This window comes from Staurois parvus, unplaced genomic scaffold (assembly GCF_062004578.1).
Source record: "Staurois parvus isolate SC_StPar_1 unplaced genomic scaffold, SC_StPar_1.0 ptg000020l, whole genome shotgun sequence".
NCBI classification, from domain to species: Eukaryota; Metazoa; Chordata; class Amphibia; order Anura; family Ranidae; genus Staurois; species Staurois parvus.
Window position 1 is genome coordinate 478,396 of NW_028317816.1, and position 70,868 is coordinate 549,263.

Below are 70,868 nucleotides of genomic sequence, written 5' to 3' on the forward strand. Positions count from 1 at the left end.
GCCCTACACGTGATCTACATCTTTATCCACCCCATCAGTACACTTTTGCATCATAAATTTCCCTGCTAACTTCTGCACCCCAAACCTCCCCCATCCTCTCCACTCCAACCCCCCCACACACACCTTAACTCTACATGCCTTCTCTGCTCATCTTTGCACCCATCTGCCTTACCTCTGTACATCCCCACCTTACTCAACTGTGCACCCCAAATTGTAATTCCTTTTCTGCCTACCTCTGCTCCCCCCACCACACACACACACACACACTTTGGAGAACAGACTGAAGGTAGGCTCAGTGACCACAGTTGCAGGCAGGACTTTCAAGCATTCCCTTCAATGCCCAGTGGGCTGCATTTAGCAGAGGTGATGGTGGCTGGAACCTCAGGGGGGCATAACATACATGCTATTTACATATGAATGCCACATTGCTGCCGCTATTTACATATGAATGCCGGTTATTTCCATGTGAAATCTGACACAGTCTGCACATCTCTACATTGCAATAGAGCTAGGCAGCATAAGTGACAGCACTTCACACTGAGATATCACAACACAGCATGGGATAAAGACTTCCTGGTAAAAGGAAATGTAAATCGGGATAGGTGGAAAGTGTAGGGAGCTGCATTGGGCCCCTCAACAATGACTGGGCCCAAGACAGCTGCCCCTTTTGCACCTTCTTAAAGACGGCCCTGCTTGGATTCCAAAGTATGGGCGCAGTTCATTGATCGCATCCATGCATTTCAGACTATCAAAGCAGGACCAAGTTACAACAGTGAGATCAAAAACATCAGGAAAAGCTGTCAGAGAACAACAAAGTGTGAACTTGATCTCGACGATGATGACCTGCAGCCAAGCTGTGTGCAGTTTTAAAACTGAAAAAGTAAAAAAAGTACCGTAACTAGGTATAAAAGTGCAATTTGCCCAGGCTATTGTCCTAATGTGTATGAAGATATGCAGATATTTGCTAACAGAACCTAATAGTGGTAGTAAACTACTTTTTTTTTAACCTACATGTATGCATATAACAAAGCTTACCTGCAGGTAAATTGAATATCTCCTAAACGTGAACCATTTAGGAGACATTCTAGTGAGCGCCATCCGGAGACATCACCGACACATGCATTCTGAAGAAACAGCATACTCATGCCGTTCCTTCAGAGCTCTGTGCCACGGCCATGCCTCCAGCGTACATGAGTGGGAGTTACATCATCGTAGCTCAACCATTCAAACGGCTGCAACCCAGGAATCCGGAAAAACTACCAGGTGAAGATAGAAGCCTCTGCAGCGGTGATATAGGTAAGTCTTTCATAATGTGCTAGTATGTGATGCATACTGGCACAGTATGCCTTTAGCTTACATAGTTACATAGTGTGGCTAAAAAAAAGAAAAAAGTCCATCCAGTTCAACCAAAAAAAAAGTTATAATCCTATACCCACAGTTGATCAAAGGCAAAAAAAACCTAGCAACGCATGATCCAATTTGCTCCTGCAGGGGGGGAAATCCTTCCTTATCCCCCGTGAGTCAATTGAATATTCCCTTTACCTATAAATGTTGGTATCTAGTTATATTATGTGTATCTAGGAAATAATCCAGACCTTTTTTTTTAAAGCAATCCAATGAGCTGGCCAGAACGAACTCTTGAGGGAGTCTATTCCACATTTTCACAGCTCTTATTGTGAAGAAACCTTTCCGTATATGCAGGGGACATTTTTTTTTTTAACTTTACGACTGCTTTAAAACCTCATCAACAGTATGTAGCGGTATATCTGGATGAAATAATGATACATAATACTGACTGGGAGTCTCACTTGTCCCATGTCCAGGTATTTTTGAACACTCTATTCAAAGGAGGTTGTATTGCAAAATCCAAAAAGTGCATCATTGGTTTATATGAAGCCAGGTACATAGGCTACACTATTGATTGGAGAGTAGCTATGGACTGTTACCTGAGGTCTTTATCTATTCCCCTACAGAAGTGGGTGAGCCAAGAGGACCCCAAGTCAGCTAATAGTCTGGTGGAGCTGGTTGAGAGGTACTATGTCGCTGAGAGCCTGGTTGCCACCCCTACAATCTCATGGACTTTCCACCCAAAGCCACAGTTTCCCCAGGTAACCAGTAAGACTGTTCCAGGAGAAGTGGGAGGTAAACATAGCAAGAAGACAGGGACGAGGAGCTCTTCATTGACTGTGAAGTGTGACATGGTCTAAGAAGTTGTTTGCTGCAGCACCACGCAGGTGGCCAAGTGGCCAATGGGCAATGTGGGGCAAGATGTGGCAGAGGAGGGCTGACACACTGAAGAGAGCTGGGCACCATTGAGACAGGAGAATAAGCACCTGTTGCTGCTGCATGCCTTGAGGTTCTGACACCGGAGACCTGCCGAAGAGCTATGCTGCAAAAGAATTACTAAATGAGGATGTTATTAGTGTGAATGATTTCCTCTCCTATTGCATGGAGTGTGAGGTGGAATACCATAAAGCCAGAAATGAGGTCCTACAGCTTCATAAGTCTCTGTGGACCTTGGAAGCAACAAAACATATTGTGCAGCTGGAGAATGTAATGCAGGAAGAGATCGAGAAGGGCGATGAGCTCTACTTAGTTGAAGAAGATGAAGGGAACCAACTTCTTTGGTACAGTTGCTGCAGTTTGCAGAGCAATGTCTGGGTGCCACTTATGGAGAACCCCAAGTTTCCATATTTGCTTCTCGGCAAACTAGTTAGTGAACTTACCATTGAGGTTTTGTGCAAGATGGAAGAAGTTTACAACACATTTCAGATTTTTGAAAAGCTTCTTGGTGTGTATCTGCTTCTAACACTTATACATCTTAATGTGACAATAAACCGCTGTTCCATTTTGACTGCATAGGGGAAGGTGAATCGGAATGAGTAATATGATTTGGAGGAAGTTTTCACCTGTCATTGAACTTATTCTGTTTGAATACCCTGATATTTTTATGTATACTGAGGTTGAAGACAGAAAGCTGTTCTTCCTGTCTTCACATTTGTATGACATCTCTAATCATAGGAACTAATGGCTGGGTATTTGCATGTTGGTGGCAGTGCTTGGGAAACAGGCCATGGCCTCATTGTTGTTAGGGCATAACAAGCTGAATTATTTTATGTAGTCTATTCTTCACCTTTGGAGAAAGAAAAGAAGCGTTTTTGGTCCGATTGGAGGCAAGTGCCTACTAAGTGTCGTACGTTATGTCTTCTTTGTTTTCTGTGTGCACATGTAGTGATTTCCCAGCAGGGGCTGCCTAAGTTTGTTCACTCCGCCACTCTGCCTCTCAACCCCAAGAACTGTCTCAGCCCCAACTGACACACTTGGCAATAGTGTAAGTGCAAGGACCAATGAAAAGCACACGCTTTATAATGAAACACAGAGATCAGCTTTACTGTAAGACCTCTATGGAGAGTAATAAACATTAACAACAGGTATATGTTAGGTGAATCAAGAGAACAGCAAATATTGTGACCGAAAGCAATGTAGCTCACTTTTACACTCAGACTGCTTTCAGGGGATTACGACCGTGAATAACCCCAAGAGCAGAGGCAAACACTTAAATGGCAACCTCAAAGTGGGTCTAACCCCCTTTACATAAATTTGGCTCTGTGATGTCCCAGCAGGAGGAGAGCAGAAGAATGACTCTTTGTTGTGTCAGACTTCTCCCTTCTAACCCCTGACACCACAAGCCCAGTAGGCAAACACTGTACCCAACTGAGGCTTATTATCTACTTTCCAAGGTAAAGCTATTCCCTCACACACCATGCAATATAGAGGCCTGAATACGCATGCGTGTGCACGTATGGCACCAGTAACTTCAGTCTCTTGATAACAGGATGAATCTTGGGATCTTCAGCTAGCCACTTTCGTTGGTGCACTTAAACTCCTACGGTAAAGTATAATTGCAATCCCGTGGCAGTATTGTATAGCATAGCAAATACTGTCTCTGTTTAGCAGGGCCATCTACACAACCCAGTGCCTGGTGAGTATGGGCGAAGTGTAATGTCTCTGTATGTGTGCAGTGTTCCTGTCATCTGCCAGTAGGCAAAATCCCTCTCACCAGTTCCCAATTGATCGTCCTGGAAATGACAGGTTCAATGACAGGATTCATTTTCTCCGCTACACACAGTTTGCCCTTTACTTGTGTTTTGGCTGTAATACTGTATTTTGTATTGTTTCTGTTAAACCTGTGTTTCTGCTGCCACCTTGGTGCCCCCTGGTAGAAACACATAACTACATGAGAACAACAGCCTCTTGGTCAGTCCAGGGCATTGGAAGTCAGCAAAGGGACCTATTGTAAGGACTTTGTTCTTACAGTACCCTCCAGAGGGAACCTCAGTTGGCGTTCCAGTCTGTGAACTTTATATAATGGATTTTATTACACTAAAAGTATGGATTGTCCCTGGTGGCAGGGCTGCAGAGACACATAGCCTAAATTTCAATTATAATTGTACAGCCAATGAAGTCTAGTTTGTGTTTTAGAATGATGGACTTTTGTCTCTGAAGTTTTGTAATATGCAAAGAAGTTCTTCCAAGCAAAGTCTTTATTTTAAACAAGTCAAATGCCTGGTCTGAAGTTTCTGAAAGGGATAAAGAGGGATATTTATTAAAACTGCAGCACACAGAATCTGAATGTATAGTAACCAATCAGCTTCAGGTTCTTATAGTCCAAGCTTAACTGAACAAGCTAAAGTTAGAAGGTGATTGGTAACTATGCACAGCTGCACCAGATTCTGTGTGCTTCAGTTTTAATACATCTCCCAAGTGGCGTCCCGAGGCAGGTGCGGTCCGCACCGGGTGACACCGACCACACGGGGTGACACCGGACCCACTCCACGAAAAGGTAAGCTGTAAAGATCCAATCCATCCTGCAGGGATCGTCGGCTTTCTTTACAACTTACCTTTTCTTGGAGCGGATCCAGTGTCACCCCATATAGGTTGCATGACGACGACTGATCCTGCAGGGATCCTCGGCATGCAACCTATACGAGGTAGATATGTCCCCCCTGAAGCAACTGCGCATGTCCCAGTTTCAGGACATGCGCAGTTGCTTCAGGGGGGACATATCTAAATGGGAGACACATCTTGCCGCTACACCGGACCTGCTCCAAGAAAAGGTGAGTTGTAAAGAAAGTCGACGATCCCCGCAGGATGGATTGGATCTGCAGATTGAGCATAATGGATCTAAGTCCGATCCATTATGCTCAATCCGCAGATCCGATCCATTCTGCGGGGATTGTCGGAGGGCTTGTGACCAAGTGTTACCGCACCGGGTGACACCAACCCTAGGGACGCCTCTGCATCTCCCCAAAGCATAATATAAGGGGTGCATTTATAGTGTATCCTATTGAATAGGGAGTGAAGTTATATCTAACCTTCTGGGTTGAAGGAGAGAAATCTAATGCTGGAGGAAATGTGTCAGAATAACCAGTGAGGTTATGCGTGTGTTCAGAGGACTCATCTGCAGCCTTTATGGTTGAGCTGTGTGTAAAAAAATATGCAGAAAGAATAGCAGCTAGTCTTGGGAAGTGAATGACACATAGTGAAGATGTGGCATAAAAGTGTATGTTCAATGTTTCTTTCTCAAAATGGAACCATTGGCTGGGAAAAGAGAGCTGAACAGTGCAGGCGGGGTTTCACCTTCTGTCGGTGTCTAAAATGGGCGATAATGTCTCTGATGTCTGGCCCCAATAAATTATCTGCCCAGAATGTGTGCTGACTTAGTGGTGTGCTTGTGACCTGTGACTTTGTGAGATGCAGCCAAGCTGTATACAGTTTTAATACTGAAAAAGTACTGAAAAGTACTGAAAAGTACTGAAAAAGTAAAAAAGTGGGTTGAAAAGTGCAATTCACCCAGATTATTGTCCATATGATGATATGCAGAGTTTTGCTAACATGTTCCAGTCCAATATCAGTCAAGATATAAAGTACTGTGCAAAAGTATGTATATTTTGATTGTTTATTTTTATCAATTTACAAAATGCAAAGTGAAAGATCAGAAGAAAAAACTAAATCATATCAATATTTGGTGTGACTACCCTTCGGCTTCAAACCAGCATTAATTCTTACATTTGCACACTTTATACACTTGCAAAAAGTCAGGGATTTTGTAGGATTAGAGTCAGTGCCTACCAGTGCCCATCAGTGCCACATATCAGTTCCCATCTGAGCTGCCTTTCAGTGTCAACTATCAATGCTAGCCAGTGCCACCTATCAGTGCCAGTCAGTGCTGCCAACCAGTGCCACATATCAGTGCCAGTCAGTGCCGCCTATCAGTGCCGCCTATTAGTGCCCGTCAGTGCATGCTAACAGTTCCAGTCAGTACCACCTATCAGTGCCAGTCAGTGCTGCCTATCAGTGCCACCTATCAGTGCCATATATGAGTGCTGTCTTTCAGTGCCTATCAATGATGCCTATCAATGCCCATCAGTGCCACCTATCAGTGCCACCTATCAGTGCCCATCACTGCAGCCTCATTAACGCACATCACTGAAGGAGAAAAATTACTTATTTACAAAATTTTATAACAGAAACTAAGAAAAAAAAAATTTTTTTCTCAAAATTTTCAGCTGTTTTTGGTTTGTTTAGAAAAAAATAAACCCAGAGGTGATTAACCATTAGCCGCCCGGCCAATGGCCATTTGGCGGCTTCAAAAGTGTCTCTGCACTCCGGGTGCACTCCATGTGGCGTGCTCCCGCACATGCGCAGTTTGCGCTAATGCAGAGCAGCGCAGCAGTGCGATCTGTCACCGGCCGTGCACCTCGGACACGGCCGATGACAGATCCGAGTACCGACTCCCGTTGCTGGTACCATGTGACCTGCTGTGACCAATCACAGTAGGTCACATGACAGTTGTATACAATGGATGGCTTCATTCATGATGCCATCCATTGTATACTAGTGCCTAGCTGTGAATGGTCACAGCTAATCACATGCACATGTCATGTGATTAGCTGTGACCAAATCACAGCTAAGCACAAAAAAAAAAAAAAAAAAAAGCTGAATGAATCGATTTCATTCAGGTAAATGCTTGCTTATAGCAAAGTAATTCTTTACTATAAGCAAATTGTGTAAAAAAAAAAAAAAAACAAAAATACTGATCACTTCCCCAAAGTAGTACAATGTTACTATGGTAACATTGTACTACTTTGGTCATAGTAGAATATGAAAAAAAAAATAAAAAAAAATGTAATAAAAAATTAAATATAATAAAAAAATAAAAAAATATATATATTTTTTTTTTTTCATACTGTCACCAGTCAGTGTCCCTGTTCACCGCCATGCCAGTTATATGATGATGCTGTACTGCACTGGTGACAGTATGTAAAAAAAAAAATAGTGAAAATAATTTTTTTAATTTTTTCATTTTCCGAAAAATTATGACAAAAAAATACAACTTCAAAAAACTCGCCATGCCTTTTATGAAGTACCTCAGACTGTCTACTCTGCAAAAAGGGGTCATTTGGGGATATCTGTACTATTCTGACATTCTTGGACCTCAAGAAATTAGATTGGCTGTCAGTACTTCAGGATTGATCAATATTCAGATCTATACCATAGTTTGTGAACTCTATATCTTTCCTACAAACTAAAAAATACATCCTAATTTGGGTTATTTTCACCAAAGACATGTAGCAGAATACATCTCGGCCTAAATTTATGAAGAACAATTATTTATTTGTAAACTTTTATAACAGAAACAAAGAAAAATGTGGTTTTTTTTCAAAATTTTTGGTCTTTTTTTGTTAATTTAGTAAAAAATAAAAACCCCAGCGGTGATTAAATACCACCAAAAGAAAGCTCTAGTTGTGTGAAGAAAATGATAAAATTTTAGTTTGGGTACAGTGTTGTATGACCGCGCAATTGTCATTCAAAGTGTGAGAGCGCTGAAACCTGAAAAATGGCAGGAAGGTGTAAAATTGCACGGTATTGAAACGGTTAAATACCACCAAAAGAAAGCTCTATCTGTCTCAAAAAAAATTATAACAATTTCATATGGGTACAGTGCTGCATGACTGCGCAATTGTCATTCAAAGTGTGAGAGCACTGAAAGCTGAAAATTGGCCTGGGCAGGAAGGGGGTGAAAGTGTCCTGTAGGAAAGTGGTTAATTTAATATGTAGGTTGAAACACAGTCACTAACTGAAACAGAAACGACTGAGAGAAGAACAGGCAAACTGCTATTAAGGTGAGGTTGTGTCATGTCACAGGTCATACACCATGACAAGACAGAGCAAAGTCAAAGATTTCAAAGCAGACTGAGGTTTCAAAGAAACAGACAACATTGAAGATCTTAGATGCAGTGGCTGGCCAAGGAAACTTACTGCAGCAGATGAAAGACACATCATGCTTACTTCCCTTTGACATCGGAAGATGTCTAGCAGTGCCATCAGCACAGAAGTGGTGGATAGCAGTGGGACCCAGGTACATTGATCTATTTTCTGGAGAAGTCTGGCTAGAATTGGTCTTCATGGAAGAATTGCAGCCAAAAAGCCATATCTCTGAAGCTAAGCAACTCACCTATGCACGAAAACATGGGAACTGGGGTGCAGAAAAATGCCAGTAGGTGTTCTGGACTGATGAGTCTAAATTTAAAATATTTGGCAGTAGCAGGAGGCAGTTTGTTTGCCGAAGAGCTGGAGAGCAGTACAATAACGACTGTCTGCAGGCAACAGTAGTGGAGGTTCCTTGCAAGTTTGGGGCTGCATGTCTGCAAATGGAGTTAGAGATTTGGTCAGGAACAATGGTGTCCTGAATGCTGACAAATAGAGGCTGATACTTATCCATCATGCCATACCATCAGGGAGGCATGTGATTGACCTCAACTTTATTCTGCAGGAGGATTAGGGTTGCTACCTGTAAGGATTCAACCTATGTCTGTAGCCCTTTAATGTTCTCGGACATTTCCAGCCTCTGAGCTCAGGAGAAATAAAGCTCCAGACATCGAAGGTTGCAAGCTAAATCTCTGAAAGTTTAATGCATACTAGCGGTTTTTGCAAAGTCAGAATAACCAACGAAATATTGTAATGATCAATGAAATATTGTAGTTTACCAAGAAAGATAACGACTACAAATGACTGAACACCACCATATAAGGAAGTTCAGTTTCTACAGAATAGAAACTGAATTCATGAAACAAAGAGTTGTTACAAATGACATGTAAAAACGAAACTAAATTGTTCACACATCTAAAATGGAGGCATTATAGAAAATGGATGCCAGCTAATAAGACATTTTTCCTTACACTACCTATTAAAGTGGAGTTCCACTCACACTGTCAAAAAATAAAAGTCAACAACTATAAAAACTGTAGCTGCTGACTTTTAAAAAACAGCCACTTCCCTGTTCCTCGGTCCCGTGGTGTGTCCCCCACAGCCCGTTTCACCGGCCGTCCTGTATTCCAGGAGGCCGTTATCTTCAGTGTGGTTACCTGGCTGTAACAGCTTGCAGCTTCACAGCCGGGTGCCCACTGCGCATGCGCGAGTAGCTCTGCGCTTCATGAATGGTCCTGTAGTCTTCTGGGACCTGTCACATGTCCCAAAAGACTACAGGGTATGAGGGAGGACACCTTCCACTTCCAATCGCCTAGGTGATCGGACCAGAAGTGGGAGCGGGTACCTGTCAAATTCGGGTACCTGCCTCCCAAAGGTGCCAATCCTTAATGGGGAGCAGGGGAGCAGTCCTTAAAGTGGAACGTCCCCTTTTGGGTGGAGCTACGCTTTAAGGATTCACCCACACAGTCATTCTTCAAAGAGCATTTGACAGGTGATGAGGCGGTATATTACCTCCTCACCACCTGCTTTAACACCAAACTAGCACACCACAATCGTGTGCTTTGCACACGGTTGCAGGGCACTTGCAGAGCAGTGCTATTCACTTGAATAAGACTTGTTTGACAGGGGTATGTTTTCTGCCATGGCTGTGAAGCATTTGTGCACCCCTAGTCTCTGCTTCTGTTGCTAAAGGGGGTAGTGGTTGGTGGGTGGTTAAAGCACAGTTCAACCATGGGGTTTTGCTGCCCCCCCCATCGTCACATGTGAATGAGTCCTAAGGACTTATTCACACAGTTACTCTGGCTGTGTGAACGAATGGATTGCTTAAGTGGCTGGAGCTGTAATGGCAACTTCCATTCCAGGTAAAACTCCAGACACGAACTTGAGAAAAACAGCCGATTTATTTACCTGCACTGTTTGACTTACCAAGCACTCGTGTCTGCAAGCTAAGTGCCTTGAAAACCATCTTACAGAGTATACATATCAGCAATTATGTCACAATGCATATATTTCCTCTTTCACTTTCTGTACATTTAAAAGACTTTCTAAGCAGTGCAGGATATGGCCTTGCTAGATAAACTATCTTCAGCTGAAAATAAGGGTGCCAGTTACAGACTGGAACACATTATTCCACATGAAATAAGGGAGGGGGGAAGTGAGCTGATGACCTTGCTTTGCAAACAGATGCTGTTAGAAATGTTAAAGCTTAAGGGGAACTCTACAATATTTGGGTGCTGCCACAGAGTCACCTGTTACTCTAAGGGGGCACAGTGGTTGTACAAACACAGCTGCAGGTCCTAATTTGCAGGTGCTGGTGAATGGCCCTGAATATACACTGCCTGTATTCGGGGCTGTACACTTGCACCCACACACCTGTTTGCTAATAGTTCCGGGACATGTCTAGGAGTTTGTTGTGAACGGACTATTTTTGTATCATTGTTTAGCAGCTGTATATAGCCTTGTAAATAGCACCAGTAAACACACCACTGTGTGTCACTACATCACTGGACTGGTATCTGTGCCTGAAAGAGCTGCTCACCCCAGGGAGCATTATACCTGCTACCTATCCCCGGAGCACACCTGTCACTTATTTATTTCTTCCATTCATCAAATGGCTTGAATGTCAGCAGGGTCATTTATTATACCAAGTCAGTGAAGCTGCCTATCACACTAAACGACCAATAGAAAAGTTTAGGAGGCAGGAGGGGCAAGGACAAGCTCATTTTATATAGCTTAACTTGAGATGTGCATAATCCTTCAGCTGTCTATATCATTAATGATCGTTTTGACAAGTATTTTTCTCTGCCTATGCATTTTGCATCATTTGCCCAGCTTGAACTGCCCAGGTTTAAACACTTAATTTAAGACTGGATCAACAACTTTGCTCATTAACACCATGTCATTTATGTATTTCTGCCCTAACATTATTTAATTCTCCCAGCCACTTGTGATTTTTTTTTTAAGGCCATGGGATTGAAGTGAACTGTATATAATCTATAGACAGTATGTTATGAAACTGTATAATCCATTGTTGTTTTCTTAACCACTTCAAGTCCGGCCACTTTCACCCCCTTCCAGTCCAGGCCAATTTTCAGCTTTCAGTGCTATCACACTTTGAATGACAATTGCGCTGTCATGCAACACTGTACCCATATGAATTTTGTAGCATTTTTTGAGACAGATAAAACTTTATTTTAGTGGTATTTATTCACCGCTGGGATTTTTATTTTTTTTGCTATATAAATGAAAAGTCCAAACCTTATGAAAAAAAGTGTGCTATCTTTTTAGTAAAATTAGTTTATAACCAAAAATTATAATTTTTCAAATTTGTTTTTACATTTTTATGTTATTTTTTTATATTATTATTTATTTTATTTTTTTTTTACTGTCACCCTAGCACTCCTTCTCTCTGGCTGCAGTCTTGCAGCCATTGAGAAATACAGTGAGAGCTGTGATTGGTCACAGCTTGTCACATGGTACAAGGCTGTTGTGAATAGCATTGTACCATGTGACCTCTGTGATCATTCACAGATTTCACTAGTAGTAAGCAATGATGTCAGAAGTGACATCTTGCTTACTACTATTCATGTGATCACTGATTAGCCAATCAGTGATCACATGATCGGGATCTCACACAGAGGGCACAGTGGGCTCCGGATTGTGGTGCGCGTGCTCCCAGGAAGCGCGCACAGGCAGGGAATGCGGGTGGATGTTTATAAACAGCCACCCGCTCCTGCACTACTCCCATCTGGCCGTTTATGTACATGGGCTGGATGGGAAGTGGTTAAAATACTTCAAAATACTATAAATAATTTCCAAAACAACAAAAAAAATTACAAAATGACTTCCAATAAATGATATCACTAAAGTAACATTTTTTTTGATCCATAGAATGCTGTTACAGATATCAGCTAAATACTTGTCTATGGTTTACAATCTAGGTATTATGTTAATGTTGCATTAAAAACCACAGTTAGAATAAAGGGTAACCACAAAAGTCATAAATGTGGGCAGACAACCAATAAGAAGGTGAAAGTTTAGCAAAACTTTCTCATTGTCTTTGTCAAAGACAACAAGAAAGGTGTTAAGTACAGGAAGGGAGAGAGCAGAAGTGATCATGCCATTGTACGGACAGATCAATTCCCATAAACAATGAGTTTAGAACACAGATGTATTTATAGAGAGAGCAACAAAAAAGTTTAATCTCTAACATATAACGTATAATCTCTAAGTATAGATATCACTTGATAGAGTAGTTGTGTAATACTCAGGGGTGGACTGACAATTCATGGGGCCCCCCGGCAATAGGGGATCATGGGGCCCCTGTGTCCTTGCCCAAACTCAAAAAAGCCTATGAAAAAGGTACCAGGGGCATCTCAAGGGGCCCCCTACTGACCCCGGGCCCTCGGGCAGTGCCCAAGTTTCCAAATGGTCAGTCCGCCACCGGTAATACTACAACCTTAGTAATCTGTATAACAACCTCAAGTTATATTATTAAGCCCCAGCTTTGGGCAGCGTGTAAAAGCTTTCTAATGTTATTCAGTAAACACAGTAACTGTGATAATGTCAGAGGGATCCACTTGATTTACCTAATCTTGGCTTGATTTTACTTGCTACAGCACACATGTAGCCAGTGGTGTAGTTAGGTTTTGTGCTGCCCTAGGCAACACAAAAACTGGCGGCCACCCCGCTACCCCGCAGAGAGAGTTTGACACTGACCAACACCCCCCCTTCACCCATGGAGAGAGACTGACATTGACCAACAACACTCCTGTCCCCTGCAGGAGCAAATTGGATCATGCTTTGCAGGGTTTTTTGCCTTCCTCTGGATGAACTGTGGGTATAGGATTATAATTTTTTTTTTATGGTTGAACTCGATGGAATTTAGTCTTTTTTCAACCAAACTAACTATGTAATTTTGTAATAGTGCAGCTTGGCCCCACCCCCTGCTCCATCCTAACTGGCTGTGATTCACTTCCACTGCTACGTCTGAGCCAATGAAGAAGGAGAGAGCCGAGAGAGCCTTTTCTCTCGGCAAATCGAAGGATCAAGATCAGGCTCAGTTAAGTATAAGAGGGGTCCTGGGTGAGAGGAGAGTGGAGCAATAAAGGAATTACACCTACCCTGGATTAAAAGGGAAAGCGCTGTTTGACCTAAATATCTGGAGGTCAAAATAAGGAGGTGAGAGTACATATGTGTGTCGGTGAAGGAGAAACACAGAAGGGTGTTTTTGCACATGGCAGGAACGTGCACGAATATTTACAAGAATTGAGCAACCTTATTTAGAAGATTTGATATATTTATTATATAAGGATTTTCTCTGTTATATGGGATCTTTGTGTCACAAATTGTTTATGTACGCACTGTGATGTTTATATGCACTTTATAAGAAGTTACTATATATGGGTAATTGCACAGACACTTTATTTTGAAGATTGCACGTATGGTATAAATTGTATTAATTATATTGTGCGGCACTGATGTGGAAACACATTTAGTGTCAGCAGCAATAACATATTGGAGGTGGGAGATTGTGAATTGTGCTGAAGTTACTTTGAAAACGTTTTTGAAGTAAATTTTCTCCTTCACTGATGTGCGCTAATGAGGCTGCAGTGATGGGCACTGATAGGCTGAACTGATGGGCACAGATAGGCAGCACTTATGAGGAGGCACTGGTAGGTTGCACTGATGGGCATTGACAAGCATCACTTGTGGGCATTGACAGACATCACTAATGGGCATTGATTGGAACTGTTAGGCGGTACTGACAGGCACTGATAGGTGGCACTGACTGGCACTGATAGGCAGCACTGACTGGCACTGATAGGCGGGACTGACTGGCACTAATAGGCGGCACTGAAAGGCAGCTCTGATGGGCACTGATATGTGGCATTGATTTGCACGGATGGGCACTGGTATGTGGCATTGATGGGCACTGACAGGTGGCAATGATGGGGCTACATTGATCATCAATGCCATGATGATCAGTGTAGATGTCCCCTCTGAGGAATGCCGATAACCGGCTCTCCTCTCCTCAAGTGCTGTCAACGTGAGGAGAGGACTGCCAATAACCAGCATTTCCTTGTTTACATGCAATCAGCTATGATTGGACACAGCTGATCACATGATAGAGCCTGTCATGGCTCTTTACTCTGATCAGTGATCTGCTGTGCCCCAGGGACACAGCGCACCACCGATCGCCGCACGCCCCTGGCCCCATCATTGGTGTCAGTGTGGGAGGAATAGTGCCCCATCATTGATGTCAGTGTGGGTTGGGAATAGTGCCCCATCATTGGTGTCAGTGGGGGGGAATAGTGCCCCATCGTTGGTGTCAGTGGGGGGGGGATAGTGCCCCATCGTTGGTGTCAGTGGGGGGAGGAATAGTGCCCCATCCTTGGTGTTAGTGGGGGGAGGAATAGTTCCCCATCGTTGGTGTCAGTGGGGGGAGGAATAGTGCCCCATCGTTGGTGTCACTGGGGGGAAGAATAGTGCCCCATCGTTGGTGTCAGTGGGGGGAGGAATAGTCCCCCGTCGTTGGTGTCAGTGGGGAGGAAATAGTGCCCCATCATTGGTGTCAGTAGGAGGAATAGTGCCCCATCATTGGTATTAGTGACACCAATGATGGGGCACTATTCCTCCTACTGACACTAATGATACTTACCTTGCTGACCCCTGCTCCAGCCTGGGCTCGCTCCCTCCCTCTCCCATCTACAGCCAGCATACCTGGCTGCAGCAGCACCATCTGCATGGTACAGACACTTACCGGTCAGTTGTCTTCCTTCTCCAGCCGCTCTCCTCTTCACTCGCTACAGCAGCTCCCTCACTCGATCTTCTTTGATCTTAGCGCTGCCGCTCGGCTCCTCCTCTCCAAGCTCCACCTCCTCGCTGGTGATTGGCCACCTGTGTGCCTCTCCTGAGCTACAGTTCCGGCGGCCAATCACTGGCGAGGAAGCGGAGCTGTTGAGTGATCCTGGGGGTGTGGCCAGATGACAGGAGCAACATGTCATCCTGCCCACACATCGCGGTCCAGAGAAATGTGGGCGTATCTGCATGTGGGCGGACCCACCTGGAGACGGATAGAGGACCATCGGAAATATGTGTTTTCTGGTGGTCTAAGACGACCCCTGTGAATGGGTTGTTCGACCCCCAAAGGGGTCGCAACCTACAGCTTTCATAGACCATAGAGATTAGTTGAGGCCATCTTTCCTCAACTAATCTCAATGCCCAACCACCATGAATGCTGGATCAGTTCCCGGGCTCACAAGTCGTGCAGTAAAGCTCGGGAACCACCATACTGGAAAGCGGGGGAGCCCCTCCTGCCACTTCTAAAATGATCTAGCGGCGAATTTGCCACTTGGATTATTTTTAGAACGAAGAGAATTGACCGCTGAAAAAAAGAATACCATTGTTATGGAATACTGCTACAGCCATAACCCTGATATTCCACTTCCAACCAAGGATGTCTTTTCTCTGTGACCCAGTTGAGAAGTAGGTAAATATGTAAACCCAATATTTCATATTCTGGATATGTGACTGCTGTACCATGTACTTGTATGAAAAATTATCCTGTTCTCTTTGTATTGCTTTCTTTGTGTGAAATCCCCAGTAATCCTGCCATTCCGTCTGCTTTCCTATTAAAAACTCAGCCTGTTCTCCTCCAATGATCAGACATGTCCTGACACCCCTTCCTCCCCATGCAGCCTTTCACTGGGAAGATTGGTGTCCTGCAGTTTCTCCTCCCCTTGCTCTTATGCAGCTGAGAACAGAGGGAAAGTGATCACTTAAAAAAAAACAAAAAAAAGGTTTAGAATGTTTTTATATCAATACACAAATGTTTTGCCTTTAATTTCTATTTTAAACAGAATGAGTTGTTTTACAAGGTGAAAGTTTACAAGCACTTTAATGCAGAGAATGCATTAAGGTAAAAATCCTTCAGCCTTTAAACCCACTTTAAGTAGGAGTACTGCTGGGAATGCTGTAAGAAGATGGTGATGTACAACATGCATTCCCTAATTTGCAAAGTAATCAGTTATGAAAATTAATTAATTATTATTAAATGAATTCTTTTTAAAAATAGTAGAAAATATTCAATAAACAAAACATGAAACTGACATATTTCTTTTAATTTGCAAAAATAAGTGCTATAAGATGCCACCAGCACCAATGTACAAGACAAAATCAGTGTCATGGATGGACTGTATCTGTGACTGGCAGTGGCAGGGTGACAGTTGCAGTGAGTGGAGGATGATGGATCCACATTCTGACAGATCCCAGGCTGGAATTCCCCAGGAATGGGGGGAGATAAAACACTATGATAGCAGGCAGCCCAGCCCACACACACACACACACACACACACACACACACACACACACACACACACACACAGAGAACACCTGAACTGAGCGATCCCACACAGTGAGAGATCCAACACAACACACCACCACCAACACAGATCAGCAGGCACTAGAAGAGCAGGCTGTGGGATCGTGATGATGTCATCACTCACTGACACATTGCACATGTGATGGATGGCCGGCCGGGTCACACAGTCAGACAGACATTACCTTCTACTGCAGACGCAGCTCCACCTCCGCTGACGAATGGGAAGAGAAGGGCAGGAACTCCACAGTGATCAGCAACCACCAGCCAGCTTGCAGTAAGGGACTGAGTCTGAGAGGAACACTGGAAGGAGCGGCAGCTCAGCTGCTACACTGGCCAAAGACACCAGGGATCTTCCTCTGTCCTTTCTTCCTCCCCTCTGCCACCCTTTTCCTCAGCTGATGGATCATTCATGACATGGTGGCTTCCCACACAGAGAGTGCTGGCCCAGGCACCCCTAGGTGGCAGTGCACCCTAGGCAGCTGCCTAGTTTGCCTAGTGGAAGCACCGACCTTGCCTGCCCCCCCCCCCGCCTTCACTTCAAGGGTTACATTAAATGATCATTATGTTTACATGCAGGTTAAGGAACTAATACCTAATCTGGGTATACACGAACCAAAAGTTGTCTGGTGCAGCAGTGTGGAGGGGGGGGGGGCACGACAGAGCAGAATTTTTTTCTTCGAATTACTGGGATTGGCTTTTAATAATTAATGTGCTAAAACACACAAGCTAAAAGCAATCAGAGGGATCATTCAGAAACATTTTTATTTCAATATATATTTTATTAATATCAGAACTCTCAATAGAAGGGGGGGTCACGACAAAGTAGAATTTTTTTCTTCAAATTACTTCTTATTTTATTAATGTCAGAAGTCTCAATAGAAGGGGGGGTAACGACAGAGTAGAATTTTTTCCTTCTAATAACTTCTTATTTTATTAATATCAGAAGTCTCAATAGAAGGGGGGGTCACGACAGAGTAGAATTGTTTTCTTCTAATTACTGGGATTGGCCTTTAATAATTATTGCGCTAGCACACACAAAGTAAAAGCAATCAGAGAGGGATCATTCAGAAACATTTTTATTTTAAAATATATTTTATTAATATCAGAAGTCTCAATAGAAGGGGGAGTCATGACAGAGTAGAATTTTTTTCTTCGAATTATTTCTTATTTTATTAATATCAGAAGTCTCAATAGAAGGGGGGGTCACGACAGAGTAGAATTTTTTTCTTCTAATAACTTCTTATTTAATACTCTCAGACATCTCAATAGAAAGGGGGGGGGGTCACGACAGAGTAGAATTTTTTTCTTCTAATAACTTCTTATTTAATACTCTCAGACATCTCAATAGAAGGGGGGGGGTCACGACAGAGTAGAATTTTTTTCTTTGAATTACTGGGATTGGCCTTTAATAATTATTGTGCTAGCACACACAAAGTAAAATCAATCAGAGAGGGATCATTCAGAAACATTTTTATTTTAATATATATTTTATTAATATCAGAAGTCTCAATAGAAGGGGGAGTCATGACAGAGTAGAATTTTTTTCTTCAAATTATTTCTTATTTTATTAATATCAGAAGTCTCAATAGAAGGGGGGGTCACGACAGAGTAGAATTTTTTTCTTTGAATTACTTCTTATTTTATTAATATCAGAAGTCTCAATAGAAGGGGGGGTCACGACATAGTAGAATTTTTTTCTTCTAATAACTTATTTAATACTCTCAGAAGTCTCAATAGAAGGGGGGGTCACGACAGAGTAGAATTTTTTTCTTTGAATTACTTCTTATTTTATTAATATCAGAAGTCTCAATAGAAGGGGGGGTCACGACAGAGTAGAATTTTTTTCTTCAAATGACTTTTTATTTTAATAATATCAGAAGTCTCAATAGACATTTGGCAATAGTTATCAGTAAGCATTAGGTTTTTTTTCACACCCGGATCACAATTGTGGTACAATTAATCGTCAACATTCTACTATGCACTGTTATTCTACCCAAAAATGATATTATTTTATATTGAGAGAGCGGGAAATTTGTAAAAAATATTCCAGAATGTGGGAATCGTCCTCGATCATTCATTCAGTAATATCTCTTTTGATCAGGGAACTGTTGAGTGAAGATTCCATCCAGAACTCTGCAGTCTTTTTCAGGAAAAGACAGTTGCCAGATCTCTTTGTAGCAACTGACAAGTAGGAAATGAGCCCCCCCTTCTATATGTTTGGTATGTAATTATAACACATGGCTGAACACCGATTTAAACACAATAAATGTAATATATGTCAGTATACAGATCTGCAAATTCTATTCATTCTCTCTTCTATTCATTTGCTCTCCTTGCTTCCTCCAACAGGCTCTGCTCTACAAACGCTGCCTTTTCTGCTTCTTCTTTTTTTGTAGGCCATATGGGAATTTTCAGAGCCATTGCAGCAAATCATGTTGCATTCAATGATGACCTCTGGGACACTAACAAATTGAGGTGAGCCAGTGAGAGCGATAGGACACTGGTGACAGACAGAGCATGCTCAGAAGCAGAAAGGGGGAGAGCAGCAAATGCCAGCTCAGTCTGCAGATGGTGCAATGAAAACAGCTATTATCATATGAATGAAACAGCCTTGCTGAGATTTGTTTGTAATTCTCCAATCAGAGACGAGACAATAGGAACCCTCTTAAACCATTTTTATTCAGCAGAAGGAAGACGGGGAACTCCAGATAGCAGTAGATGGTTTTGTTTTTTTTGATGCATTTGTAGCAATGTAAGCTCTGCACACTATTGAAGTACTGATCTCCCATCCACAGCAGCCTCTGAAGTCTGCAGCTGTACCGGAGTCATGAACAGCATGTTCTTATGGTGAGTGCTAATGACAGCATTTATCCATTACAATATGGCTCGCATTGTAATTTTTAGAAATAATGGCTACGTTTTTATGTACTGCTACTGAATATGATTGCTTTCAGCTAGTTATATCTTTCTCATTCCTCATGAGGAATTGCGTTCTTTCTGCTTTATTATGTGTATCATTGACTGTATGGAAACGAAGAGTATATTTGACATACAAGACATATCTCGGACAGGTACTGTAATGCATAAACTATTACGGAGCATCATCTATTGAGTATGATTACTATATACAACAAATATACATGTGTGACCTCATTTTTACATGGCTTTAACAAGTCCAGGCCTCCCCAAAGGAAGAACAGCCTTTATTACAATGTTACGCTGACAAAAAAATGACATATAACAAATATGAGCTTATTGGAATAATTAGATCCAGAGATAGCCAGAAGGTTTATTATAACAAGTAGACAGTATATTTTCCTATTTAAATTGACCTTATGCTGTTTATGTAACGGAGTTGCCTAACTATTAGGTAGGGTGTCTTACGCTTCAAATTATTTGTATTTTATTTTTTTTTAATTTTAACTCATGTATTAAAGTGTCTAAGGCAGCCTTTCTCAACCTTTTTTATCCCAGAGGAACCCTTGAAATAATTTTCAGGTCTCTGGAAATCCCTGCTAAAAATGATATCAAAAGCTTACAGTACCATGGCAAGTCCAGTATGTTGTGTACATATAATAATGAATTAATAAACAAACGAATAAAAAGTGTGTAAATTGACAGCCTATATAAGTACCTGTAATAAATAAAATGTGGCATACCTACAGGATTTTAAAACTCAAGATGGATCATGTTTTAACACCCTCCTTTTCCGTATGATTAAATGATTTGTAGCATTTACAAAATTAAAATGAAAAAGAATAATGGTCAGAAAAAAAATGCAGGTGGTCTGTGGTCAGTGGAGACGTGCCTTCGTATTTTGTGGTCTGTAGGAGAGGAGCACCTTTACATTGTGGTCCGACAGAGAGAGAGAGAGAGGTGCTATATTTGGTGAAAGGTAGAGTGACTCTTCCATTGGAGGTAATTTGAAATTTCATTGGGGATCAGTGAAATCATTACAGCCAGCTAAAACAATCCCTGATGTCATGCCGGTGGTGCTGCCCAAGGATCAGATAGTAGATCAATTATCCGCTATTCAAGGAACCCCTGGAAATCTCTGGAGGAATATTCTGGTTCCACAGAATTCTGGTTAATGATGGCTGGTCTAAAACCAGCTGTAGATGGATTGAATCTCAAACAGTTCAGCAGGGACTGGCCGAGATTTCAACCATCTTGATTGTACCCAAGTCAGTCCATCAATCGACTTGGGTACAATCAGCCTGTGCCTAGCCTGTAAAAGCCAAACAGCCTGTTGGATTTTTACCATGCGATTACTGCCTGTGGGTATAGCCGCTAGCAGTAATCATTGTGTTCTGCCAGCAGGGAGGGCTCCCCGCTCTCCCCTCCCCCCAGTCTGCAGAACACAGTAGTGCTGTGGGAGGAATTCAGTGTTGATGGGAGAATCGAGTGATTTTCTTTCCTTTCACCCATGGTTGAAGGAAAGAAAATTAATTCATCTATGGCCTGCCTAAGGGAAGAATTGTCGGCGCTGATCCATAGCGATTCCTTCATTGTTCTGAAACATTTTATCCCTTAAGACCTTCTCATATATGAGGCCAAAAGTACAAACAGCAGTGATGTATGGCTACATGAAATTCCCAATTACAAACCAGATTTGTGACAGTCTATACTTTCTATAAAGCTGGCTATTGATTGTCAGAAGTTCAAAAGCCGGCACTGTAGATTCATCTGTCTGCACTGTATGGAGGAATCATTGAATCTCTGTGGAATCTGAACCAAGAAAAAATGTATCCACGTATGACCAGCTTAAGCTGGTAAAACGTAACCGGTTGCTAAAAGTTAGGGCTTTTACAGACTGTTGTGCATTACAATACAAATGTTTTTTAAGTTTTCATTTATCATGTAATGCAGTGAATTTTGCTCATTGTTGTTTTATACAATGTAAACACCTTATACAGTTTTCTTTACTATAGTGTTAAACAAACACTATGCTGTGAACTGCTTAAATGGAATTCAGAGTTTACACTGTTTTTAAAATAACTATACTGCTTTTACCGTATGTAAAGCCAAAAACAAAATTGATTTCAGATGCAGCTGGGAAGAATTAGAACCCCTGTTTGTTTTTTTTCTCCATTAGAAAGATTTCCCTTTACTTCAAACTGAAAAAGAGTTCAAGGCATAGATGCCCTGAGCCAAATAGAGACCACTTTAAAAAGACCCACGTGGCCTGTAATTAACCACTTTAATACAAGAGATCATTCCCTATGACTTTATTAAATACTTTCTTTAACCACTTCAATTCCGGACACTTTCACCCCCTTCCTGTCCAGGCCAATTTTCAGCTTTCAGTGCTATCACACTTTGAAAGACAATTGCGCGGTCATGCAACACTGTACCCATATTAATTTTTTTAGCATTTTTTTGAGACAGATAAAACTTTATTTTTGTGGTATTTATTCACCACTGGGATTTTTATTTTTTTTTTCTATATAAATGAAAATGTCCAAACACTTTGAAAAAAAAAAGTGTTTTTGTTAAAACATTTTGCAAATAAATAATCTTTCTTCAGAAATCTTGCCCAAAATGTATTCAGCTATCTTTTTAGTAATAAAAAAATAACCCAAATTAGTTTATAACCAAAAATGATAATTTTTAAAAATATTTTTTTAATTTTTTTTATATTATTTTTTTCTTGTTTTTTTAACATACCATCAGCCTAGCAGTACAGTGACACCATAGTGACACTGTACTACTTGTGGGGGGTTATGAAGATTTTTTTTTCTCTTTTTACACTGATTGCATTTACACCCATAAAGGCTGAAAAAGCAATAATTTCTCCTCTCTGGCTGCATTCGTGCAGCCATTGAGAAATACTGTGAGAGCTGTGATTGGTCACAGCTTGTCACATGGTACAAGGCTAATGTGACCTCTGTGATCATTCATAGATTTCACTAGTAGTAAGCAATGATGTCAGGAAGTTTACTACTGTTCATGTGATCACTGACTGGCCAATCAGGGATCACATGAATTGGGACTTCACACAGAGGTCCCGTACAGCGATCAGTGTTCCGCTGTGTCCAGAGGACACAGCAGGCACAGACTGTGGTGCCGAACAGGCAGTGAATATAAATGGCAACCTGCTTCGGCACTACTGCCACCATTTATCTACATGGGCCGGACGGGAAGTGGTTAATGTCAATTTTAATCAAGACTTTTTTTTACTTTTTGTTGTTATTATAGTTGTAAATTAAAAACACAAATATAAATTAACACCTTTCACCATTGCTCTATTGCCCTAATAAAAAGACAATGGGGGGGGTTTACTAAAACTGGAGAGTGAAACATCAGGTGCAGTTCTGCATAGAAACCAATCAGCTCCCAGGTTCTGACTTTGTAGCTTAATTAAACAAGTTGAAGTTAAAAGCTGATTGGGTACCACTCAAAGCTACACCAGATTCTGAGTGCTCCAGCTTTAGTAGATCTCCCCCAATGCTGTCTTTGTCACACATAAAAAGTTTACATGACCACTAGGACAACACTGGAATGAAGTGAGCTTGCATACTGCCTTTTGACTAATCCCTATATTTTTATGATTTTTTTAGAGATTTCCTTTCACTTCCTGTCCCTTTGACAACTGTTTAACCAGACAGGAAGTGAGGAAAAGTCTGCAAAAGGAATAGATAGAAATGAAAATCTGTCAGGGGCTCTAACCTTCTCCTACTCTAGCCCCAAAGAGTAATATAGATCTGATAGGAGTGTAACATTTCCCCATGCGAACCAAAACTAAGGGCTCATGTACACTGCAGCTGATAAACTGACGTTCAGGAGCTTTTCTGCGTTTTTTTCAACTCACCCTAATGTTTTCCTATGTGTCCATGTACACATCGTCGTTTACAGTCCTTTACAGGCAGTTGAGTTTACAGTCGTTTATTTGAACGCACCAAACTTGAGTTCAGGAGTAGATTTTCCCGGCGTTTCAAACGCCAAACGCTTGTAAACGCGGTTAATCGTGTTTATCAGCGTTTGCATTTAGAAGCGGTTTTTAACTGTTTCATGTCCAGAGCCTTTTTTCATCATCAGAAATGCATGCAAAGCCTTTTCCATGTATTCAAATAGACCCGGTACACCAGCTCGGTCAGTTCCAGGTTTTGCGTGAAGGAAAAAATGGTAGAATGTGCCACGTTATGCTCATGATGGGATCCATAGTGAATACAACCAGAAAAGATAGGTAATCTCAACACATACTTCTCTCTCTGCTTCTGCTCTCTCTATTCCTCTCAAAATGTCTGAAATAGTTAATTTTTTACTATTTTTCAGTGCATTCTGGGCATTTGGGAAGGTCTCCTGAGGTTATCTTTTAAAAACGCTTCTAAAACAAATGCACATAAATGCGCATAAACGTGGTATGCAAACACAGCTAAATTGACGTTTTTTAACCTACGTTTTCCAGCAGTCAGTTTCCATCGTTCAGAAGCGTTTTCCAAATGCCCCGTGTACATGAGCCCTAAGAAAGAAAAAGCTTTGGCTGGACATACACTTATAGGCAGGCTATATAAAGCGTGGGGGGATAAATTAGTAAACTCTATACCTAGCAATTAGAGTGCCTCAAGGACCAATTATGGTATTGTGGGTGGTGAGAAGGACTAGGTAATGAGTTGTAGATGTTCAAGCGATTTGATTATGTGGGGAAGGGAGTTTTGGTGCTTACAAGCTACATGCCCACGACATCCTGCAGCTTTGACACTTTCTGTGATGACAGGCCTTTTTAGCTTTCACAGTGCAATTCTGCACAAGCCACGCAACAGAGGACACAAAATAGTGTCATTTTCTGTCCGCTAACTTGAGGACCTGCATCAGCCCACTGCCATGCAGGAACCTCTGCTCACCATATTAGTGAAATCAGGTACATTAACCACTTCAAGTCCGGACACTTTTACCCCCGTCTAGTCCAGGCCAATTTTCAGTTTTCAGTGCTATCACACTTTGAATGACAATTGCGCGGTCATGCAACACTGTACCCATATGAATTTTTTAGCATTTTTTTTTGAGACAGATGAAACTTTATTTTGGTGGTATTTATTCACCACTGGGATTTTTATTTTTTTTCTATATAAATGAAAAAGTCCAAAACATTTTTAAAAAAAGTGTTTTTCTTATAAAATTTTGCAAATAAATAATCTTTCTTCATAAATCTTGGCCAAAATGTATTCAGTTATCTTTTTAGTAAAAAAAAAATAACCCAAATTAGTTTATAACCAAAAATTATAATTTTTCTAAATTTTATTTTAAATTTTTATTTTATTTTTTATTTTATTATTTATGTGGGTTTTTTTTAACATACTGTCACACTAGCAGTACAGTGTCGCCATGGTGACACTGTACTACTTGTGGGGGGTGATGAAGATTTTTTTTTTTCTTATTTACACTGATTGCTTTTACACACATAAAGGCTGTAAAAGCAATCATTCTTGCAGCCATTGAGAAATACTGTGAGAGCTGTGATTGGTCACAGCTTGTCACATGGTACAAGGCTGTTGTGAATAGCCTTGTAGCATGTGACCTCTGTGATCATTCACAGATTTCATTAGTAGTAAGTAATGATGTCAGCAAGTGACATCTTGCTTACTACTAGTCATGTGACCACTGATTGGCCAATCAGTGATCAGATGATCGGGACCTCACACAGAGGTCCAGTAAAGCGATTGGTGCTCTGCTGTGTCCAGAGGACACAGCAGGCACCTGATCGCGGTGCCGCGTGCTCCCAGGGAGCGCGCACAGACTGCAAATGTGGGCGCTGTTTATGGCAACCCGCTCCTGCACTACTTCTGTCCGGCCGTTTATGTACATGGGCTGGACGGGAAGTGGTTCAAAGAACTTTGGAATTAATAAAAGTAAGCATCCATACTCATCTAGGCAAATGCTGCATCTGTCCCCCACTGCCTCTAAGACAGAAAACTGAGCGATCAAAGACCGCTGATCACTCAATTCTTGGTCTTCAGTCTGCAGAGAGCTGACTGTCAGTCAAGTGTTCTCTGCTCTACACCGCCACTGTTCACTATAGTCTTGGGATGTGGAGAGGGCAGGACAGGCTGTCTCAGGCTTTCAGCAGCATGCTGAGAGGCTGAGTCAGCTGCTGGTCAGGCATATGGGTGGATCTCGACAATAAGGTCGGGATCCTGGCAGAGCCTGGACCAGCTTTGTGACGTCAGCCGACAGTTGGTCACAGGAGTGCAGAACTAAGTGCACTCCTGTGATCCATATGAAAAGTAAGGATGAAAGAGCCTTGACCCTACTTCTCCTTTAATAGAGTAGTGCTGAGAGGCTGAGCCAGCTGCTGGTCAGGCATTTGGGTGGATCCCGACAATATGGTCGAGATCCTGGCAGAGCCTGGACCAGCTTTGTGACGTCAGCCGACAGTGGGTAACAGGAGTGGGTCACAGGAGTGCAGAACTAAGTGCACTCCTGTGATCCATACGAAAAGTAGGGACAAAAGAGCCTTGACCCTACTTCTCCTTTAATAGAGTAGTCAGTATGCTGTGAAAGCATTTTTATAGTACTTTTTTTCCTAGGGACTCGAGTGTGAGGTACCGATCTTGGGCTCACTCAATTGAACCAAAAAACCTGCCAGCATGTCTTTGGAGTATGGGAGGAAACTGGAGTACCCAGAGGAAACCAATGGGAGAATATGGAAGAAACAACAGGGAGAACATGCATACTCCATGCAAATAGAGTCCTAGCTGGGATTTGAGGACCCTAGTGCTGCAAGGCAGAAGTGCTAAGCACTAAACCACTGTGCTAAGCTGTCTAATAACCATGCAGGCTTTAATAAGAGCTAAGTGTGGTAGCACATTGTGGGTACAGAGTATGTTTTAAAAAATATGCTGATCAATTTCATCGCTGAGCATTATAAATACAGAATCATTGTGCTGTAGGTTAGAAATCTCTCAGCAAGTTGGGTTGTCATCATAGTGCTATTAGATGATATGAACACTACAGGCAAACTGAATATTCTATCACTTAACAAGGAATACATTAATAAATGAACACAAGTTAAAAAGGCTTATCTACATTTTATTCTCAGGAGAAAATGTCATCAGACCTCGGGTAAGTATACTGGGAAGCTGTGCACCTCCGTAGAGTCTTCTGAAGCCTTTCTAGGCAGATGGTAATTACGTATATAAAATGACATCAGGTCCTGCTAATTGTTTATAGATATACTTCCAATAAGGCTGTGTATCAAAAAGCCCTCTAAGATCCACCATAAAGGCAATGCCACAACAGAATGGTGTTACAGCATTAGGTAACAATGTCAAAACATCAGACTACTAAATAATTTTAAGGACATGCTGGCAAAAATACCTGAAGAACGTGCTTGATTAGCTGTTTTCAAGGCTACTTTGTCTGTGTCTGGAAATGTGACAAAATGCTGGAGCAACAGTGGTGGAGAGATCGCTTTTGATTAAATCTTGATTGAGGAGGAAGATTTTCCATAGAGAAAGGAAGGTTTGAAAAATCAGTATTTTTTTCAGCAGAGCTCAAGAAAAGGTGACCAAGGTCATGGGACAATAGCAAAAACTGAAGCATGCTGGGCATAGGAGGAGCTATACAGTATGTGAGCTAGCTTACAATTTTTCTGTTCCAACCACCTAAAGCACGGGTGTCAAACTACAAGTCCCATGAGGCACTACAAGATTGACAGCCTCCAGCTGTTGCCAAACTACAAGTCCCATGAGGCATTGCAAGATTGACAGTTACAAGCATGACTGCCAAAGGAAGAGGCATGATGGGACTTGTAGTTTCGCAACAGTTGGAGGGCCACCAGTTTGACACCCCTGACCTAAAGACAGCAGTATAACCTAGTTTATGTGTCCCTCAATGGACAAGAAAGAAATAATGTCTGCAATTGCTGATCTTCTGAAATTGCTAGGAACTGGGCTGTCATGCTTACCATTGGGTTTTGTAAGCTACTGACCTGGAACAAGTATTCAGATTGGGAGGCGGAGCTTTCACATTCATACTCACTTCTCACGAACCACGGAAGTCACGATAATTTAACAGCCATCTAAGGAACCACAATTGCCACGTTGCACTCTTTAAGACTTTTACTCATCCTTTCATCTATGTCATTTTTATTTGCAATATCAAGCGCTGCATTTTTGTTGATTATTGTGTATTACATTGGAGGATTCAGGTATTTCCTTCTTTTCTGCTGGCGGCTGACTTTATATATCTACTCTATGTTACCCAGCGCTTGTATACCCATTGTTTCTCTTTCACATTCACTGGCTACATTCCTGATCAGGATCAGAGTCTTATAGAGATTAAAGCAAGTATACGAACAAAGTCCCAAAGCAGAATATTTAAAAGGTTCATGGTATCAGCTAGACATGTGCAAGTCGGAATTTTTTGTTTCATTTTGGATGCATTCATTCATTGAAGAATTTAATTTGTCATATTCGTTATGTTGAACTGATTCATTTTCAACATTCGTTTTGTATATTTGTTGGTATGTTCGTTGGATTCCCAAAATTTAGCATTTTTTTTGCAGAAGATATATATAAGCTTTGGGATTCGATGTCTCAAAACCATTCAAAAGGTTTTTACAAATATATACTGTATATCGGACACAATGGAATAAATAATACAAAATTAGGTAGCCCCAAATATTTCAAACCTAAGAATTGCATTAGACTATGAAATTGAACTGACTGACTGAATGACAAATTCAATTTAAATAACAAATTTACTTGAATCTGAATTATCGAACGAGTGCAAAAATTTAATTTATTTTTATTAGGCCCAAACTACTATCACATCATATGATGTCATTCAATTGAAACAAAAGAAATGAATGCATTAGAGAATTTATTATAAATTTTTTTTTTTTGATTTGTTGACATTCATTACTATGTCCATTCGGAGATTCATATACATCTGAGTCTCCGAAAATCAAATTTTCATCCAAAAATCAGATAAGAACAAAGCAAAATGTACATGTCTAGTATCAGCTTATATTTTCCTAACCTGACAGATTTCCTTAAAGCGGAGTTCCACCCAAAAGGGGAAGTTCCACTTTAAAGATTGGTCCCCTGCTCCCCATTAAGGATTGGCTCCTTTGGGGAGTGGGTACCCAAATTTGACAGGTTCCCGCTCCCACTTCCGCTGTGATCGCCTAGGCGAAGCTGTCCTCTTACCCTCCCTCCCTGAAGTCTTGTGGGGCACGTGACAGGTCCCAGAAGACGACGGGGCCATTCAGGAAGCGCAGCCCTACTTGCGCATGCGCAGTGGGCACCCGGCTGTGAAGCCGCAAGCTATCACAGCCGGGTGCCCACACTGAAGATGCCGGCCTCCTGGAATACAGGACGGCCGGTGAAACGGGCTGCGGGGGACACACCACAGGATTGAGGGACAGGTGAGTGGCTGTTTTTTAAAAGTCAGCAGTTACAGTTTTTGTAGTTGCTGACTGTTATTTTTTTACAGAGTGAGTGGAACTCCACTTTAAACAGGTCTGTCACTTCCCTAAGAAATTAGACTCATATGTTTGCTCCCCTGCAGCTGCTTATTCTTTGATATCTGCAGAGTTCAAATTTGTACACAGATCTACGTGAACCTAGCTGCTGAAGATCTAGATGCCCAGATTATGGAGGTATATATCATTTTTAAAACAACTCTAGCTGTTGATGGCAAACAAAATACTTATATACTGTAACCTAGTAATCAAGCAGGCTGCAGTAATGATTCATAAACAAGTTTACTGTCACCATACGTTCACTTGTGAAGTGTGAAACACATGGATAAGATTGGATAAAGAAAACAGATAAACAGATGGTTTCAAGCTCAATCAACAAAAATGCTTAACTGAAAATATGTTTATCTCATTTTAATAAATGTAAATTTATGTTACTTTGTGAGGGCCAAAGTAGTTTGTGCACTTAGGGGTCTATTTATAAAAAAAAGTGCTGTAGGAATTCCACAGAATTTGCACAGCCATCGTGAATAACTCCCATGTGTTTATGTTCATCTGCTATGATTGTCTGTTTCCAGCTAGTGGCCATAACGTGATATTTTCCTAGAATACCTCAATCAGGAGAATACTTCATTATGGACACTAGATGGAGCTGATGATCATAGGAAATAAACATATTAGACACATTTGGGGAATTATTCATAACTTCTGTGAGATTTCTGTAACATTCATACAGCAATTTATGAGTAGAGTAGACCATATAGTATTGCACTTAAATAGTTTTCAGCAAACATTATTTGTAGCTTTGACATGATGGTCTATTGCAGGCATCACTATATGGTGGACTGGGGTCTGGATGCGGACGGAGTCACTGTCCCATCTGGACCCATGCAGTCCTGCCATTTAAGAGCCTTTTCTTCCCCCAGCTGTCTCACGGTCATCCTCACAGAGGTGACAGCGGAAGACAGGACAGTTCTGGATGGAGGGTGGGAGCTGCCCAAGGTTATCAAGCAGGTGATTGGTTGCTAGGATGAAGGGCAGTCCTAGCAATCAATCACTGTCTGTCAATCACTGTCTATGTAAGGTAGGACAGTGGGGGGGGGGGGGCAAAGTTAAAGGGGCTAAGGACATCAGTGTGAAGGGGGGGGCGAGGGCTGAATGTGGGGGAGCTGAGGACAGTAATGTGGGGGGCTAAGGACTGTGGTTTGTGGGGGCCAAGGACATTAAAGTGGGAGGGGCTGATAACTGTAACATGGGGGCTGAGGACAGTAATGTGTGGGGGCTGAGGACAGTAACATAGAGGAGGTCTGAGGACAGTAACATGGGGGGGCTGAGGACAGTAATGGGGGGCTGAGGACAGAAATGGGGGGCTGAGGACAGTAACATGGAGGGGGGCTGAGGACAGTAACATGGAGGGGGGCTGGGGACATAACATGGGGGGCTGAGGACAGTAAAATGGAGGGGGGCTGGGGACAGTAACATGGGGGGGGGGCTGAGGACAGTAATGTGGGGGCTGAGGAATGTAACATGGGGGGGATGATGTAAAAAGGGGCAGAGTACTCTTCAGTGAAGGGGGCAGGGGACAATACTGTTGGGGGCCTGATGTCACGGAAGTGTGAGAAGACTACTGTGAAAGGGGTGGAGGGGGGTGATATAAAGGGGGAGCTGAGGACACTCATCAAGAGGGATCTTGCTGTGAATGAGGAGGGGACTGTAATGGGGATTGAGGACACTGGTTTAGGTCTGTACATATGCATTTGGTACACATGTTGTGGGTAGGTCAGCACTACCTGCTATAAACCTGAAGTCCCCGACCCTTTTTTTCAAAATCGCACCGCAGCAACACGTGGTTTGGCGCACACGAACTTGCATCACAGGGGCCTACATGAGATTTGGACCTCTGATGCATACAAATTTTACTGCTTGGACCTTGGTGAATTTTAATTCAATACCCCTGGTATATTGCATCGCACTGCTCCTTGTTATGATGAAACTCAAGAGTAAAAAGTGTTAGAACTTGGTGACTCTGGCACTCAGGGAAAAGTTTTGCAAACATGTTCTATGATATATTATATCAACTCATTGTCCCTCCATTACTGCCACATCATGCCACATCAAGAAAACAGCTATTTAACATGAGCAAAAAAAAGAGGGAGGTAGAAAAATAGTTTTAGCAAAGAAAGCAATGTTTACTGGTTAAGAGGCTTTATGGCCATTTCAATAATATTGATAACATGACAAGATATACATAGAAGATATTCATAGATGATTGTTGCCCAAACTTTGAATGGAAAAGCCAACCAACTAGAAATCTGCTGCAAGCAGTGGCATATTGGCATGACTGACAGTGTAATCTTAGTAGTCTGGGCTTGCAGATAATTGGTTGCAATGACTTTGACACAATCATTCTAGGACTATACACAACTAAATGTGGACAACTGCAACACTGTGCGGTCCTAAATGGTTGCAGGGACATTGTGGCAAGCTTCAATAATTAATAAAATATTACAAAGCACTAGTGCGGAGGTTTTGCATGACTGAAAATGGCAACCTGTTAGGAACGGCAGTCAACTGTCAGCATGGGAAAAATTAATAACACAGCTGCCCATTTAGTTCAGCCATAATGCTGTTGGAATAAATTTTTTTTGAACGCGGAGGGGTGTTCATCACTATGTCATTCTGTATTGATTGTTGAAGTGATATTATCACATTACCAGAAAGGAAATAACACCTAGCTAAGTCTTCTAGGCTATTTGGATTAGATTACAAGCAATTCTTCACTTTTGTTTTAGATTATATATTTTTTAAGCTCTATATTGCTTTGCTGCAGTTAATGGAGTCTAACATTACATATGCCATTTTGCCTCCCCTATCATACACTCCTCCACCATCTCCTTCCCAAATTGCATTTATTTGTTAATTTATTAATGTGTTTTAGTTGGTTGCAACCCTAGAAAATAATAGCTTCACATTGCTAGTGATGCATTATTTAGTAGACCATCATCACTGTTACGTGATATAGCCTATGATCTGTCTTCATAGTCTAACATAAAACAGATTTGTAATACTGATCTTGTGACCATCAAATAGAAAACAATGTGCTAATTTGATAAAATAACATTTTGTTCTATTGTTCAATGGTGTATCTACCTGTTGCTACCAATATTTTTAATTTTCATTAGAAACACATTTTTAAGACAATACGCATGTTATTTATATAAGAAATATGGGAAGCATACCATGCCAACACTATCTTAACCACTTGCCCTCCGGAGGATTTACCCTCCTTCCTGACCAGGCCATTTTTTTGCGATACGGCGCTGCATTACTTTAACTGACAACTGCGCGGTCATGCAATCCTGTACCCAAATGAAATTTACGTTCTTTTTTTCACATAAATTGAGCTCTCTCTCGGTGGTATTTGATTGCCTCTGTGTTTGTTTTTTTTTGCGCTATAAACAAAAGAAGACTGACAATTGTGAGAAAAAAAACTATATTTTTGACTTTTTGCTATTAAACATGTCCAGTAAAAAAATTTAAAAAAAAATCAAATTTCATCATAAATTTAGGCCAAAATGTATTCTGCTACATGTCTTTGCTAAAAAAAATCCCAATACATTTAAATTAATTGGTTTGTGTGAAAGTTATACTGTCTGCAAATGGAGGTATATACAGTATACTGTAATTTTGTTTTTTTATACTAGTAATGGTGGTGTCAGCTACTTCTAGCAGGACTGCAGCGGGCATTCTGACAATGTGGAGAACTGACTATCTGTCACTGACATCCCCAGTGACACTAATACAGTGATCAATGCTAATAAAAAGCACGGACACTGTACTAATGACACTGGGCAGGAAGGGGTTAACATCGGGGGGGGGGGGGTTGTCAAAGGGTTAACTGTGTGTGTTTTACTGTGTCAGTGCATTGCTTTGTATTGCTCTGCTATGCAGAGCAATACAAAGCAGTATGCAGGAACTGACAGCGGAGAGATCTGTATTACCTCCCCTCCGTCAATGATACTCTGCAATCGCCAGGAGCCACGGGGAATCACAGGTCAGGACCTGCTGATCGACAGCTAAGACTGCCAGCGGCCCCCTACCCGGAAATGCAAAATCACACATATATATATATACACGTGATTTTGCGCAGCCCTGCTGCACTGTAGCAGTATTTCTGCTATAGGGTGGTGGGCAAGTGGTTAAAGCGATACTAAAGGTTCATTTTTTTTTGTTGTAAAATAACAAACATGTCTATACTTACCTGCTCCATGCCGTGATTTTATACAGAGCAGCCCAGCTCCTCCTCTTCTTGGGTCCCCTGCCGGTGCTCCTGGCTCCTCCTTTCTGTCGGGTGCCCCTCTCTCATCATTGGCTTACTGGCCATGATTGTCAGTAGCAGGAGCCAATGGCTCCCGATTGCTGTCTCAGCCAATGAGGAGGCAGCTGAGGCACATCAATAGATCGCAATGGGGCTCAGGTAAGTATTGAGGATGCTGGGGGAGCTGCAGCACACAGAAGGTTTTCTTTTTCTTCGTGCATAGAATGCATGAAGGCAAAAAAACCTGAGCCTTTACCACCACTTTAAAAAAAAACAATGATGCCCTAAGCAGGGTAGTGCAGGAAAGGACACCAATCTTGCTATGGAAAGTATGTATGTATATATTTGCTATGCAAATAAAAACAATACCTGGAGTTTGACATTAACCATTTCCATACCAGGCACTTTTACCCCCTTCCCTCCAAGGCCATTTTTCAGGTTTCAGAGTTCTCACACTTTAACAATTGCGCGGTCATACAACATTGTACCCAAACTAAAATGTTATCATTTTCTTTACACAACTAGAGCTTTCTTTTGGTGGTATTTAATCACCGCTGGGGTTTTTATTTTTTGCTAAATTAACAAAAAAAGACCGAAAATTTTGAAAAAAAAACACGTTTTTCTTTGTTTCTGTTATAAAAGTTTGCAAATAAATAATTGTTCTTCATAAATTTAGGCCAAGATATATTCTGCTGCATGTCTTTGGTGAAAATAACCCAAAATAGGATGTATTTTTTAGTTTGTAGGAAAGTTATAGAGTTCACAAACTACGGTATAGATCTGAATATTGATCAATCCTGAAGTACTGACAGCCAATCTAATTTCTTGAGGTCCAAGAATGTCAGAACAGTACAGATATCCCCCAAATGACCCCTTTTTGCAAAGTAGACAGTCCAACGTACTTCATAAGAGGCATGGCGAGTTTTTTTAAGTTGTTTTTATTTTGTCATAATTTTTCGGAAAATTAAAAAATGTAAAAAATTATTTTCACTATTTTTTTTTTTATATACTGTCACCAGTGCAGTAAAGCATCATCATATAACTGGCATGGCAGTGATCAGGGACACTGACTGGTGACAGTATGAAAAAAAATATATTTTTTTTTTTACATTTTTTTTATTATTTTGAATTTTTTATTACATTTTCTTTTCTTTTTTTTTAAGATTTTTTTTTTCATATTTCACTATGTCCAAAGTAGTACAATTTTACCATAGTAACATTGTACTACTTTGGGGAAGTGATCAGTATTTTTTTTTTTATTTACACAATTTGCTTATAGCAAATAATTACTTTGCTAAAAGGAAGCATTTACCTGAATGACATCAATTTATTCAGGCTTTTTTTTTGTGCTTAGCTGTGATTTGGCCACAGCTAATCACATGACATGTGCATGTGATTGCTGTGACCATTCACAGCTAGACACTAATATACAATGGATGGCATGAATGAAGTCATCCACTGTATACAACTGTCATGTGACCTGCTGTGATTGGTCACAGCAGGTCACATGGTACTGGCAACGGGGGGCGGTACTCAGATCTGTCATCGGCCGTGTCCGAGGTACACGGCCGGTGACAGATTGCGCCGCTGCGCGGCTCTGCAAGCACAAGAACTGCCATATGGCGTCCACCCAGAAATCTACAGCATTTTGCCGGCCGACAAACTGCTATTGGTTAAAGGAAATATGTACTGTATTTAAATAACTCTGTAATGTTGAAAACTTTCACCACTCAGCCAATCAGCTTTCTCAGCTTTCGTGATAATTTTAAAGCTCAAATCAGGGCTGAATTTTTATTTCTAACAATGTCCCCTAAACTCAAACCAGAAGACTGAGCACATACTGTGAGTGCAGGCCATTGTGGCCTCAGTCCCTAAGGGGGGCATAACCCCTTATTCACAGTACTGGTGCACAGAGTGGTCCTGACATCATCAGGTCAGTAAAACAGTGAGGACCGTCCAGCCTGTGAAAGAGGTGATGAGAATCCTGCAGCATCATGTGGCTGGCCAAAACACTTAGGAAAAAAGTATGTATTAGGCCACAAAAAGCAAAAAATACAGATAGAGGGAGTCACAAGATTAAGGGGGTTAATTTGGTGGTGGTGTGGAAGGAGCATCAAGCCCAGATTAAGGCTTTAATGTTTTTGAATATCATTTCTTTATATTCATGATTGAAAAATTAAACTTTTTCAAATGTTTTACATTTTTCTTTTAGTCAAGTGTATTTTGTGCAACAACCACATCAGTATTCAGTAGAGGTATATTCTTCAACCAGTAGATGGCAGTGTTTATAAATTTGTAGCTGCATCTATGGTTTTCTCTGAATAAAGTTTCCTGTTTCCTTGTTGCAGTGCAGCAGAAAAGTACATATGGACTGTGCACTGTCTATTCTGTAGGGCTATATACAAAATTTCTAACATAAGTTCAATGAATGAAATACTGAATAGAAATATTTAAAGCCCAATCCCAATTACAGTTTATGCAAATACATTTTAAAAGTGATGTTAGAATAGCTCAGAAAAAAAAGAGATAATTGATTGCTCTTTGCTGCTTTTATAAAGTCATCCCCGCCCCAAAAGTAAACTCCTATGCTCAGCAATATGCTGTGGAGAAAGTCAGATGTACTCAATGTGAGAAGTGGTGTCACCGCAGGCAAGCCCCCTGTTGAGTGGGATTTCCAGATTCGCAATCAGCGGGGAGGGTGAGCTTTGATTGCAGCCATGCAGCTCAGACGCTGTTGATCCAAGCCACCTAATTTGTGATTCCACCTCCACCAACTGAACAGAGACTCCCACTGTATAAATGATCCTCAAGATTAAACAAAAGGTCTCCATATCTCCAGAAGGCCTTTATATTTCCAGGCCTAACAATGCCTCCTTGTTTCTGCCAAACATTTCAGTGATAAAAACCTCAACAGGACTATATTCTTTGAAGGTTAGGGCTTTATCTAGTTTACTATTATTTAGTTAGGAGATTATTTTTTTTTTGGTTTTTTTTAGTATTTTCATGAGTACATGTTCAACAATTGCAAATCCTGGGGCTGGCATATGACTGCAGTCACACCAATAAAAATGGATGTGTCCTTAAACCATTCCCCTTTTCTTTTTTTTTTTTGACCTGGTAATAGGAACATACTGTGGTACTTCTATGTATGTGAAAAACAGTGCTGTGCCACTCCTTTCCAATGATGCTTATACATCTACACCCATGATTAATAACACAACACAATATTCCACAAAGATAATAAAAATCACATATAATAAAAATAAATAAAAAGTGAAAAATATCTATGCATGTCTAATCACTCCAATTTATACTGTACGTTTGAATCTAAATAAAAATAAAATAAAAAAGGAGTGGGGCAGCACTGTTTGATTGCAGCAACTCTGTAGTTATACATAGGGCACTTATAGTTTAAACCGGTGGTTGTCAAATTATGAGCTAAAGGAGGCTTCAACTGCAGTCCCTGACATCACCAAAGGGCAGCAGATAATATTCAATATATGTAATGCTTAAGAGGATTGTCAGAGACTGCAGAACTAATAGAGGAAATGAGGGTCAGAGAGTGTTGACATGCTATATTTTTGGCTGGAGATATGCTGAAGAAGACAATACGAAACTGGGAACATATTACATGAGGCTAGTAGAGATCAATGCTATTACCCTAAACACTACAGACTGCTAAGGTCGGAGGGCCACACAACATGTACCAAAGGGCCGCAGATTGGACACCAGGGGTTTAGGGTGTAGCAGTGCAGGAGTTAGGGTCCATGCATGATGGGCTTAAAAAACAATGCTTCTACAGGAGTTTTGTATTTTTTCTCCTGCCTGGAGAAGCAGCTCACTGTTATCCCTATGTGTCCATGCACATTAGGGAGTTTAGAGGCACATTTTAAGAGAAGCGTTTAGAAAAAAAAAACATCACAAGTGTTTTTTTGAGGGGAGTTTTCAGGCTGAAAAGGGGGGAAATATTTTGGAAAACATGCTTTTAAAAGCCCATAAACTCTCCTAAACTCTTGTACAATATGAGCCACTATGAGCATTTTTATGTCACTTTTTCTGGCATTTTTTTTCTGCTCCTTGTGTGCATGGACACTAAAAAGGTTTTTTTTTCACACTGAAGTACTTACATTTCATAAATTTGCAGAAGAGAGGTTTTTACTCGCTGTTCTTCTTTTTCACTTCTTTCCTTAGTAATTCTTGCATCGTTATTGCCTGATTTTGGAAGGTTGTTCATAGACATTAAAAAGTAAAATAAATGAGAGTTAAGTAAAAAGATCAATCTGCACAGGTGTCATTTTTTTATTTATTCTACACTGTATAAATTATTATGAGTATATTTGTATCTTAATATAATTTTATATATATATATATATATATATATATATATATAATTTAAAATGTTTTTTAATATAGTATAATTATTTTGTATTTTAATATAATTATGTGTGTGTATATACAGTGGGGATCGAAAGTTTGGGCACCCCAGCTAAAAATTTGTATTAATGTGCATAAAGAAGCCAAGGAAAGATGGAAAAATCTCCAAAAGGCATCAAATTACAGATTAGACATTCTTATAATATGTCAACAAAAGTTAGATTTTATTTCCATCATTTACACTTTCAAAATAACAGAAAACAAAAAAATGGCATCTGCAAAAGTTTTGCAAATGAACATATAGACAAGCCTGATGCATTTTGGAAACAAGTTCTGTGGACCGATGAGGTTAAAATTGAACTTTTTGGCCGGAATGAGCAAAGGTACGTTTGGAGAAGAAGGGGCACAGAATTGAATGAAAAGAACCTCTGTCCAACTGTTAAGCATGGGGTTGGATCAATCATGCTTTGGGGTTGTGTTGCAGCCAGTGGCACAGGGAACATCTCACGAGTAGAAGGAAAGATGGATTCAATAAAATTTCAGCAAATTTTGGATGGTAACTTGATGCCATCTGTGAAAAAGCTGAAGTTAAAGAGAGGATGGCTTCTACAAATGGATAATGATCCTAAACACACCTCAAAATCCACGGGGGATTACATCAAGAGGCGTAAACTGAAGGTTTTGCCATGGCCTTCACAATCTCCTGACCTCAACATAATTGAAAATCTATGGATAGACCTTAAAAGAGCAGTGCGTGACAGACAGCCCAGAAATCTCAAAGAACTGGAAGACTTTTGTAAGGAAGAATGGGCAAAGATACCTCAAACAAGAATTTAAAAGACTCTTGGCTGGCTACAAAAAGCGTTTACAAGCTGTGATACTTGCCAAAGGGGGCAGTGCATGCTATAAATTCTGCAGGGTGCCCAAACTTTTGCAGATGCCATTTTTTTGTTTTCTGTTATTTTGAAAGTGTAAATGATGGAAATAAAATCTAACTTTTGTTGACATATTATAAGAATGTCTAATCTGTAATTTGATGCCTTTTGGAGATTTTTCCATCTTTCCTTGGCTTCTTTATGCACATTAATACAAATTTTTAGCTGGGGTGCCCAAACTTTCGATCCCCACTGTGTATATATATATATATATATATAAAAATTTATTTATTTGTTTATTTATTTTTTTAAAACAAGTCTTCATTATCATACAGTTTACAGGTCACAGTGTAGACAGAAATTGGTCACATTGTAATAATATGATCTGTTTATCTGTATTTTTTCTCAGCATAAAGTAGATATAAATCCAAACTGAATGACAATTGTCTTTTTTTTTTTTGTACTTTTCATTAAACATTTTATGGCCTGCTGCACACCATTTCTCAGGTTGATCTGCTGAGAGTGACAACAACATCTGTGCAATGTGGTCAGTGTGGGTGCTTGTAGTCCCCAGAAGTGAGCATGACAAGGGAACAACAAAGCAGTTAGGTACAGATGTCTGACCCTGCCTGTAGGCATCTGTCTGCAGGTCCACCTATCAACAGGTAACTGCTGGATATGCAGTGTGATGGACCCAACCAAGACAGTGGTTTTTGGAGGGGACTAGGGGCTAGCCACTGATTATGGTCCATGGAGGAGAAGGCTAGCTTCAAGTCCCCTCCAAAAGCCCCTTCCCCGTTTGGGTCTGTCACCTGCAGATACATGTGAACAGTAGTGGCTCCTTTCATCCTGTCATTGTTTTGTACAGGCTGGGGTGTTGGTAAACATCTAATCCCAGCCACAAGAATGTGCAGTATGGCTCTAATCACTGGTGTGCATGAGGCCTTAGGACCTCTTCCTTGTTATCCAGACACTTGCTTGGTTCCTTTGCACATACAGTGAGGAACAGAAGTATTTGAACACCCTGCGATTTTGCAAGTTCTCCCACTTAGAAATCATGGAGGGGTCTAAAATTCACATTGTAGGTGCATTCCCACTCTGAGAGACAGAATTAAAAAAAAAATTCAGGAAATCACATTGTATGATTTTTAACGAATTTATTTGCCTTGCACTGCTGAACATAAGTATTTGAACACCTAAGAAACAGCAAGAATTCTGGCTCTCAAAGACCTGTTACTGTGTCTTTAAAAAGTTCACCTCTACTCCACTTACTAATCTAACTTAGTAGCACCTGTCTGAGCTCTTTAAAGACACCTGTCCACCCCACAGTCAGTCAGACGCCAACTACTACCATGGGCAAGACCAAAGAGCTGTCAAAAGACACCAGAGACAAAATTGTGGACCTCCACAAGGCTGGAAAGGGCTACGGGGCAATTGCCAAGCAGCTTGGTGAAAATGGATCTCACTGTTGGAGCAATTGTTAGAAAATAGAAGAGGCTAAAGACGACTGTCAGTCTCCCCTCATGGGGTATCACTGATAACAAAGGTGAGGAATCAGCCCAGAACTACAAGGGAGGAGCTGGTCAATGACATGAAGAGAGCTGGGACCACAGTTTCAAAGGTCACTGTCAGTGCATTGCACGGAAGGTTCCCCTGCTCAAGTCATCACATGTCCAGGCCCGTCTGAAGTTTGCCTTTGCCCATCTGGATGATCCACAGGAAACATGGGAGAAAGTCATGTGGTCAGATGAGACCAAAGTAGAAATTTTTGGTCTAAACTTCACTTGTCGTGTCGAGGAAAAAGAAGGATGAGTTGCATCCCAAGAACACCATCCCTACTGTGAAGCATGGGGGTGGTAACATCATGTTTTGGGGGTGCTTTTCTGCGAAGGGGACAGGAGGACTGCACTGTATTAAGGAGAGGATGAATGGGGCCATTTATTGTGAGATTTTGAGCAACAACCTCCTTCCCTCAGCCAGAGCATTGAAGGTGGGTCTTGGCTGGATCTTCCAACATGACAATGACCCAAAGCACACAGCCAGGATAACCAAGGAGTGGCTCCGTAAGAAGCATATCAAGGTTCTGGAGTGGCCTAGCCAGTCTCCAGACCTAAATCCAATAGAACATCTTTGGAGGGAGCTGAAACTCTGTGTTGCTCAGCGACAGCCCCGAAACCTGACAGATCTAGAGGAGATCTGTGTGGAGGAGTGGGCCAAAATCCATGTTGCAGTGTGTGCAAACCTGGTCAAGAACTACAGGAAAGGATGGACCTCTGTAATTGCAAACAAAGGCTTCTGTACCAAATAATAACACTGATTTTCTCAGTCTTATGTTCAGCAGTGCAAGACAAATAAATACTTTAAAAATCATACAATGTGATTTCCAGGCAGTCCAACTCCTCCAGGAAGGCACATCAATACGTGCCATTGCCAGAAGGTTTGCTGTGTCTTCCAGCAGAGTCTCAAGAGCACGGAGGAGATTCCAGGAGACAGGCAGTTACTGTAGGAGAGCTGGAAAGGGCCGTAGAAGGTCCTTAACCCATCAGCAGGACCAGTATCTGCTCCTTTGTGCAAGGAGGAACAGGATGAGCATTGCCAGAACCCTACAAAATGACCTCCAGCAGGCCACTGGTGTGAATGTCTCTGACCAATCAGAAACAGACTTCATGAGGGTGGCCTGAGGGCCCGACGTCCTCTAGTGGGCCCTGTGCTCACTCCCCGACATTATAGAGCTCGATTGGCATTTGCCATTGAACACCAGAATTGGCAGGTCCATCACTGCACCCTGTGCTTTTCACAGATAACAACAGGTTCACCATGAGCACATGTGACAGACGTGAAAGGGTCTGGAGAAGCTGTGGAGAACATTATGCTGCCTGAAATGGCAGATCACATGGTACAAGGCTATTCACAACAGCCTTGTACCATGTGACAAGCTGTGACCAATCACAGCTCTCACAGTATTTCTCAATGGCTGCAAGAATGCAGCCAGAGAGAAGGAGAAATGATTGCTTTTAAAGCCTTTATGGGTGTAAAAGCAATCTGTAAAAAAAGAATAAAAAATCTTCATCACCCCCCACAAGTAGTACAGTGCCACTATGGTAACACTGTAGTGCTAGGGAGATGGTATGTAAAAAAAAAAACAAATAATATAAAAAAAATGTAAAAACATTTTTGAAAAATTATAATTTTTGGTTATAATTCGGGTTATTTTTTTACTAAAAAGATAGGTGAATTAATTTTGGCCAAGAAAGATTCTTTATTTGCAAAATGTCATAAGAAAACACTTTTTTTTTTCAAAATGTTTGGACTTTTTCATTTATATAGCAAAAAAAAAAAATGAAATCGCAGTGGTGAATAGATACCACCAATATAAAGTTTTATCTGTCTCAAATGCTTACAAATTCATATGGGTAGTGTTGCACGACTGCGCAATTGTCATTCAAAGTGTGATAGCGCTGAAAATTGGCCTGGATATGAAGGGGGAGAAAGTGTCAGGACTGGAAGTGGTGAAGTATTGAATAAAGTGATAGGTATGATCTCTTGTATTGGAGGGTGAAGGTTGATCATCTCGGCCATGTTTGTTTTTCCACAGTGAGATCTCTTTGTAGAACGTTACTGCATATGAAAGGGACTGGCAAGCACTGCCTTATGTCCATGCAAATCTCCCTCCTGTCCTCCATTCCTCTTCCCTATATGTAGGTTTCCTCATATCAGTCACATGTGGGGTTGCCACCTCATCCCTTTAAACCCGAACACATTAGTTACACAGCTTCTGTGGCTGATTAAGGTGCTCATTAAACTCACTCAGTGCCTTATCTGTAATCAATGAGCCCCAGAACCTGTGTAATGAATGTATTCGGGTTTTAAAGGGGCGAGGCGCCAACCCTAATCACATTGTACTCCCCTCACACCCCCCCTATACACGGAGCGCGCAGAGAGCTGAAGGACCTGCGGTGACATCACCATCATGTGACCAGCCTCCTGTGTGGGAGGGGCGGTGTATGCTGTCCATGCTGCAGGCTCTGAGCCGCGTGTTGTGTTCTCTGGAGACAAGTAAGATGATTTGGTCCTGAGTGCAGTGCGGGGATCGGAGTCCTGTGTGCTGTGCAGTGTGCAGCATGTCTTCTCTGCATGCCGTGTATAGTATCTTCCCATCAGCCTGTGCGACTCCAGGTGTAGGACTACAAGTCCCATGATGCACTAGTTCTCGAACTCTTGCAGCTGACTGCTGTGGTGTGTGCTGAGTGAAGGGGACCTGTCATTATGTAGATGTTAGTGAATGTGTCCCAGGAATAAAGTGCATGCAGTGTCTGCATTCACCTCTTGCTTTTTAATGCTTTTTTTGGCACATTTTCATGTTCTGTGCCGTAGTCCGCCTGATCTTTTCAGTGGGCTGCCCTGTGCTTTAAATAAGCTCATGTACCTTTGTGGGCATTGAGCTTTGCACGGTTTTGCCACATTTTTCACACACAAAAATGCACGGCTGCTGGCCAAGTTTGAGGCACCACCAACAATGAATGGCACCAGAAGTGTGACATGCAATTTGCACAGGGTCATGGAACCTGAGAATGCAGCACCTGGTAGTCAAGATGGTGGGACGTTTAGCACCATGTTCACACCGGAGCTGGTTGTGCGTTTCCAGAAGTGCGAGAATAAAATTCCCATTCCATCTGAGCCGTGTGCTGTCTCTGGATGAACCAAACACGTTCACTATCCGAGTCAGGGCAGGATCACGGGTTTTCCTCCTGTTTTGGTCTCTTCCTAGTATACTACTTTCCTTTTGGCCTAAACAAAAACTCTTAGGCTAGATTCACATCTGTGCGGGTGGATCCACATGAAAATCCGTGCAGCCGCACAGAAGAATGCGGACCTGCGGGCGGGTGCCATTAATTCTAATGGCACGCCACCCGCACTGGAAGTCGCAACCGCACTGGGAACCGAGGTTCCTGTGCGGGCTGCATTTCCAAAGACGTGCAGGGACTTCTTCCCTGCGTGTCCCGGGGCAAGGAAGTCCATTCAAATGAATTGGCTCTCGTGCCCGCGCAAAACACGGCCGCCTTTATGTGAACCAGGGGTTAGGCTACTTTCACACTGAGGAGTTTTTGAAGCATCTTTGCGTGTCTGAAAAGCAAGAGAAAAACACTTCCCTATGTATGCGAATGTACATCTATGTATGTTTTCACACTGAGGCGTTGCAGTGTAAAAACTCCCGCTTGGGGCATGTTTGGGGAGTTTAAAAAAAATGCCCCAAAAAAACTTCTTCCCATCAAAATCAATGGAAAGCTCCTCTGAGAAGCGTTTTTGGTACAGTTTTTAAGTCACGTGTCCTTTAAAAATGCTCAGAAAGCGCGGCAAAAGCACAGGAAAAACAGCTATGCGTTTTTGCTATTTTTTTTTTTTTTTTGTGGTGTATCAGTGTGAAAGTAGCCTTCATGCACACAAACTTTTTTTTTTTAAGCTCCCAGAAGCGAAATAGCATTCTCCTATGTGTCCGTGCGCACTACTTTAGGCTAATAGTGTTGTTTTAATCGCTCTCCCACCACCCTATAGTAGAACTATTGCTACAGGGCTGCACAAAATTTTATATATATATATATATATATATATATATATATATATATATATATATATATACACACACACAATTTGCATTTTTGGGTAGGGAACATGTGCGCTACACCACCATTGGCTGCTAGGGATGTCAATCATCGTGTCCCAGCTGTAGATTCCCCGCATCTGGCAATCGCCGTGTAGAACTGATGGAAAGAGAGACCTGTGTATAAACAACACAGGTCTCTCTCCTGCCAGCAAGGACATGCTTCTGTGTATTTCTCTGCACAGCAGAGAAATACACAGCAGTATGTTTCCACAGTAAAACACACACAGCACATACCTTTAAAACAACACACCGTTAACCCCTTACTATCCAGTATCATTAGTACAGTGTTAATGCTTTTTATTAGCACTGTATTAGTGTCATTGGGATGCCAGTGGCAGTTAGTCCCCCCCTCAGTGTAGAATGCCCACCGCATTCCCACTTTAAGTTGCTGATCGCCACCATTACTAGTATAAAAAAAATTAAAATTCCAGTATGCCACCATTTGTAAACACTATAACTTTCACATAAACCAATTAATTTACACGTATTGGGATTTTTTTTTTCAGCAAAGACATGTAGCAGAGTACATTTTAACCTAAATTTATGACAAAATTTTATTTTTAACATTTTTTTTTTTTTACTGTATATGTTTTATAGCAAAAAAGTCAAAAATTATATTTTTTTTCACAAAATAAAAACAGGTGAACAAATACCTTCAAAAGAAAAAAGGGAAAAAAAAGAACATTAGTTTAATTTTATGGACAGCATTGCATGACCGCACAATTCTCAGTTAAAGTAACGCAGCGCCATATTTCAAAAAATGGCCTGGTCAGGAATGGGGGGTAAATCCTCTGGAGGGCAAGTGGTACAACTTCAGCGTCTAGAAGCGAAAAAAAAAAGTTTTTGTATAGTTTTTTTGAGCATTTTTTCAGCAGCATTAAATGCTACTAAAACGCTCTTAGCAGCTTTTTCTAGCTTTTTTTTTTTTTCTCTACATGTACTATAGAACATAATTGAAGTGCTAACACTCCTAAATGCTACTAAAAAACGCTAGAGTGCTTGGAGCCTTACACTTCATGCTGCATGCACACTGGGGCTTTTGTAAACCTTTTTCTCCTTACAGGAGAAAAGCAGTTTTGAAAAATGCTCCTAAGCCGTGTTTGCAAATGCTTTTAGGCGCACCAAGCACTTCGGCATTTATTGCAATTATTAACCACTTCCCGACCGCCCTATAGCAGAACTACTGCTACAGGGTGGCACGGGTGCGCAAAATCACATATATATACGTGATTTTGCATTTCTGGGTAGGGGGCGCACGCATGCGCTTCCCACGCCGCCATTCGCGGCCGCAGTTGTCAGTCACCAGGTTCCGGCTGGTGATTGCCGAGCATCTCCGACGGGGAGGAGAACTATTTGTAAACAAAACAGTTCTCCCTGTCAGCTTGTGCACACTGCTTTGGATGGCTGTGCACAGCATAGCCATGCCAAGCAGCGTGCTTACAGTGAGGCACAGGGAGACAGCTTATAGTAAAACTGCACACAGTTAACCCTTTGATCGCCCCTCATGTTAACCCCTTCCTGCCCAGTGTCATTAGTACAGTGTCAGTGCTTTTCTTTAGCACTGATCACTGTATTGGTGTTACTGGGGATGTCACTGACACCAAGTCAGTTCCCCCCAGTGTCAGAATGTCCTCCACAGTCCCTCTATAAGTTGCTGATTGCCACCATTACTAGTAAAAATAAAAACATTAAAATCCCAGTATATAAACCACCATTTGTAAACGCTATAACTTTCACGTAAACCAATTAATGTTCACGTATTGGGATTTTTTTTGTCTAGTAAAGATGTAGCAGAATACATTTTGGCCTAAATTTATGATGAAATTAGATTTTTTTTTAATTTTTTTTACTGGACATGTTTAATAGCAAAAAGTCAAAAATATTGTTTTTCTCTAAATTGTTGCTTTTTTTTTTTTTTTTTTTTTTTCTTATAGAGCAAAAAATAAAAATGCACAGATGATCAAATACCACCGAAAGAAGGCTCAATTAGTGGGGGGGAAAAAAGGTAATAAATTTCATTTGGGTGCAGCATTGTATGACTGCGCAATTGTCAAAGTAACGCAGCGCCTTAAAGCAAAAAATGGCCTGGTCAGGAAGGGGGGGGGGGTAAATCCTCAGTAGGGCAAGTGATTAAAGTGTTACTAAACCCAGGACCCTGCATTCACTATATCTGGTTTCCCACAGTACACACAACATGGAAGTGCATTTTTAGTACATATAAACTGCTAAATACCTTTTCTCACCAGCAGTTAGAGCAGTCTTGTGACTTCTATCAGTGTTCGGCAGAGCTCTTGTTAAAGCAAGTAGGAGGAGTTTTGTTTCTGTTCTAGGAGGATGCAGAACCCCTGACCTCTGTCTGGATAGTGCTGATTGGCCCCGTGCTTTTTCACATGCACTGTCCCAAGAAAAAAAAACCCTCTGTAGCAATACACACCAAACTGAGCATTAGCAGAGTGTCTTATCAGATAAGAGGGGGCACTGGAAGAAGGGGAGGATCAAAGAAGTCAGGATCAAACTGCGTTTTTACATAATGCAGAGGATTAACCCCTTAGGTTCTACGGTGAGTATATCAAGCATGCTTTACTGCATACACAGACTGATTTTACTGTTGTGGGTTTAGTAACACTTTAATATTCTGGCCATTGAAATAAAAACCGCTCAAGGACTAAATGCACTTAGTGTTTAGGTGCATTTACCCATGGAAAGGTTTTTTTTAAAATGCATGTTATCTCTTAAACATACAAGTTTTCTTTTTCTGCCTCCAAAAGCCCTTGATACTAAACTCCTGTAAACGCCATGGACACATAGTAGTTTTTTTATCTAAAGCTTGGGAGCGCAAAATCAGGTTCACTTCTGCATGGAAACCAATCAGATTCCAGGTTTTATTGCCAAGGCTTAATTGAACAAGCTGAAGTCAGAAGCTGATTGGTTACCATGCACAGGTGCATCAGATTCTGATAGCTCCAGTTTTAGTAAATCTCCCCCATAGGCTCAGGGTTTGACAGATTTGCTTTGAATCTGGAGCCAGCTGAAAAGTAAGGAGCCAGTTTTTTTTTTTAGCGGAGTGCAGGTTGTCAGCACCTGGGGCAAGGCAACTTTTGGCGACAAGCTTCACGCGATGCAATTTGCCACGCGACAAGGCAAAACCATACCACATTTTAGGTGCCATTGCAAATAATGGCACCTGAATTTGCGTTTTGCGATTGCAGCTAATGCCGTGATCTCAAAATGCCCAAGTGTGAATGGAGCTGCCCTGTTCACACATATGCGATTCTGGATGTGTTTTCAAACACGCAGATTCGCAGGACAGGCTAGATATTATGTGTTCCTATGGAGGTGGTTCACTCAGATGCAATCTACATGCGTTTTGAGTGCCATTACGAATAGAGTCCTGTGCGAGTTTGTAGTTGTGTGTTCCAGACTCGCGAGTGATAGAGTAGAGTGGCATGTGGAGGTAAGTGTTCACATAGAATTGCTATGGACAGGAGTTTTTTGCATTAGTCAAGGGGGGGGGGGGCATTTTGCGTTGAAGTCAACTAGAACCCAGGCACCAAGACTTAATTTCTAGCTGCCGTGGCAACCTGGGATTTGTGGAGCCCTGCATAGGCTAACATAGAGGGGCATTTAGAGGCAGAATTGTTTTTTTTTTGTAAATCCGAGCTCACGTGTGCAGGAGGCCTGGAAAAAAAAAATATATATATAATGCCAGAAAAAGGCCAAAGCTCAAGAGTGAAGACAAGATTTCCTCTGCCTCTTGGCACCAATTCACACCTGAGCATTTTGTAAAATGTTTTCCCTACACCTTCCTTTGCCACAGACCTAAAGCTTGACACTTGCGCACAACCCTTCCTCACAGCTTAAAAAATGCTTTACAAATGCCACACCCCCCTTTAAAAAAAAAAAACAAAAAAAAAACTTCTAAATTACCGGGAATACACTCTGCTCAGGTGAGAATGCAAGTTTATGCTGCTCCTCACACTTAACCCTTTTATTGCCTGAATCCCAAAATGTAACCAAACCCTAAATTTACATGTAACCCCATACAACACTTAGACTAAGTTTGCCTTAAAAAAAAAAAGTACTTAATACACATACTTTTGCAGAAAATAATATGCATTTATTTTTTTACATTTATCTTTTTTTTTTCTGGAGCCTGCAGAGCATTGCACCCTGTAGATCACGGGTGCAATGTCAGGATACTGCAGAATCTTAGTATAGCTGTCTGCTTGTACCTCCCATATTGGCAGACAGTGGGGATATCAATGAACTACGAGAGTGATCACCAGCACCCTCACAGTTCATTGAGAACTGCAAGTCATCTGCAGTCATGGAAGATGGTAATTGTAGTTCATTCACTGACATGAATGATGCAACTGTGTGGGGGAAGCCCTACATGATCACGCTCTTTTTAAATTGTTGCAGCGGGTGCAGTGAGATGATCTCCTTCTCGCTGTCACAGTGATGAATTGGAAGATCGCAGGCAGGTGCTCTTTGGTAACAGGTTATATGTAACATATTAAATGCGGGTGTAACACATTACCAAAGGTATACTAATGCAGGCCATAGACAGGTCGTTTATCGGCCGAATTTGTGTCCGATAATCACGCTGTTAGTAGGGCCAGCCCCTCGGCCATTTTTCACGGATCTCCTCATTTATTTTTATCGGTCATGCTGGAAAATCCGCAAAAAACAGCCGTTTTTCATGGACATGGGTGGCGGCATCAGCAACTGGGCCGACCGATTTTTTTTTTTTTTTAATTTTTTTTTTTTGTTTATCGGCTGAAAATTCAGTCGATAAACAGCCCGTCTATGGCCTGCCTTTTTCTTTAACCACTTGCCTACCGGGTACTTTTACCCCCTTCCTGCACAGGCCAATTTTCAGCTTTCAGCGCTTATGCACTTTGAATGACAATTGTGTGGTCATGCAACACTGTGCTCAAAATAAATTTTTATCATTTTTTTTGAGACAAATAGAGCTTTCTTTTGGTGGTATTTGATCACCAATGTGGTTTTTATTTTTTGCTAAACGAACAAAAAAGACCAAAAATTTTGAAAAAAAAAAAAAGTTTTTCTTAGTTTCTGCTATAAAGTTTTGTTGTAAGTAAGTGATTTTTCTCCTTCGATGATGAGGCTGCACTGATATGTGGCACTAATAGCCAGTACTGATGGGCACTATTAGCCTCACTGATCATCAGGGCACTGTTGATCAGTGTGGATGTCCCCCTCTGAGAAATGCCACCGGTTCTCCTCTCCTCACTTGCTGTCAGCACAAGGAGAGGACTGCCACTAATTACACTGTGATCAGCTTTGATTGGGCACAGCTGATCACATGGTAAAAGACGGCTCTGATTGGCCCTTTACCTGGACACGTGATAAGCTATGTCCAAAGAACACAGCAACCATGGTGCACACCCCAAGGGGGCGTGTGGAGGGTGTGGCTCTGGCTCCCAGAACTAGCTGACTACACTGTAGCCGTCTTTTGGCTATAGTGTGGTCGGGAACTGGTTAAAGGATATCTCAACCCAAAAACAAAAATGTAATATATTGCTCTTTACCAGTCCTTGGCCCGAACGTGAAAACTAATGCAGCTACCAAACCTAACAACATGATATTGCCAGAAATGCAGTGTCTTTGTCACTTCTCTTGACCTACACTGAAAGCGCAGGAAATGATATCTTCTGTAATACCTCTCCTCCAGTGTAATGGAGATGAATCGAGGAAGACCTATTTTTGGTCTAAATCAGGCGAGCATGCTGAGTGGAGAAGTGAACACAGCCACCCAGGGACAGGAAATGTGTAACTGCTGGATAACCAGGTCAAATAATGAAAAGTAAGCCCGAAGAAATTAAACCTGAATGCAGCTACCACGACTGAGGACAGCTGTAATATATATATATTTTTTATTTTCTGGGAGGGGGGGGGGGGGGGTGATATCTTTTAAGTGTTGGTGCAAGGTTACATGTAAATTTAGAGTTTGGTTATGCTGTGGGATTCAAAGCAACAAAGATGGATTAAAGCAACATTTTATTTATTTATTTTCTCCTGTTGGGGAGATATTCACTCTTTTTTTTTTTTTTTCCTATCCCAGAGGCATATCATGAAGTGAGGCATAATCCCCTCTTAGGCATCATCTAGATGGGCATACCCATCGTTTCAAGGGCCATCTGTGCTCTCATGGGGTGCACAGGTATTCCATGCATGCGCATGCAGGCAATCCCCTCCATGTCTATTGGAACACAACCGCTGGTCCTATTTTTCCAGTTAAATTGGTGCGTGTCCCCAAATGCAGATTGTGTGCATTCAGGGACCTGTGCCACTGTAAAAGTGGGAGCAACAGCTGTGTCTGTGCAGCTGCTGCATCTCATTAAACATGAATTGGACTGTCTGCATGTAAATCCATGAAACACATGTGCAGATAAAGACTGCCCTTTGCACAGGTGTATGAATAGGTACCCCTTGTGTGAATGAGGCCTTTAGACAGTTTTGTGGCCTATGGAAGATTTCCTCTCTATTGTTCTGATGACAACTGTGATTTGGGGAAACAATCCCATGGGGAAACCTCTTCTTTTTTTTTTTCTTCTTTTATGGCCCTGACATTCTATGAGGGAAAAAAAAGTAGCTCAATTCATAGTGGTGCCGCAAATGATATGTGGGCAGTCCATATGGACATAGAGGTTGTGAAAGTAAGCTTCCAAAATCCAGTGTGATAAATGCGTGGCTAGGAGTTGTGTCGATGGACTTTTGTTCATGTCAGAGGGGTGTTGTAAACCTGCTTGAAATAGGTCAAATGCACCTGTCAGATTCTGAACAATGTCAGAAACATGTCAAACTTTTGTCATCAACACAGGCCCATAGACTGGCAAGAGGGATGGGGGCACAGAAAGCTTCAATAGAAGCAGTTACACCTAAACTGATTGTAAAACTTTTCTTTTTATATGTGTGCCTAACTATGTGTAACGTGTGCTGCTTTTACTGATAGATCTCTGATAGATCTCTTAGTTTCTCATCCTTGCCTCGCAGGAATGAGAAACCGAGATCGTTCCCTCTGTACAGAGCTCTGGGTTGATTGTACACAGCCGATCAGCAGGTCCCAGCATTAATCATTGGCCGGGACTTGCTGACAAGCTGATGGGGTAAGGGCACATTGCTTTGCTTGTGTAGCTGCCCGTCTCCATTACATTGCGGGCAGGCTGTCCGCAAGTGGTTATACAGTAAGTCCTCTACATACGAATGTTCCACTTGCGAACCTTCAAAGATTGGAACATGTGTTTTGCATGTTCAATCGTGTAGCTGGGTTTTTTTGTACAACCCAGCAGGCTGAGCGAAAAAAAAAAAGATAGATTGCCGTACCAACACAAGTAATGTTGGTGCGGCAATCTCCCCCGCTGTGCCTTTGTGTCTTGACAGGGGACTCCCCCGCCAGAGGACATTGATTGGCGCTCGCAGCCATTGTTTGCAAGCACTGATCTTTGTTGGACTTACGAGCAAGTTGGACTTGCAAATGAGCTCCTGGAACTGAACTCATTCGTAAGTAGCGGAATTACTGTACTTACCTGTTCTGTGCTATGGTTTTGCATAGAGCAGCCCCAATCCTCTTCTGGGGTCCCCTGCCAGTGCTCCTGGCTCCTCCCCCCTTCTGAGTGCCACCATAAGAAGCCGCTAACTCTGGAGGCACTTGTGCATACTCGATCTCAAGCTGGGCTGTTTGCGTCTAGTCAGATACACAGCTGTGGCTTGGCCCCACTCTCCTGACAGCTGTTGACTGGCAGGAGCCAGTGCCTCTGATCTGAGAGAGGGGAGAGGAGCTGCAGACTTGCACAGCACTGGATCAAGATCAGTCTCAGGTGAGTATGTGGGTGGGGGGCTGGGGGATGTTCTACTATCAAAAGGTTTTTTTTTTGTTTGTTTTTTGGGGGGGTTTTTTTACCATAATGCGGAGAATGCATTCAAGGAAAAAAATGTTTTACCTTTACAACCACTTTAATACCTGAGATAAGATATAGGCACACAGGGAGTGTATTATTTTCAATTGGTTGGCTATTCCATAGACTTACATTGTGAGAAGGCACATTAATGCACAACCATTGTGTAGCACTGTGAAGCAGAAAACCGAGCATGCATATGTAATGTACAAAAAAGTTTGTTGCCCCATGTACATACTGTATAACACAAATGGATAAAATTTAAGATGATCATTTTTACATCTACGTAGCACAGTAGAGCCTTCTTAGAACATGTATTCACATGTCTCATTCTATCTCTTATCCTAAAATGAATGGGAATATTTCTCATGTCTCATACAATCTCCTTCATTTTGGGATATGACATGTTAAAACACTCTGTACACACAAAAACTTATATTATTATTATTCCTACACATCTAAAAAGCATTGAAAAAAAGTCTATACACTGCTTTTAACATCATATATAGTAGGTTATGGCATGTATGTATTGTTTGAAATCATCAGCATGGTATAATAAAGAAACCTTGATAATTTGAATTCTTTTTTTTCCCTCTTCTTCCATAGATCTATTTACAATGTTAAGCTGCCTGAATGATGACAGTCACTGTTGCTAGGCTGTTTTTTGGACATCTCAATGTGGTATTTCTGCAGAATGAACATATCTGCAGTGTTTAATGCTTTGCTTGTATCCATCCTGGCAGCAGTGTTGTGGAAACATGTCAAGCTTTGGGAGCAGTTTTCTATTATTGAGGAGGAGTTGGACCTCACCCGTCAGTCCCAAGAGCTGTCGCAAGTACGCATTGACTATCAAGCAGCTTTATATGCACTTGTGGAAGATGGCACTAAGATGGTTTGTACTGGGAGGATGCATACAGACCGTGTGTGTCGCTTCGAGTCACTTTGTTTCTCCACCGAAGCTGAAGAATTTGTCTTTTTTCATAGCAACTCATCGATTATGCTACCAAACCTAGGAGCTAGGCGCTTCCAACCTGCTCTTTTAGACTTGTCCTCTGTAGATGATCACAATACCCAGTATTTCAACTTTGTAGAGCTTCCAGCTGCTGCGCTAAAATTTATGCCCAAGCCTGTCTTTGTGCCAGATGTTGCACTCATAATGAATAGGTTTAATCCAGACAACCTAATGCATGTCTTTCACGATGACTTGCTACCAATATTCTACACCATGCAGCAGTTTCCAGACCTAGACCTGGACTCTCGACTCTTCTTCATGGAAGGATGGGGTGAAGGCTCACACTTTGACATCTACAAGTTTATGAGCAATAAACAGCCTTTGTTGAAAGAGCAGTTGAAGACTTTAGGTAGGCTCCTCTGTTTTACTAAGGCTTATGTGGGGCTAACGAAAATCACCACATGGTATCAGTATGGCTTTGTCCAACCGCAGGGTCCGAAGGCAAACCTATTGGTCTCTGGCAATGAAATAAGACACTTTGCTAAGTTCATATTGGGAAAGCTAAACATAAGTTCCGATCAGAGTATAACAGAAGACTACATAGTACTGTTCACTCGATCAATTAATAGACTTATTGTAAATGAGGCTGAATTACTCCTTGCTTTAGCTCAGGAATTTCAGATGAGAACAATAACAGTTTCTCTAGAAGACAATTCATTTGCTGAAATTGTGCGTTTGATCAGTAATGCATCTATGCTTGTGAGTATGCATGGAGCACAGTTGGTTATGTCCCTTTTTCTGCCAAGAGGTGCAGCTGTAGTAGAGCTTTTCCCTTATGCCATAAACCCAGATCATTACACACCATACAAAACTTTAGCAACCCTTCCAGGCATGGAGCTCCAGTATGTTGCTTGGCAGAACACGGAGGAGAAGAATACGGTCACTTATCCTGAAAGGTCTTGGGAACAAGGTGGCATTGCACACCTGGATGTTTTTGAACAGGAACGGATAACAAAGAGTAAAGAGGTTCCACGTCACCTCTGTTGCCGTAATCCAGAGTGGCTTTTCCGTATCTACCAGGACACAAAAGTAGATGTTTCATCACTTATCAAAGTCATAAGAGGTGTTGTTAAAACAAAGCCTGTCTCCCGGAAACAGAAGTTTGCAAATGGATTGTATCCTGGTAAGGTTAGGGAATGCAAGTGTCAGGCTTCTTCCTCAGGTGCCAGCGTAACGAAGCTGTCCGTGTCTTGGCAGATTCCATGGAATCTCAAGTACTTGAAAGTCAGAGATGTAAAATATGAAGTATGGATCCAAGAGCAAGGTGAAAACACATACATGCCTTATATATTATCTTATCAGAACCACACTTTCTCTGAAAACATTAAACCATCTACAACATATTTAGTGTGGATCCGCTGCATCTTCAATAAAACTCTCCTTGGACCTTTTGCAGAGGTTTTAATGTGTAAAACATAACAAAACCATATATATGTTTAACACATTTTTGCTGTGTACACTTTGTAAAATGAACACGTTTACTGTCTGGGAATTTATTGCTCTTTTTCATGGGCTATACAGCTGAAGCATTGGTAAATATGACTTCTGTGCCTAATGGTATTTGCTGTATATTTAAAAGTTTCCCTGCGCTATGGGTTTTATTTAATAAAAGGTCATTACCTTTGTGCTAAATGCAGTAACTTTAAGCAAGCAATCAGACAATCTTTTATTTTCCTGATAATTTTAAACCTCTGAAAGCAGAAATGGGGTTGATTTTAGTATCTGAACAGTATTCCATTTTGCAATTATATGCTTATGAATTGAACAACAACGATTACCATTTAAAGCGACTCTGTTATGATTAAGTATCTTAAACATATGTACCTGCAAAATAAGATCAAGAATACTTATGTTTCCACACTGCCAAAATTCAGCCCCTTCAGCTGGAATCTTCCTCTTATGCCTGCAGGGAAACTGACAACTCCAGTAGTGACGATCTCCTGGGTTCCCCACAGCTCTCACTGGTTCTTCCTGTTGATCTCTACTCTCTACAGCATATGGTAGTGACATGGAGGTTAGCAGGAGAAACCAGTGAGAGCTGTGGGGAACCTAGGAGATCAACACTTCTTCCAGAGTGTTGTGTGTCCTGTAAATTTCAGAGAAGGATTTCTTTTGAACAGAACCGCTTTCAGGCAGCGGGAAAAGTTAGCATTGACTCCCTATTTTGAAAGTATATTTGTTTAGGATGCTTTTATGTTCAATCTAATTTTATTGAAAAATTAGAAGTTTAGCATACAGAATGTCAAAACACAAGACATATGCTCCGACAGTCTGGGGCAAGGACAAAATAAAAAGAAAAAAAACAATATCACTTAAAGGAAATACCGCAATATTCCAAAACAGAAACATTTCCAAGGGGCCAGCGAGGTTGCTACAAACGATCAATGATCCAGAGTATGGGAGCTTGAACAGGTATACAGTGACCAGTGCCAGAAAGCTATCCATGTAATCATGACCAGGAGCAATAGAGACAGTCAATAGACAGTGTCAGAATCCCATATCTCCATCGCGGTAAGCTTATATGCCAGATGTAACAGTACCAAACTAACCAAAGACCCACCATGGACAAAACCACAAAAAGGAAAAAAAAGGGGGGGGGGAGAAAAAAAAAAAGAAAAGAGGGGAAGAAAAAAAAACGAGCAAGAAAGAAAAAGCGAAGCCAAGAAGGGTGCCCTTAGGCACAGAAGGGAACTGCCAATAGGACCAGAGAGGCTAGACAGCCTTCAACCATTCAGTAGGTCCAAAAGCTCCGAAGATTCTCTGTATAGGATGCTTTTATTATGGCATGGTTGCTGAAAAAAAAAAATCTCCCAGTACAAAGTGTCAGTCTGTCCCTGAAAATTAAAAATCGACAAAAAGGGCAACAAGTGTATTGCTTAAAGTTTGTGTGTTATGTTAAGCCCATGTTTCTTTTTAAGTATACAACAGCTCAAATATCTGATTTTAATTAAATTTTAGAATAATAAATGTTGCATTTGGACACTGACAGAAATAAAAAGTGCTTGATGTAAATTGTGTATATACATCATTGAATAATTTATTAAGATATTTTGATATAGATTGTGTACACAGTGTATGTTACAATGTGGCTAATGCAAATTTTTGGCTGTATGCTAAGTTATTATAGGACAGGTCAATAAATATGTTTTGCATCTATTTAAAGAATATTTTTCCTTTTGTTACAGTAACCTTAAATGGTACAACTATTTTGTATATTTTAACAACTAAAGATTTTTATTGCAAGTGTCATATTATCAGTGTTCTGTTTTATGAAAATTAGTTTCATTTGCTGCTATGTGAATTAGAACTAATATAGATTTTATTATAAATTGTAATTGTTACATTTTGGTCTTTATTTTCTATTATATGGACATTGTGTGTGCAGACATCTGTAAAACTGTAGAGGGGAGAAACACGGGCATTATATATTTTATTCCTGATATCTAATATTTTTAGTGATAATTGTAACTTGTTGCAGTTATTTTGTTGTTTGTCAGGTTATACTCATTCAGGGCCATGTGATAGTGTCTTCCCACAGTGTTCTGTACTCCATCACCACCTCTCCCTACTCCACAAGCCCACCCTGGGAAAGTTCCAAGGTGTGATGGTGCCTTGGACTGATTGGAGTGAATGATGTTACAGTGCCATTCTTTCAACTGAAGAGGTTTGAAAAACAGGATATACAGTATCAGAACACATTGGCATCTACCCAGAATTCAAATATTTCGTTTTAGGTGGTTAATACAGTAGCTTCTTAATACAAACTATGACACAGATTACATTTTATTACACTAAACATGGCATGGGAGAAATGCAAGACTTGCGTTTGCTGACCTCCTTCTGGAAATACTAGCTGCTTGGCTGTTATACTGACCCACTGGCTTAAAGTCGCTATAAAGCCTAAATATTTCTTGCATTAATGTAAAAAAGGGAGCAGTGTTCCCTTTTAGTTACCTGAGCCCTCATTCGATCCAGCGATGTGTCCATGTATAGTTGCTCTCTCCCCTCACTTCCGGCTCCCTTGGGTTTTGCTGAAGCAGTGGGAGCCATTGGCTCCCACTGCTGTCAAGTCAAAGCCATTGATAAGGGGGCGGGGCCAAGTCCCACTGTTTGTGTTAATGGGCAGTGTCAAGGCTCAGCAGGGAGCTTGCACAAGTGTTTTCTATGGGGGCACTCAGTGTAGGGGAGGAGAATGGAGCGCCGGTAGGGGACCCAAGAACAGGAGGTTCGGGGCCGCTCTGTGCAATTCCATTGTACAGAGCAGGTAAGTATAAACCTGTTTATTTCTTTTTTTTAAAATAGCATTTACAATCACTTTTTTTTAAATCAGAAAAGAAAAGTTTATTGTAGATAAAGAAAGATTAAGAGTTACAGCTCAGCAATATTACAAATTGCAGTAAAGGCACTTTTCTCCATCTGAGGACAATATTACAGGTACATGCTGTATAACACTCATAATGGCAGAGCACAAAGCTACAGTCTTGCATCAAAGACTTAGGGGTTCATTTACTAAAGACAATTAGACTGTGCTCTTTGCAAAGTGCAGTTGCTCCAGCCCTTAGTAAATGAGGTAAAGCTCCACTTTGCAAAGAATACCCAATCGCATGCAAGGAAATTAAAAAACAGCATTTTTGCTTGCACATGATTGGATGATGCTCATTTACTAAGCTCTGGAGCAACTGCACTTTGCAAAGTATACAGTCTGTCTGCCTTTAGTAAATCAACCCCTTAATCGGCACACAAAATAAGCCAGTAAAAGGAAAATTGGTGTAATTTGCCAAATGTATAATCAAAAAAGCTGAAATGCAACAGAGGAGAGAGAAACAAAAATATACACCATACAAAGTATAGAAAAAATGAAACCTCAAATATAACACCCTTGGGAGATGCAAAGTCCTGAATAACATGTTAGCCCTGAAGAAGCCTGTTCATTACCAGCTGATGTACTAGGCCAGGAACCTTCAGCCATGGTTGCCACATACTGTAAAATTTGCAAGGAACATTTCTATGCTGATATGTTAATTTTTCTCATATAAGCATATTATTTACCTGTACCATCCATTGATTTTTATTTGGAATGTGAGAGGTAATCCAATAGCGGGCAATGAGTTTATTTACAATCACTTTAAGTATTTTCTGAGTCATTGACAGGCATTTTCTGAAAAAGAAGTCAGCAATGACAGCCTCCATATTTCTCTCAAGATGATCATTCTTACAGGGTTACATTGCCCTAATTAGTTTTGGATACATTTCAATAAATTATTAGATGGTTTCTTAGATCTCTCTCTCTCTGGAAGACATCTTTCATGAGATTGTTTATGTCACTGCTGTCTCTCACTACAATAATTGTGTCACTCTCAAATCCCTATCCTTCCCATTCATTTCCTTATTTACTGAAAATACATAATGGAGCTCAAATGGCAGAGGTAGTGAGGAAAAAAGAAACAGCAGGTCCGTCTATAGTCAAATTTGTCTCAGTTTGCAACAGCTCTACTTTTCATTTCTGTAGCATTTACAAAGTAGAGGACAGCATGTGGGGAAAAGGGGGCAGCAGTTACCTGGAGCAAGGGTAAGCAGGGTGAAGATTTTTTTATAAAAATATACTGTTTTTTTAAATCAACTTCCATGTTTGCTTCAGAAACCCCAATATAAAAATACAAACTTAATTGTTTTTTAAAGGTGCTGTTAATACAATATATAAAGATTTGTTTACATTTGAACAAATAGGACTCAGAGCACCTGTTGACAGCAGTTCTGTGAAACAGAGATGTCTGCTGTCAAACTGACAGCTATAAATGTGGGTATGTGCCCAGGGAAAGACTCTCCTTCTATTCACCTGGTTTTAGTCTTTAACAAAAAAAAAAAAAAAACCTTGCTGCAACTGCTCCAACACTTCTGGCAGAACTATAGTTTGTCTATACCCCTGTTGTTTTGGTTTGATTGCTCAGTCTTAAAGAAATGGGAAGAAAAATCTAAGGGTACACAAAAATAGAAAAGAAATATATATATATATATATATATATACACAATACTACCTTTACACATGTTACTTTCATACAGTTAATCATATTCAGTATTTTTGCTGTACCCATCATTAGAAAAATATGGAGGCTGCCATTGCAAACCTGTCTCTGAAAACTGGTGGTTATTGACCCTCTGGCTCCGACTCATAAGTACAGTATGTAGATCAAGAATGTCAGAACACCAGCTTATCTGCATATTTGTTTTAGGTTGGTGACTCAAAGTATTGAAGCTACAAGGCAGGTCACACTAACAGCCTCCATGTTTTTTCTCTTGAAGGCTTACTTTAAAGAGAACCTTTTCAGAACATGTGGTACAACCATCACTTGAGGCTATTACTGCTCCTGAACTTCTAGGGGTTCTAATTCATGGCAGACACTTTATGGTACAGAATGCTGCTATGCAGGCATTAGCATTGCATCTGGGATCCAGGCAAAAGCAGCCTCCATTGTTGGATGGAAGCCTTTCCTTGGATGAAACTGCATCTATCACAAAAAAGTGTTACTTTTGACTGGTAACATGGATTTTAACAGACAGCATAGATGCTGTAATGTGTGCTCAGCTTTTTCAGTTTTTGAAACATGAATGTGAAAATGAAAACACTCCTACTAAAAAGATGCCTCTTCTTTGTGGTCTTATGTATACCTTATTATCTCCTGGGAGTTATATTTTTAGGTAATCCCTGATTATTCCAAGGATTTTGTTTGTTGTATGTAATCTTATTCATCTTCTAAATTATGTATTTCTAAGTATGGGTTTTGTTTCCCATGTGAGTTATCTGTATATCATATCTATGGTTTGACCAAATGGTTTTCTCAATAAACTGTATGTGAATGGATTATAACAAAGAGGTTTTATCTAACGTGTGATTAACTGTTGTGATTTGTATAGAATTTGTACAATGGAAGAATTATTTTGTGTGTATTTGACTTTTGTCAGGTTTTAATTGTTACTGTTTGTGTCCTGTTGGGGAGATTTTCCCTCTCTTCCTGTCCTAGACGCACAACACAAAATGAGGGGAAATACAGTGAAGGAAATAAGAATTTGAACCCCTGCTGATTTTGAATGTTTGCCCACTCACAAAGAAATTTTCCGTCTAAAAACCGAATGGTAGGTGTATTGTAACACTGAGAGACAGAATAGCAACAAAAAATTCAAAAGAAATGCATGTCTAACAAATTATGCACTGATTTGCATGTTCATGAGGGAAATAAGTATTTGATCCCCTTCACAAAACATGGCTTACTACTTGGTAGCAAATCCCTTGCTGGCAATAACAGAGGTCAGACGTTTCCTGTAGTTGGCCACCTGGTTTGAACACATCTCAGGAGGGATTTTGGCATACTCCTCTTGGCAGATCCTCTCCAAGTGGTTAAGGTTTGATGGCTGATGTTTGGCAACTAGAACTTTCAGCTCCCTCCACAGATTTTCAATCGAATTAAGGTCTGGAGACTGTCTAGGCCACTCCAGGACCTTAACGTGCTTCTTCTTGAGCCACTCCTTTGTTGCTTTGGCCATGTGTTTTGGGTCAGTGTCATGCTGGAACACCCATCCACGACCCATTTTCAATGCCCTGGCTGAGGGAAGAAGGTTCTCACCCAAGATTTGATGGTACATTGCTCCGTCCATCGTGTTTGACAGTTGGAATGGTGTTCTTAGGGTCATAGGCAGCTTTCCTTCTCTTCCAAACACGGTGAGTTGAGTTGATGCCAAAGAGTTCGATTTTGGTCTCATCTGACCACAACACTTTCAACCAGTCCTCTGCATCATTCAGATGTTCAGTGGCAAACTTCAGTTGAGCCTGGACATATGCTTTCTTGAGCAGAGGGACCTTGCGTGCACTGCAGGATCTCAATCCTTGTCGGCGTTGTGTGTTACCAATTGTTTTCTTGGTGACTGTGGTTCCAGCTGCCTGGAGATCATTGACACTCCACGAGGTGAGATCTTGCATGGTGCATCAGACCTAGGGAAAATGACAGTTGTTTTGTGTTTCTTTCATTTGCGAATGATTGCACCAACTGTTTTCACCTTCTCACCAAGCTGCTTGGCGATAGTTTGGTAGCCCTGCCCAGTCTTATGTAGGTCTACAATCTTGTCCCTGACATCCTTGGACAGTTCTTTGGTCTTTGCCATTTTGGAGAGTTTGGAATCTGATTGTTTGATTGCTCCTGTGGACAGGTGTCTTTTTATACAGGTAACAATGAGATTAGCAGCACTCCCTTTAAGAGACCGCTTCTAATCTCAGCTTGTTACCTGTATGAAAGACACCTGGTAGCCAGAAATCCTGCTGAATGATAGGGGATCAAATACTTATTTCCCTCATGAACATGCAAATCAGTGCATCATTTGTTACATGCATTTCTTTTGAATTCTTTGTTGCTATTTTGCCTCTGTGTTACAATACACCTACCATTCGATTTTTAGACTGATCATTTCTTTGTGAGTGGGCAAACATTCAAAATCAGCAGGGGATCAAATACTTCCTTCACTGTATCTGTGCACAGATATCCCTCTCTTGGGGCCCTCTTTATGTTTTTTTTCATCAAGCTTTGGGGCACATTGCATTAAGCCACTATAAAAGACCCCTAGTGCACAAATAAGGGACCTGCAGTACCTTTACAGCAGTGCAGTATACTGATCATTCACATACTGCATTGTGGTGCACTTTACAGTGGTCCTCTGGTTTCTACACTGTATATTGTGGGGTTTTGTGATGCCAATCAGAATGAATGGACATGCACATATACAGTTTATTAAAGGGTAACTTTCTCCACAAAACAGAAAAGGCACAGATGTAGGCTGAACAGCAAACACTTTACACTCATATACATATAGCAGGGGGAATTTGTTAAAACTCCACCCACCCGGCCACATCATTCATTCACAGAGGTCTGTGAATGGGAGAACTACAACTACTGTCAGCCATTGCGGCTGACAGCTTGTAGTTCTCAATGAACTACCAAGGCGCTGTGGGTTGCTCTCGTAGTTTGATTCTTCCTGTCACTCAGTAACTGCCTGCCTCTATGAGGTATGGACAGACAGATATACTGACAATCTGCATGAGCCTAAGATTGCACCCGCGATCGGCAGAAGCAATCCTTTACAGAATCCTAATAATAAAGAGAATAAATGCACATGTATTTACCTGATTTACTTTATCTATTAGGTGAGCTAATCCTTTAAGCTTTGAGAATGAAGATTAGTCGTCATGCACAACTGCCCCAGTCTTAGTAAATTGCCCTCAATATTTTTTTCAGTAAATGTACAGGTTTTTTTTAACTTCTGCCTTCTCTGAAGCATTGGTGACATAGCCAGAGCTTCCCAGCTGCCCCCTGGGAAGGCTACATCATCAGGACCTTCCAGGAAGCTCTCATAGGTAAACTGCCAAATCTTGCAAAACTTTGTGCAATCTTTGGGAAAAGTCCATAATTTTTTTCCATAAGTATCAAACTTTACAGAAATATTTAAAATGGCAGCATGGTGTGGGCAGAGCCACGGGATATTGGAATTATTAGATTACTAAGTCAAGTAACCATCGGATTCAGTAGGTTTTCTAATTAATTTTTATGTATGCTGGCGGTTAACGGTGTGTGTGTGTAGGCTAAATTTATCCTCAGCTAGTTGTTACTGGAAGATCTGCCCACAGGGAAACATTTCCCCTTTCATTGTATTCTGGTGACCACCCCTAGACTTCTGGATTTTTCCATCAGTTCTGTCAGTGTGATGATGTTCAGCAGAAAAGAGACAGTGAATCTCCTTAGCAGGGACATAGACCATAATCTAAACCTAACAGGGGTTTTAACACTTCCCGATTCCAGCCAATGCTAAAAGTTTAAAGGCTAGAGATACACTAACTCCTAGATATTTAAATATGCAGGCTGTCAAATGCAGACCTCTCTTTTTTAAAGTGCAAGATGTGTAATTATAAAATATGCCATGCTATATGCAAATAAACCAAGCCTATCTAGTGTTTCAAATCATAATAATACAGTCAGGTCCATAAATATTGGGACATCGACACAATTCTAACATTTTTGGCTCTATACACCACCACAATGGATTTGAAATGAAACAAACAAGATGTGCTTTAACTGCAGACTGTCAGCTTTAATTTGAGGGTATTTACATCCAAATCAGGTGAACTATGTAGGAATTACAACAGTTTGCATATGTGCCTCCCACTTGTTAAGGGACCAAAAGTAATGGGACAGAATAATAATCATAAATCAAACTTTCACTTTTTAATACTTGGTTGCAAATCCTTTTACAGTCAATTACAGCCTGAAGTCTGGAACGCATAGACATCACCAGACGCTGGGTTTCATCCCTGGTGATGCTCTGCCAGGCCTCTACTGCAACTGTCTTCAGTTCCTGCTTGTTCTTGGGGCATTTTCCCTTCAGTTTTGTCTTCAGCAAGTGAAATGCATGCTCAATCGGATTCAGGTCAGGTGATTGACTTGGCCATTGCATAACATTTCACTTCTTTCCCTTAAAAAGCTCTTTGGTTGCTTTTGCAGTATGCTTTGGGTCATTGTCCATCTGCACTGTGAAACGGCGTCCAATGAGTTCTGAAGCATTCGGCTGAATATGAGCAGATAATATTGCCCGAAACACTTCAGAATTCATCCGGCTGCTTTTGTCAGCAGTCACATCATCAATAAATACAAGAGAAGCAGTTCCATTGGCAGCCATACATGCCTACGCCATGACACTACCACCACCATGCTTCACTGATGAGGTGGTATGCTTAGGATCATGAGCAGTTCCTTTCCTTCTCCATACTCTTCTCTTCCCATCACTCTGGTACAAGTTGATCTTGGTCTCATCTGTCCATAGGATGTTGTTCCAGAACTGTGAAGGCTTTTTTAGATGTTGTTTGGCAAACTCTAATCTGGCCTTCCTGTTTTTGAGGCTCACCAATGGTTTATATCTTGTGGTGAACCCTCTGTATTCACTCTGGTGAAGTCTTCTCTTGATTGTTGACTTTGACCCACATACACCTACCTCCTGGAGAGTGTTCTTGATCTGACCAACTGTTGTGAAGGGTGTTTTCTTCACCAGGGAAAGAATTCTTCAGTCATCCACCACAGTTGTTTTCCGTGGTCTTCTGGGTCTTTTGGTGTTGCTGGGCTCACTGGTGCATTCCTTCTTTTTAAGAATGTTCCAAACAGTTGTTTTGGCCACGCCTAATGTTTTTGCTATCTCTCTGATGGATTTGTTTTGTTTTTTCAGCCTAATGATGGCTTGCTTCACTGATAGTGACAGCTCTTTGGATCTCATCTTGAGAGTTGACAGCAACAGATTCCAAATGCAAATAGCACACTTGAAATGAACTCTGGACCTTTTATCTGCTCATTGTAATTGGGATAATGAGGGTATAACACACACCTGGCCATGGAACAGCTGAGAAGTCAATTGTCCCATTACTTTTGGTCCCTTAACAAGTGGGAGGCACATATGCAAACTGTTGTAATTCCTACACCATTCACCTGATTTGTAAATACCCTCAAATTAAAGCTGACAGTCTGCAGTTAAAGCACATCTTGTTCGTTTCATTTCAAATCCATTGTGGTGGTGTATAGAGCCAAAAATGTTAGAATTGTGTCCATGTCCCAATATTTATGGACCTGACTGTATATTATTTATTTTATGATACTATATTTTGTGTGGAGTAGTAATTTGAGGCAAGTGACTCCCAGTGGAGGAGGCAGTTTTGTATGAACCATTTTTTTAAAGCAGAAGGGTGCCATTTGGTGGACGTTTTTATTTTGGTGTGTGTGTGTGTGTGTGTGTGTGTTTCATGATTTTTAACATATATACTCCTGCACATTTTTATTTATTAATCACATATTATGGCCATGATCTGTCTTGATTCATATGCCCACTTCATGTAATGCCGCGCAAATGTATCAGTGTATTTAGTCTACGAGGATGAGAGCTCAGGTATTGGAGTGTATAAATACATAGCAATATCTCTCTGACCCCCTACCCCACAGCGATGTCAGGACTGATGAAACTTGCTGGGTGGAACAAGGAGTATGTACATGTAGGAGGTGCTGCCTAGGGTTGTCTGGAGGGGAACACACTGTGAGTGGTGAGAGTTTGAACTGCACCAGTCCTTGAGAGATGTTTTCTTGCAGTCACTAGATCAGCCTGATTATTTTAAACCACGTGAGTGTATCTTTTATCTTTATAATGAAGCTGTTGGATGTTATGAAGAGCACTATAATTTCCTTATATCTTTTTTGAGTTCATCATCGCACTGGGAAATCTCTACATCAAGTGAGCTGAATTTTTTTTATGAGGTTAGCCCTTTCCTGGCTTTAAAGGGGACATGCTCTACATGACCTTTTTGGTACAAAGTTCTAAGAAGGTTGGCGAGTGACCACTAGAGAAGGTGGAGATCACCATAGTTTTGGCACCAGGGTATATTTATGACTTTACATATTGCACAAGGATATTAGTAATGTAATTTATGGAAACTGTCATTTGTTTGCAATATATTGCCTTCAAGTTTATTTTCTATGTTTTACATTTGAAGATTTGTTTTTGTGTTTTTGATTTTTATACTAATGTGATACACAATTTGTTGATTCATTTCATTCATGTGGTAGGTGTCGCTATGTATTATCATAATTGATGATATACAGTGGATAAATATATGTATGCAGATGTATTACAGCAAACTGTTTGCATATTGTGTTTAAAATTTTGACCTCTGATTTTTTTTTTCTAAATGTAGAGGAGGAAAACAATGAAAAAATATTCAAGTACGACAACCAATAGCAATAGTGATACTTAAAGTTAACCTGTAAAGGTGGAAATATTGCCATTTCTGGCCTTCTGATAGGGATAGTTGGCTGCCTGCCTACCTACGGCTTTAATTACTGATGTGGAAGAAGCAGATACAAATGTTTGAACACTTAATTTACATATTTTTGGGGGTCAGTTACTCAGGTATCTTGCATTTTCAATGTTTCTTATAGGCTATCTTGCAATACAACTTTTACCTAACTCCAAACAGCTGGCATTTGAAGTGGAAAAAAAATGACTCAACAAAATACAGTGCTTTGAAAAAGTATTCATACCCCTTGAAATTTTCCACATTTTGTCGTGTTACAACCAAAAATGTCAATGTATTTTATTGGGATTTTATGTGATAGATCAACACAAAGTGGCACATAATTGTGAAGTGTAAGGAAAATGATAAATGGTTTTCAACATTTTTTATAAATAAATATCAGAAAAGTGTGGCGTGCATTTGTATTCATCTGCCTTTACTCTGATACCCCTAATGAAAATCTAGTGGAACCAATTGCCTTCAGCTGTTCTGTGAAGCCTTCGGAGGTTTGTTAGAGAACATTAATGAAAAAAACAGCATCACGAAGGCCAAGGAACACACCAGACAGGTCAGGGATAAAGTTGTGGAGTAGTTTAAAGCAGGGTTAGGTAATGAAAAATATCCCAAGCGTTGAACATCTCACAGAGCACTGTTCAATCCATCATTGAAAATGGAAAGCATATGGCACAACTGCAAACCTACCAAGACATGGCCGTCCACCTAAACTGACAGGCTGGGCAAGGAGAGCATTAATCAGAGAAGCAGCCAAGAGGCCCATGGTAACTCTGGAGGAGCTGCAGAGATCCACAGCTCAGGTGGGAGAATCTGTCCACAGGACAACTATTAGTTGTATACTCCACAAATCTGGCCTTTATGTTAGAGTGGCAAGAAGAAAGCCATTGTTGAAAGAAAGCCATAAGAAGTCTCATTTGCTGTTTGCGAGAAGCCATGTGGGGAACACAGGAGACATATGGAAGAAGGTGCTCTGGTCAGATGAGACCAAAATTGAACTTTTTGGCCTAAAAGCAAAATGCTATGTGTGGTGGAAAACTAACACTGCACATCACCCTGAACACACCATCCCCACCGTGAAACACGGTGGTGGCAGCATCATGTTGTGGGGATGCTTTTCTTTAGCAGGGACAGGAAAGCTGGTCAGAGTTGACGGAAAGATGGATGGAGCCAAATACAGGGAAATCTTAGAAGAAAACCTGAGACTGGGGCGGAGGTTCACCTTCCAGCAGGACAACGAACCTAAACATACAACCAAAGCTACAATGGAATGGTTTAGATCAAAGCATATTCATGTGTTAGAATGGCCCAGTCAAAGTCCAGACCTAAATCCAATTGAGAATCTGTGGCAAGACTTGAAAATTGCTGTTCACTGACGCTCTCCATCCAATCTGACAGAGCTTGAGCTATTTTGCAAAGAAGAATGGGCAAAAATGTCACTGTCTAGATGTGCAAAGCTGGTAGAGACATCCCCAAAAAGACTTTCTGCTGTAAGTGCAGTGCCACACTTTTCATATATTTATTTGTAAAAAATTTTGAAAACCATTTATCATTTTCTTTCCACTTCACAATTATGTGCCACTTTGTGTTGGTCTATCACATAAAATTCTAATAAAATACACTGACATTTTTGGTTGTCACATGACAAAATGTGGAAAATTTCGAGGGTATATGAATACGTTTTCAAGGCACTGTATTTTGTTGAGTGATTTTTTTTTTCCACTTCAAATGCCAGCTGCTTAGAGTTAGGTAAAAGTTGTATTGCAAGATATGCTATAAGAAACATTGAAAAAGCAAGATGCCTGAGTCACTGACCCCCAAAAATATGTAAATTAAGTGTTCAAACGTTTGTATCTGTATGCTTCTTCCACCTCAGTAATTAAAGCCATAGGCAGGCAGCCAACTATACCTAGCAGAAGGTAAGAAATGACAATATTTCCACCTTTTACAGGTTTACTTTAAGTATCACTATTGCTATTGGTTGTCCCACTTGTATATTCTTTCATTGTTTTCCACCTCTACATTTAGAAAAAAAATCAGAGGTCAAAATTTCAAAGACAATATGCAGTTTGCTGTAATACATCTGCATACATATATTTTAAACAAAGGTTCAGTAATTGTATTTACACTCATCTTAAATCCAGTAAAATAGCCCATCATGATAGGAAAACTTAACATGGGCTAAAAAGTCTCAGATAATGCCTAAAACCTTCCCTGACCTCCACCCCTATGGTGACAAGGACTGTCAGCCTAACTGGATTCTACCCTCCAGAAGGTGCACCTATCATTCACCTATGGAAAATCCACCAAAGGGCTGGTGGCACCAAGGGTGTTTTATGCAAGCAGAGGGCCTGTGTGCAGGATCATAAGTTGGGCCCTTCCAGGAAAGGAAAAGAAAATCCCACGAATTGGGTGCAGTTTTTTATTGTACTGAATATGGCTATAGTTAAAAGATCAGCAGAGTGCAGGGGTTCAGTAGTAAGTGATACAGAAGCTAGAGATCAATATTAAGTGAGGCAAAGTTCAGAGACCAGTAGTAAGTGATGTAGAAGTCAGAGACCAGTAGTAAGTGATGCAGAGGTCAGAGACCAGTAGTAAGTGAGGCAGAGGTCAGAGACCAGTAGTAAGTGAGGCAGAGGTCAGAGACCAGTAGTAAGTGAGGCAGAGGTCAGAGACCAGTAGTAAGTGAGGCAGAGGTCATAGACCAGTAGTAAGTGAGGCAGAGGTCAGAGACCAGTAGTAAGTGAGGCAGAGGTCAGAGACCAGTAGTAAGTGAGGCAGAGGTCAGAGACCAGTAGTAAGTGAGGCAGAGGTCAGAGACCAGTAGTAAGTGAGGCAGAGGTCAGAGACCAGTAGTAAGTGAGGCAGAGGTCAGAGACCAGTAGTAAGTGAGGCAGAGGTCAGAGACCAGTAGTAAGTGAGGCAGAGGTCATAGACCAGTAGTAAGTGAGGCAGGGGTCAGAGACCAGTAGTAAGTGAGGCAGGGGTCAGAGGAGACCAGTAGTACGTGAGGCAGAGGTCAGAGACCAGTAGTAAGTGATGTAGAAGTCAGAGACCAGTAGTAAGTGATGCAGAGGTCAGAGACCAGTAGTAAGTGAGGCAGAGGTCAGAGACCAGTAGTAAGTGAGGCAGAGGTCAGAGACCAGTAGTAAGTGAGGCAGAGGTCATAGACCAGTAGTAAGTGAGGCAGAGGTCAGAGACCAGTAGTAAGTGAGGCAGAGGTCAGAGACCAGTAGTAAGTGAGGCAGAGGTCAGAGACCAGTAGTAAGTGAGGCAGAGGTCAGAGACCAGTAGTAAGTGAGGCAGAGGTCATAGACCAGTAGTAAGTGAGGCAGGGGTCAGAGACCAGTAGTAAGTGAGGCAGGGGTCAGAGGAGACCAGTAGTACGTGAGGCAGGGGTCAGAGACCAGTAGTACGTGAGGCAGGGGTCAGAAACCAGTAGTACGTGAGAAAGAGGTCAGAGATCAGTAGTAAGTAAGGCAGAGGTCAGAGACCAGTAGTACGTGAGGCAGAGGTCAGAGACCAGTAGTAAGTGATGTAGAAGTCAGAGATCAGTAAATAGTGAGGCAGAGGTCAGATATTAATAGTAAGTAAGGCAGAGGTCAGAGACCAGTAGTAAACGAAGCAGAGGTCAGAGACCAGTAGTAAGTGATGCAGATGTTCGAGACCAGTAATAAGCAACGCAGAGGTCAGAGATTAGTAGTAAGTGAAATAGAGGTCAGAGATTAGTAGTAAATAAAGCAGAGATCAGTAGTTAGTAACGCAGAGGTCAGAGATTAGTAGTAAGTGACGCAGCAGTCAGAGATTAGTAGTAGGTGAGATTGGAGCTCCTAGTAAAGACCAATATGTTAGCCAACTATAAAAAAGCCCAAATTAGAGCTCAACAAACCCCCCATCCTTCTATTTCTAATACATAGAATATGAAGAAAGGGAGAATGAGCCTGCTTTGAGATATATTATATGCACTTTTAACACAGTTAAAATAAAAGCTCCCAACTATACCCACAAGATATTCATAAATCATAATCTTCTATCAATACATAAAGATTATGAAGCAGTCTAAGTATTCATGCAAAACATTTTTACATTTTGTGTATCAATAAAGTACTGTATATATTACATTCAATGGCCACTGCAGCCTCATTCTTTATATTTCATGTACTCTGTATTATCAGTAAAATGTTGGGGGGGGGGGGGTTGAGCTCTGAGGCATTTTTGTATTTGGGCTACATCACTGTTAACCCCATGACTGCTGGAGAAGGAGCCCAACAGGAGATGAACCCCACAGCTGGCAGTAACCAGCGGGCACTATCGGAGTGCCTGCTTATTACTTGACAGCTGTCTTCTGGAGAGGAAGAGATGTATCATCTGATCCGCTCCCTGGGGGCCTGATCTCCTCCACATTCCCTGAACCGCACACATTGCACCCATGGGTGATGTGCCACTGGATGACACCAGTATACCGACTTGTATACATGCATGCATATTTCAATTACTCATACAGCAGTGTACATTATGGTGAACATTGAACTGGGTTACCCAGGTGTTCCATAGAGGATGGAACTATTCCACTGGAACTTGAGTATTCATAGCAAAACTATAGGTGCGACCCACAGTAGCTGGGTCTTCCCAAAAAGCCACATGCCATTAGGCTCTGTCAGGGCACACCATTTCTGACAGTGAAGGGCCTGTCTCCTGGCTGCAAAGCTCATCTTCCCTGGGAATGTCCAAGAAACCAGGGAGTGTTGGGAAA

General features: G+C 41.2%; 1 protein-coding gene across 4 annotated transcripts; it reads left to right on the plus strand.

The window, feature by feature from the left end:
* The first annotated feature begins 19,188 nt into the window (after positions 1-19,188).
* POMGNT2 (protein O-linked mannose N-acetylglucosaminyltransferase 2 (beta 1,4-)) lies at positions 19,189-56,397 on the plus strand. 4 transcript variants are annotated; one of them, XM_089686947.1, is made up of 3 exons: positions 19,189-19,501; positions 46,242-46,312; positions 52,836-56,397. In XM_089686947.1, the coding sequence occupies exon 3, from the start codon at positions 52,906-52,908 to the stop codon at positions 54,658-54,660; it is 1,755 nt and encodes a 584-aa protein (XP_089543073.1). In that variant the 5' UTR covers positions 19,189-19,501; positions 46,242-46,312; positions 52,836-52,905; the 3' UTR covers positions 54,661-56,397. The 4 variants fall into 4 exon arrangements, with proteins under 4 accessions (XP_089543073.1, XP_089543054.1, XP_089543059.1 ...); XM_089686941.1 differs by lacking the exon at positions 19,189-19,501 and adding an exon at positions 42,644-42,701; XM_089686928.1 differs by lacking the exon at positions 46,242-46,312.
* The last annotated feature ends 14,471 nt before the right edge of the window (positions 56,398-70,868 follow it).

Excerpts from the sequence above, each read along its gene's own strand:
- POMGNT2 (XM_089686947.1), top strand. The coding sequence starts at position 52,906 with ATGTGGTATTTCTGCAGAATGAACATATCTGCAGTGTTTAATGCTTTG.